Source organism: Ambystoma mexicanum, chromosome 9, assembly GCF_040938575.1.
Source record: "Ambystoma mexicanum isolate Mex_15411 chromosome 9, UKY_AmexF1_1, whole genome shotgun sequence".
NCBI lineage: Eukaryota > Metazoa > Chordata > Amphibia > Caudata > Ambystomatidae > Ambystoma > Ambystoma mexicanum.
The window spans coordinates 998,615,560-998,687,648 of NC_090931.1; positions in this window are offsets into that span (position 1 = coordinate 998,615,560).

Genomic DNA, 72,089 nt, shown 5'->3' on the forward strand with positions numbered 1-72,089 from the left:
CGATGTGGTCGTGTTTGGGAGGATGCTAGAAGAACATCACCAAAGATTGCTGAAAGTTTTGGATCGCCTTTAACAACAAGGACTGAATGTCTCCCTGGAAAAATGCCAGTTTTGCAGCACCAGTGTGAAGTATATTGGTCATGTGGTGTCGGCTGATGGGATGAGTGTAGACCCCACCAAGATAGAAGCCCTTGAGACTAGGCATTTGCCGCAGAATCTGCGAGAGATGTGAAGCTTCCTGGGGTTCTGTAAATATTACAGAAGGTTTGTGCCTGGGTTCGCTAAAATAGCCTGTCCACTCACCGATTTGACCAAAAGTTATCCATCCCCACAGAAGAAGACGACTCTCCGGGTAAATCAGTCCCCAGCCCGGTATCATCCTAAAGAGGTCTTCAGCCTGCATTGGAATGAGAAGTGTGAACAGGCTTTCCCTCAGTTAAAATGAACTCTTACTGAGGCACCGGTACTGGCCTACGCTGATCCGCATCTACCCTACCTATTACATGTGGAGGCCAGTTCTGATGGACTGGGTGCATTACTCTATCAATAGCAACAGGGAAGTGTTAGACCTGTGGCGTTTGTCAGCCGCCGCCTGAGCCCTGCCGAAGCAAACCATCCTGCCAATAAGCTAGAGTTTTTGGCCCTGAAGTGGGCCGTGTCTGAGAAATTACATCATTACCTGTATGGAGCTGCTTTTACAGTGAGAACAGACAACAATCCACTGACCTACATCCTCAAGTCCGCCAAGTTGGATGCCACCGGCCACCGATGGTTAGTGGCCTTGTCCACGTACAATTTTCAGCTAGAATATCGCCCAGGAGTCAACAACGTAGATGCAGATGTATTGTCCCGAAGACCGCACACTGACAGCCCCAAGTCCACAGGGGCTGGAGAAGCCTATGTGGCCGCCGTGAAAGCCATCTTCCAAATGGGACCTAGCCAGAACGCTAAACCAGCACATTGTATTGACTGTCTGGGAGGGACTGAGGAAGGTGTCCCTGCAAGCTATTGTGACTTCACCAGCCTAATGGCGTCAAAACTGCCACATCTGAACCTAAGGCAAAAGCAGTTGCAAGATGAGGAACTAAGAGAAGACCTGCTGGGCAAAGAGAACGGCACTAGGAGCCCACCGGAAAACAGAAACATGCCAAACTATCCAATATATCACAGAGAATGGAAGTCGTTGGTGATGAAGGGAGGAGTGCTGTACAAGGAGAGTCAAATCCAAGGGTGGCTGATACATAGACTGGTGGTGCCACACTCATTACAGTGAATGGACATTAGATTTGGTACAGAATCGATTTTACTGGCCTCGCTTAGGGCCCGAAGTGGAGGAGTATTGCCACGCATGTGCAAGGTGCATCGCCCGAAAAACCCTCATTCATCCTGCTGCCGACCTTCAACACTTACAGAGCTTTGGACCCATGGACCTAGTTTGTGTGGATTTCCTGAGCCTTGAGACTGACCATGGAGGGATTCAGAACATTTTGGTAGTACCTGATCACTTCACTCGCTATGCCCAAGCATATCCCACTAGGGATCAGAAAGGCAACGACCATAGAAAAAGTACTCTGGGACAAATTCTTTGTGCACTATGGCTGGCCAGCTCGCTTACACTCAGATCAAGTACGTCAGTTTGCATTATAATTTCCTGCAAATGTTATCTCATTTGTCATGCTGAATATCAGAGACACTGTATACTCGTGATTATATGAGATGTAAATACAAAAGGAACCCCACGTTTGATTTTTAGCTTATTTATTTGGCTAAGGTCAAAACGAAGAGGTAGAGTAAGGGTACAGTTTCCCTTAATATTTGGTGCTTTTTACAAACCAACACTTGCCTCTAGGTTGGCAAACATGTTCGAAATGGAGTGAAACAGAAAGCAAATTATAGACATAGTTCACAAACTTATTGTGCATAGTCATAACATTGTTAGTGCATGAGCATAAGAACAAGACAGTTATTTCAGCAATTATGCTCAAGACAATACATAGGTGTGAGCCATGAACTGAAGTTAGGTTTTCACACAAAACATCCTGGTAGTTATTTCCAAGCTGTATTGGATTATTTTGAGGGAGGTAACCAAGTCTTTGGCCTACGTCTAGATGTTGATCAGGTGGTGTGAGGGGACCGGCATGTCTGAGCCAGAGGAGGTGTGGTCCCGTGACTTTTCGGCGGGAAGCGCCTTCTTCAAGGGAAAAACCCAGTCTCCCTGCATGGGGGAATCAGATGGAAAAGGATTTAATGTAAATCCGGCATTATTGTGTTGTTGTAAAAACACAACAGGATATTTAGCATGGCATATAAACAAAAACAAATAGATTTAATTGAGGTTAAAATGCCCCCCGGCAGGTTTAAAATAAATACCCAGGCTTGTGGCTTGTGCTATCCAGTGACTGACCTGAATGTGTTAAAAATGGGATTCAACTTCCATTGGCGTGGATTTGAGAAGAGTGGCCTGGGACAGAGTTTTAAGGCAAACACTGTTCTGTGCCTGAAAAATAGAGGGAGACAGAAAGAGTGGACATACATGTAATAAGCGTTGTTCAAATGTGCCACTGCTGGCCAAAAAACAAAACTGTGTGTGTGGATCAACTGGTAAAGAAATCCGCATCACAGGTGGCAAACTTAGATTTACCTATATCTGTAGTTTTGTAATTTTTAGGCGTCCTTCGGGCGTGCAGAAGTGCTGTGGGTCAGAGCCAGGACGCTTGCAGGGACAGGAGGCTATTTTCGTCACCCGCTTGCAGCGAAAAAATAAGGCAGCTGCACGTTCCACGTTGTGGATGCTGAGTCACCCACTGTATAGAAAGAGAGGGGAAGAAACGAAGGCCCGGTTAGGTGGCTGGCCGTCCTAAGAGACGTGTAGTAATCCCTGTCACCGTTGCGTCCCTGCCGAAAGGCAGTGACGACCCCATTAACTTGGGTGGCGGAGGTGGAGGGTATTGGCATTACCTGAAATAAACAGGGTCCTGGCAGTAAGTAGGATTGTTGTGCGGCGGCAGGATGAGTCACCTGGAGCGCGCTGTGTCAGCGATGGAATGCTACACTGTAGCTAGCGTTTAGAAAGATGGAGCTGTGTGTCGGTAGGTACTGCGCATGCGCACAGCGTGGAGCCGGGCTCCGGCGCATGTGCGAGTGCGGAGTGTTCCTCGTATCGCGCATGCGCAGAGATGACAGCAAGGTAGTTGTCAAAGAGGAGACAAGGAATGCTTATTCTCTTGCGTCCGTGGCTTCTGTCTATGGGGAACTGAACAGTGCATCTACAGCGGGCTGTGAGCGCATCGAATTTGCCATCGGAAGTGGCTGTAGGTCAATGAAGACGTGCCCCATTCTTAGGGAGCGTCTCATATCAATTAACAATGAACAGATGCATGAAAAGATGTGTGAGGTGTATACCAAAATACAACGTTTTAACCATTTGTGTGCCTCTAACAATTATTGTAAAATGCATATTGTATTTAGATATGCTAGGATCCATACATCAAGAGTCCACAGGAAGATGCACAGGCAAGTGCATATGGCTGTCCTTACAGCAATAGCTAAAGGGCCCAAGATACTCATGTAGTTCGGGGTCCGACATGTTAAGCATCACATTGCGTTGTTTACTGTACATATACTGTAAAGTGCATCCTATATACAGATACATTTGAATCAATACGTTGTCTTATGTGCATATACTGTAAAGTGCATCCTATGTGTAGATAAATTTGAATCAATGCAACTAAGGATCACATGGAGATGCACAAATACATATGCATCACTTCACTCAAAGGCAGAGGTCAGGGGACAGGAGGCATCTGGACAGCTCGGGGCATATCAAGTGAGGCATCCCATCATATAACCTTTTTAGAAAGATGGATCAGACAAGGCAAGAGTCGGAGTGGCATTCTGGGCAATGTAGCAGGTTAGGCCTGCCTGGAAAGACAACATGTACCCCTTTTGGCGTATATTTCCAATATAGTTTCGGAGAAAGTATACTTTAGTTATAGTATGTGGGTACCGCCTCATTAAGACCTCTAGTGGTGGCTTTTAATTTAAAAATCCACCATGCTTCTTTGTGATTAAGTGCATTGGTGGTGTTGGTGTTATTAAGGATAGTGTCAACAACCCACCACTTCATGTCATCTACTCCATGTTGATACTCAATGTAGTGTGAGACCAGGGGCGCTGTGTGTACCCTGCACCGGATACGTGACCTATGTTCCCCTATCCGTTTGTTCACTTGTCGTTTGGTCTTGCCAACATATCTCTTTTCGCATAGACATTCAATCACATAAATAACATTTGAAGTTTTGCAATTGGAAAAGTGTTTTATCTGTGACCACCTTCGGCCCTGATACCACCCATGTTAAGGCCATTATTAAAAAATGTTGGCCTCTTATACAAATCAGCCTACCGGATGAGCCACTACCACGGATGGCACTGAAACGTGGAAAAAATTTGAAAGACATACTTATTCACTCCAGACTTAACAAAAAATCAGAAATGTGGAGTATGCGAGAAATTGTAGGACACCATCCTTGTGGCACTTGTAACGTATGCAAACTAACCAAAAAAACTACATCCTTCAAGATTGGGGATCAAGACTGGCAGATAAAACACTTTTCCAATTGCAAAACTTCAAATGTTATTTATGTGATTGAATGTCCATGCGAAAAGAGATATGTTGGCCAGACCAAACGACAAGTGAACAAACGGATAGGGGAACATAGGTCACGTATCCGGTGCAGGGTACACACAGCGCCCCTGGTCTCACACTACATTGAGTATCAACATGGAGTAGATGACATGAAGTGGTGGGTTGTTGACACTATCCTTAATAACACCAACACCACCAATGCACTTAATCACAAAGAAGCATGGTGGATTTTTAAATTAAAAGCCACCACTAGAGGTCTTAATGAGGCGGTACCCACAAACTATAACTAAAGTATACTTTCTCCGAAACTATATTGGAAATATACGCCAAAAGGGGTACATGTTGTCTTTCCAGGCAGGCCTAACCTGCTACATTGCCCAGAATGCCACTCCGACTCTTGCCTTGTCTGATCCATCTTTCTAAAAAGGTTATATGATGGGATGCCTCACTTGATATGCCCCGAGCTGTCCAGATGCCTCCTGTCCCCTGACCTCTGCCTTTGAGTGAAGTGATGCATATGTATTTGTGCATCTCCATGTGATCCTTAGTTGCATTGATTCAAATTTATCTACACATAGGATGCACTTTACAGTATATGCACATAAGACAACGTATTGATTCAAATGTATCTGTATATAGGATGCACTTTACAGTATATGTACAGTAAACAACGCAATGTGATGCTTAACATGTCGGACCCCGAACTACATGAGTATCTTGGGCCCTTTAGCTATTGCTGTAAGGACAGCCATATGCACTTGACTGTGCATCTTCCTGTGGACTCTTGATGTATGGATCCTAGCATATCTAAATACAATATGCATTTTACAATAATTGTTAGAGGCACACGAATGGTTAAAACGTTGTATTTTGGTATACACCTCACACATCTTTTCATGCATCTGTTCATTGTTAATTGATATGAGACGCTCCCTAAGAATGGGGCACGTCTTCATTGACCTACAGCCACTTCCGATGGCAAATTCGATGCGCCCACAGCCCGCTGTAGATGCACTGTCCAGTTCCCCATAGACAGAAGCCACGGACGCAAGAGAATAAGCATTCCTTGTCTCCTCTTTGACAACTACCTTGCTGTCATCTCTGCGCATGCGCGATACGAGGAACACTCCGCACTCGCACATGGCCGGAGCCCGGCTCCACGCTGTGCGCATGCGCAGTACCTACCGACACACAGCTCCATCTTTCTAAACGCTAGCTACAGTGTAGCGTTCCATCGCTGACACAGCGCGCTCCAGGTGACTCATCCTGCCGCCGCACAATGATCCTACTTACTGCCAGGACCCTGTTTATTTCAGGTAATGCCAATACCCTCCACCTCCGCCACCCAAGTTAATGGGGTCGTCACTGCCTTTCGGCAGGGACGCAACGGTGACAGGGATTACTACACGTCTCTTAGGACGGCGAGCCACCTAACCGGGCCTTCGTTTCTTCCCCTCTCTTTCTATACAGTGGGTGACTCAGCATCCACAACGTGGAACGTGCAGCTGCCTTATTTTTTCGCTGCAAGCGGGTGACGAAAATAGCCTCCTGTCCCTGCAAGCGTCCTGGCTCTGACCCACAGCACTTCTGCACGCCCGAAGGACGCCTAAAAATTACAAAACTACAGATATAGGTAAATCTAAGTTTGCCACCTGTGATGCGGATTTCTTTACCAGTTGATCCACACACACAGTTTTGTTTTTTGGCCAGCAGTGGCACATTTGAACGACGCTTATTACATGTATGTCCACTCTTTCTGTCTCCCTCTAATTTTCAGGGACAGAACAGTGTTTGCCTTAAAACTCTGTCCCAGGCCACTCTTCTCAAATCCACGCCAATGGAAGTTGAATCCCATTTTTAACACATTCAGGTCAGTCACTGGATAGCACAAGCCACAAGCCTGGGTATTTATTTTAAACCTGCCGGGGGGCATTTTAACCTCAATTAAATCTATTTGTTTTTGTTTATATGCCATGCTAAATATCCTGTTGTGTTTTTACAACAACACAATAATGCCGGATTTACATTAAATCCTTTTCCATCTGATTCCCCCATGCAGGGAGACTGGGTTTTTCCCTTGAAGAAGGCGCTTCCCGCCGAAACGTCACGGGACCACACCTCCTCTGGCTCAGACATGCCGGTCCCCTCACACCACCTGATCAACATCTAGACGTAGGCCAAAGACTTGGTTACCTCCCTCAAAATAATCCAATACAGCTTGGAAATAACTACCAGGATGTTTTATGTGAAAACCTAACTTCAGTTCATGGCTCACACCTATGTATTGTCTTGAGCATAATTGCTGAAATAACTGTCTTGTTCTTATGCTCATGCACTAACAATGTTATGACTATGCACAATAAGTTTGTGAACTATGTCTATAATTTGCTTTCTGTTTCACTCCATTTCGAACATGTTTGCCAACCTAGAGGCAAGTGTTGGTTTGTAAAAAGCACCAAATATTAAGGGAAACTGTACCCTTACTCTACCTCTTCGTTTTGACCTTAGCCAAATAAATAAGCTAAAAATCAAACGTGGGGTTCCTTTTGTATTTACATCTCATATAATCACGAGTATACAGTGTCTCTGATATTCAGCATGACAAATGAGATAACATTTGCAGGAAATTATAATGCAAACTGACGTAAATGTATGTGGCAGGACGCCACCATTTTGTTTCAAATACTTGTAGCTCTGAAGTCCTACCACTTGCTCTGAGCAGTCCCTTCTGTTATACACTCAGATCAAGGGCGAGACTTTGAGTACAAACTGCTCAAAGAACTTACTCAGTTGATGGGAATAAAGAAAACCAGAACCTCTCCTTACCATCCACAAGGAGATGCACAGGCCGAACGCTTTAACCGAACACTGTTGAGTATGCTGGGGACACTGAGTGCCACAGAAAAACTGAAATGAAGCCAATATATATCTACTCTAGTTCACGCCTATAATTGCACCAAGAATGACAGAACGGGATTCACGCTGTACCTTCTTATGTTCGGCAGGGATGCCGACTGCCATATACTTGAGTTTCAGAGTCTCTTCTGATGGGACAGGGATAGAAAGCTACCAAAAGTATGTGAAGGACCTGCAAGAACAGCTGTCCAGAGCCTTTGAACTAGCACAAGCCTCTACAGAACGTAATGCACAGCAGAACAAAAAGAGGTATGATGAGAATGTCCGGTTCCACAACCTGCAACCAGGGGATCGGGTGATCATCAGGAATTTAGGGAAGAGAGGGCGAAATAAGATGGGCGACCGCTGGGACTCGTAGCCCTATTTGATTGAGCCACAGCTGACGGGGTTGCCCATGTTTAGACTAAGAAGGGAGGGGCCCCCGAGGGATGTGAAGACCCTCCACCGAAATTATCTCCTGCCTATAGGGGATGGTGTAGAAATGGATCCAACTGCTGCAAACTTTCTTTTTTCCCTTAGTAAAAGGGACACTAGAGGTCTTCAACAGGAGCCCCTCTGGGGGGGAATCCAACAGCCCACCGGCCCACATACTGTACCATCTGTACCCTCTACGTCAAGAAAGAAAATTGATGCAGAAGATATAGAGCCTGCCACAATTGAAGTAGCCCTAAGGCCCTCAGACAATTCGACTAGCACTGAGGAAGATGAAGAAAATGGAGGTGATGAGGGCTTAAATGTCAGCTACTGGTATGGAAGCGAGGATACACATCCAGTCTCCACCAAACAGTATGAAATAAGGTGAAAACTATCAGCCTTTGGGGCAGGGGAGTTGCTAGGTCTGGAAAAGACCCGGGGCTAAGCTGATGTCGGAACTGTTGGGACTGGGGGCTAGCTAGTCTTTTGGCTGTAGCTCCTGAGATTCTATCCGGGGCTACAACCAAAAGATCAGGGGCTATAGCCCCCTTGCCCCCCCTAGCAACGCCCCTGCTTTGGGGACTCCGATACGGTCCTCCCTGTTCAACGGAAAAGCCCACCAAGGCCAGACTCAGCGATTAGGAGCAAATCACCTACATCCATAGACTCTCAAGAAGCATCGCCTGAGCATCCTTCAGAGGTTATACAGGAACTGCGACGATCTCAATGAGAAGTCAGGCCTATCAGAATATTGAGCTATGATGCACCTTGAGCTCAAACTGAAACTTTCCGAAGGGGACTGCATGTCCACATAAGTACAGGTGCCGTTATGTATACTAATGAACCAATGAGTTGTTCCAGGCAATGGTGAACTGTGCCATTGCTGCGCAGTGAGAAATGTCATGTTGTATTGTATGCACTTCGGGAACATAGAAACCCTTAGGGACAATGATTTTGATGGAGAAGGGGGTGAGTGTAAACCCTATTTCCTGTGGGGTTTTAGTATGCAAAGGGCTAAATGTCTCATTCTGGGGACAAGCTGGTTGGTTTTACAGTCCTTCCTTTATGTCCGCACTCCCCTCCATGGTGTGTGGTTTGGGCGCACAATTTCTGGGACCCTGGAATAGTAGGCTCCACCAGCAGGGGGTGCGGGGCTGCCGATGAGGTGATTCCACCTCAGGGGCTGAGAGAGCTCCCCTGCTGGTGAGCGGAAATGGTAGTGCCTATAGGGCATAATAGCCTGAAGGGGAATCACCGGAGAGAGCGGCCAGCAGAGACAAGAGGAGGCGGAAGCCCAGACTTCTCCAGAGGGCACTGAGGCCCTCTGTCGAGTCGGGGACACCCGCCCTGTACCAGAGGCCGACCGTCTATCGGGCAGTTGACTGCTCTCTCTCTCCCCCACCCGGGGTCGAGAGAGCGAGCCTGAGTGAGAGAAAGGCATTATTTGGTGGGTGCGGCATCCGGGCCCCACCGCTTGTGAGCGCCTGGGGAAGCGCATCAGGAGTGGCGCAGCCTGTGCCGGTCTGGTAGGAGACAGGAGAAGTGTAGCGAGGATATGATGCCCGGAATGTGACAATCGAGGTCAACACGCAGGCTGTATTGGGAGGAAAGGTATTTGAAGAAATATTAATTGCGCGGGTCAGCGACTTTGAGTCGTGTTCCCGCAGGTGGTGCAGAGGTGGGGAGCAATGACCCTAGGGGACACAGCGCATGAAGTCCCCATTTGCACCCTGCAAGGGTGTTCCACTAGTGTAGTGCCAGTGTCCGATTTGTCTCCCAAATCCCGCTACGACCTATTGGGTCGTGTTATTTATCCTGTCTTTTTTGTTTCAGCTGCTGCCGCTCTGGGGGGTCAGATAGATATATCCCGTCGGAGTTTGGCACTCTGCCTACTGTGGGAGGCAGTACAATTTCCACCGGGATGGAGGAGGACAAGGGACAAGTGTCGTCATTGCAGTTGAGCATTCATTCTCAAGGGATACCTGTGACAGAAAATGTTATTTATGAAAGGTGAAAACGTTCATTCTCAAGAGAAACTTGTGACAGGAAAAGTTATTTATTTATCAAATGAGAAAGCGTTCATTCTCAGGGGATACTTTTGACAGAAAATTGTATTTGTTTATCAAATGAGAAAGCATTCATTCTCAAGAGAAATGTGTGACAGAAAGGTTATTTACTTTTCAAATGTGGAACCGTTCATTCTCAGGGGATGCCTAATGTAATGAGTGATTAAGTATTTACCACATGTAACTCACTAATCCCATAGGGGAACCTTATGGATTCATGTTATGGTTTATTTGACGCATGGTCATCCAATGTAATGTGATGGGAGAGACTCTGTCTGGCGCCTAATGGTGTTATAGAGATTTATTGTATGTATTTTTGATTGGACACTCTTTCATCATATAACACAAAAGCGGGCCATGCTTAAACAACACGAAGAAGTCTGTGCCTTATTATTTGACCTACGATACCCTAGCTGCTGCTAGTTGGCAGGGCAAACCCCCCTTGGGAGCCCTCACTTGGTTCTCTCCCATCTGGCAGCCACCCCACCCACCCACCACCAACTTGGGCTATCCATTACTCATGCACACGTGTGCAATAAGGCGTTACACTCCTAAACTCAGGTCTCCTACAGGTAGCTACTCACTCCTACAGAAAATGATGATGAATACAGGGAGAAACACCTTACAAAAGTCTAAAAATAAAACTAAAAAAACATGTACATTAGACCCTTATGGACTCCACCTGCTTTATGTTGATGCATAAACATACATGCCAACATTCCGACACACCTGGGAGGGAGATTTCATAAAAGAAATCGGGAGACAACAATTTTCCCATAGGAACGCATTGGGAAAATAATTATTTTACCCGGGAGAACGTGAAAAATAGCAATATTTCTCACTGAAAAATCGGATGTCTCCCGCCTAAATCGGGAGGGTTGGCATGTATGCATAAAGAAGGCAGACTCCATTAGAATCTCCAGCCTATGCAAATTCTGGAACATTTGTATATAACAGAGGAAACATTTTGACACAAATAATGTTCTGTTCCACCCTTCTTCTCTGCCATACAAACGATTGAAAATGCAGTATGGCGTGAATAGGTGTTAAAGCCTTACTGAAGGCTTTAACACCTTCTAATCACTTTAAACCACCAAAGAACGTGAGCTCCCTTTCTCTGTATTTCCACCCTTGATGTATGTGGACAGGAGACTATGTCCGCGGACGTACAGTCAAAAAAGTAGAATGAGCAGTGCTCTTTCCCTGCAAGACATGGGAAAAGTGCCCAGATGGCATGTGCGGTCCGCTCATGAACAGTTACGTATGTCCATAGACGTCAGGGCACAGGGCAGCTCTTCTTCCCTTTTTACCCATATCTCTGCAACACTCCCTGATTGGCTACATTCAAACAGTCACACACCCATCCACCAATCACATCCAAAAACTTGACATCTAACCATCTCACCTTAGTTCAACAGTTCAGAAGTATCTTTCAACTCTTGAAGTGCATTTGTGCTGTGATTCAGAGCCTGCTCTATCACAACCTACTGTACAAACGTTTGCAGATTTCTTTTTCCAGAATCTACATCTTAGAAGACATACTATAGGTATGTTTTAATTTTCAAAAGTAAAATTCTATACCACCTTTTTTATAATATGACTTCAAGAATAACTGGTTTCTGTGCCACAAAACATGCTTCGCTGCATCACCTTTTCTCAATAGCTCATTAGTGCTTTTAAAAGTACTTCCGCTTGTATAGTGACTGCTACAAGTGCTACTACTTATACCGGGGCACAATTCCATAATTAAAAACCTCAATTATCAACCTAGAGTACAACAACGAATTAAATATTTTTTAAATGACTACCTTCTGTCAAAACAATAGCACAGCTTCATATTCCAACCTTCCCTTTACTTCACTTCAACTGCAAGCGCATTTCTATGCTTCAAAACATGCTTCACTGCAGAGCCATGGCAATAGTTTAATAGTGCTTTTAAAATGACTTCTGCTTCCATAGTGAATGCCATGTCCTACTTCTTATAGCAGTGCACACTTTTCAGACTGGCCAACAATCTTTCTTTCACATTCTCTTGATGTACTTGCCCCTGTCATGAGCATCGGCTTGAAGCCCAAAGCCAAGTGCAACTGTTGGTACGAATCAGACTTTGTCGCCCTTAAACGCAAGTGTAGGGTGGCTGAGAGGAAATGGCGGGCATCCTGTGCACCCTCTGACAAACTGGTGGGTGGGCAAACCTTGTCGGTAATGGCGCTGGTTTAAGTTAACACCTTGGATATGATTACTTTTTGAAGAACATCAGTACACCTTGCTGTGATTCACACTTTGTTTTTTTATTATCGATTTCTGTAACTATTGTCATGGCACGTACAGTGCTTAGCGCATGTGAGTAGAGCCAACACGTCGAAACACGTGTATTCCTCTTCACATGATTGCGTCCAGGTAAGGGCTGAAAGCCACATCTGGAAAGTAGGGGTGGAGGGGCGTTTTGAACAATGCAATATACATTTCTTGGCCACCATGCATCCCACATTTAGAAATCTAGCCATTTTCTTAATCTCATCGCCTCTCCAGATACCAAACAACAATGCCAACGGGTCCGGGCCAATTGATGTACCCACAATCTCGGAGGAGAGTGCCTCAAGAACATCCCCCCAGAATGCACTCGGCACAGGGCACGGCCAGAACATCTGCGTGTCGTCCGCGTTCTCGGCTCGGCATCTCGGGCAAACCTGCATGCAACCATGAGAGAGCCTGGACAGTCTATGTGGGGTGTAGTACACCATATTCAATATTTTATATTGCATACATCGATATCTGGATTTAGGGAAACCTTACTAGTGTGGGAGCACATCCTCCTCCACATGTCATCCGTGATGTCCAGATCAAGTTCGTTGGCCCAGGCACCACAGGCACGGGGGGGGGCCATATGTGGGATCTTCGCTAGCAGTATTTTATATAGAGAGGAGACTATTCTACGACTGTTGCTGGAGTTGGCAATGTAGTGCAGCTCCGGGGTGTCAGGGGGTTCCTCTGGAAATGCCAAGGAATGCAGCTCGGAGTCTGTAATACTGTAACATTTCCAAAGCCAAGCCCATATGGTCACGCCTGTGGGGTGATAAACTTCCCTTCCGGGAATAGATCTGTCAACGCGTGGTACCCCATGCCTGACCAGTGTTGAGAAAGGAGTTTGTCATGGGTAGGTTCCAGCCCGGGGAAGCACCATATGGGGATCCATTTATATTAAGGGCGGGGTGAGGATGTAAGGTCCAGGAGGCGTTGCTACGCCGTCAGAGTGGACCCGACGGGGTCAGCTGGGGCATCATGTATAAAAGTTTGGGGACCAGGACCATCTTAATCAATGAGTCTACCGGCTAAAAAGAGTGGCAGGGCGCTCCACCTGGTTAGTTTGGATTCAAAGTATTTCGCACCAGCGGTGTAATTATTAGTGAGCAAGGCGGATCTAGATAGTGCTACCTGGACCCCCAAAAATCTGATGCCGCCAGGTGACAGCAGAGGGGATATTCACAAGTCGGCCATTGGGTTGGGCTGGTGAGGGGGAATATCTTGGATTTCGTATAATTGATGGCAAAGCCAGAAAAGGTGCCTACCTTGATTATGTCTCTCAATATGGCGTCAAGATGAGTGGATGGGTTCTTGACATACAATAGTACATCATCCGCATTCAGTGATATTATATCAGGGGATCAGTAAAACGTATGCGCTTCGAGGAGTCTCGTGCCTTGATATAGTCTGCCATCGGCTCAATGACCAGTGCAAAGAGGATGGGGGAAAAGGGACAGCCCTGGCGTGTACCCCTCTGTAACTCAAAGGAATGCACGGTCAAGGAGTTGACCAAGACTCTGACGGTGGGGCAAGTGTATAATATTCTAATATATTTGATCATCATTGGGCCAAGCCCCATTTTTTCCAGGACTGCCCACATATATTGCCACAAGACCATGTCGAAGGCTTTCTGTGCCTCTAGCATGACGGCAACTGCCTCCATAACCTGGTCTATTCTTGACAGGACATTGAAAAGCCTTCTAGTATTAAGAGTTGTCGAGCGTCCAGGCACGAAACCACTCTGGTCGTTGTGGACGAGGCAAGGCATAATTTGGAGGAATCTGTTAGCCAGGGATTTGGCGAGTATCCTCGTGTCCAAGTTCATGAGCGAGAGGGGCTTCTAGAACCCGCATTCATCGCTAGGCTTACCAGGTTTGAGGAGAACTGTTATAATTGCCTCACATATTGAAGGGGGAAGGGTGGATTCACGGAGTGCCTCGGTCCAGACCTCCAGCAGTCTGGGTGCCAAGATGGTGACTTGTTCTTGCCTCGAGGGAGGTCGGTGATGGCTTTGACTATCTCGTCTAGTGTTATAGGGGCATCAAGCTGCTCACAAGTTGACTAGGATATGAGTCATGGGGATTTGATCCAGCAGATCCAGGATATCCTGTGTGTTGTGTTCATGCCGTGGGGTGTTTAAGTCGGCGTAGAATTGTGAGAATATCGAAAGCATCTGCTGGTCCGACCATTGTGGAACCCCTTGTGCATCCTTTATACATTCAATGTGGGTTCTATCCCCTTCTGCCCGGAGTAGTCTAGCCAGTGTTCTCCCAGGTCTTTTGCCCTCCCCATATTTCCTTGCTGTGAGTGGTCGCGCCAGGTACTTTATCTCACACATAGCATGAGACCCAAATGTCTCGAGTTCTGCTCTGATTTGAGCCAGTTTGGGGGGTGGTGTATCTGTCGCAGACTCACGCTCTAGATCTTTGAGTTAAGTCTCAGAGCGTTGTAGGCCATTCTTGATAGTTTTGAATACCCCCGCTTCCCATGAGATGGCCATGTCCCTGATATAAACTTTAAAGGCCTCCCACCAAACCCCGAGAGTAGTGTCCTGCTGTGGGTTGCATTCGAAGAAGGTCCTTATGTCTGAGAGGATTTCGGCTTTGAATACTACGTTGAGCAGTGCATTGGATTTGAAGCGCCAGGCACTGCGAGGGGGCAAGCGGAACCCGAGCTTCAAGCTCAGTGTCACAGGAGCATGGTCGGAGAGGGTGCGAGTCAGTATGCACGTATCTGTAACCTTACCGATCAGATCACCTGTGGCCATAAACAACATTATTCTAGATGAGCTGTCATGGACAGAGGAGTAGAAAGTATATTCCCGCGACTAAGGGTGGAGTGACCTCCAAACATCACGCAGTCCAAGGGATATCAGGTGTGTGTGTAACCTCCTGGCTGCTCGTGAGTGGACTCTGGACGCCGTACCCATCCTGTCTAGTTCATTATCCAGTATGAGATTCATGTCACCCCTCCCAAACAATAGGGACCCCGAGATATCCCATCAGTATGGAGGATATCTTTTCATAAAATTCAGGGGTGTCGACATTAGGGCCGTATGTGTTCACCAATAGGCACTCACGGTCTGCCAGTATGCAATGGAGGATGACGTATCTCCCATCAGGGTCTATGAGGCTTTTCTTAAGTACGAATTTCACAGATTTATGAAGCAATATTAACACTCCTCTGGATTGTGGGGAGTATGTAGTATAAAACCTATTTGGGCCCCAGGAGGGTGCCAGGCATGATGCAAGGTGGCCAAGGGCGTGTGTCTCTTGCAAAAGAAGTATCATCACCCCATGTCTCTGCGTGTATGCTATAATCTTACAGGCCTTTGTGAAGTTGCCTATCCTCCGGATATTCCATGACATCATCTGAACAGCCATACCATTGTTTCAATGAACATCCCAATGTGCGCGACTTTGCATATACCAAAAGTTGTTGATGATGAAGCAATATGGACCACCCATCACATGCAGTGCCATAGTCTCTCTGCCTTTTCTAGAAGTCCCCACATCCCACCCCTCCACCCTCACTGCACATCCCCAACCGGCAGTGTGACTGTCCCCTGCCACACCTCTCCCGAAGGCGAGCCATCCCCAATTTGTCCCAACCTTTGCGGTGGCCCAACAGGTGCTTGCGTGCAACAGGAACATAACAAACATTGCAGTCACAGTGGGGTGCGCTGCTGCCGTGTGGCCAATTTATATGGGAACCTAGGCGTTCCACCACATTTCTCTAAGCATTCGTGGCGATCGGGCATACCTCGATCCTCCTTGAATTGGGAACCCGGTGGCCACATTTCTGGACAACAAACACATGAGAGGCGGCATAAGTAGAACTGTAACAGTGCTTCAGAGAGTTAAGGTTGAGTCGGTGGCCACCCACATAATGCAGCTTATAAGTAGTAAATTGACGAAGGTAGTACAGGCTGCCATAGCGAGGGCAGTCAGGCCGAACAGCCGATTTATGAACAGTAATGCAAACAAGCTAATTGTGTTAGATGTGCTAGTTACAAATAAAATGCAAAAAACATGAACCTGAAAATAGAACATCCAGTATAAGAGATGTCACAGTGAGTTCCGTCGTTCTCCATTAGGTCGTCGGCGGGAGCATGTAGAGGGATGTGTGCTTCGATGAATTTCACCGCTTCATCCGGTACTGTGAAAAAGTACAGTTTGTTTTTAAAAGTGAACTTCAGGCGAGCTGTAAACAGTGTGGCGTAAGCAATGTTCCTTTCTCTGAGCAGTTTTCTGACTCCAATCAATTGTCGCGCTCTTGCTGTACACCCATGGAGAAATTTGGGAATATCCTGATGACCTGCGCATCTAATCTGAGTTCACCCTTTTCTCGTGCAAGTCGGAGGATCTGATCTCTTTCTCTATAGCTTCAAATTTTCGCTATGATTGGCCTCGGAAAATCGCCAGGTTTAGGACGCAGGGCCAGCGCTCGATGGGCCCGTTCAACCGCAAAGAAGGGGGACAGATTGGTGTCACCTAATAGGTCTTTGATTAGGCTTTCAGTCTCCAGTTCAAGCCGGCCCTTGAGTTCATTCTCCGGGACGCCGATAATACGTATGTTGTTTCTTCGTGATCTAGACTCCAAATCATCGCATTTGGCTTTGACTGATTTCATGTCACGGATAGGTTAGACACAGTGGCCCTCATTACAAGGTGGGCGCAAAGGGATACCGGGCACCGGTAATGACACTGGTGCTGGTAATCCCTTTGCGCCCTATTCCGAGGTCCCTTTGCAGGTCCTTCCCTTAATGCCTGGTTTTACCAGGCGTTAAGGACGGGACCCGCAAAGGGATACCGGGGTCAATAACGGTACCGCAATTTACGGTACCGTTATTGACGCCTTCCCATTGAGCCCTATGGGGGCTCAAATAGGACTGGGGAATGGCTTTACAAATGGGGACTTACCGGTCCCGCCAAGGTCGGACTGGACCGGTAAGTCCTCATACCACCAAGTCATTGGCGGTACCGGTATTGGTGCTAGTCATGGCGCTATTAGCGCCATGACTAGCACCAACCTCGGAATGAGGGCCAGTGTCTTGCAATGCCGTAATGCCCTCCTCGTTAGCACTGATCCTAGTTTCCGCCTCCGTTATCCTGGAGCACTGTTGGTCCAGCTTGGATCTGAGTGACGCGACATTGGCATTTATGTCATCCAAGTTTTCGTGGAAGGAGGCAAAGTTATTAGCCATGGATTCCATCATGGTAGCTAGATCAGGGCCTGGGACATCCACCTGTGCGTCGGTGTCGTCCCGACTGGTAGCGGGCTGGTCCTGTTCGGGCCTAGCTGTAGCTTTAGCAAACTTGTCCATGGCGCCAGTTTTGCCAGTGCCGCGGGATCTGTTGAACATCTTGAGTATGAGCAGACCCCACAGATGTTAGCGGGAGCTGTGCAGTCCTCCAAGTAAGCACATAGGTGGGCATGTGCTATTTACAGGCCTTGAGGGCAGTGCTCCAAGCAGTAGCGGTGCAAGGCCGAAGCAGAGAAGCATTGAGATAAAAGTCAGATATGGAACATGGTATGCAGTGTGTCACAGCACACCTTGTGTACGAAGCAGAGATTCAAGTACAAGACAATGAGACCTATTAATCGTAGGCTCAGTTGCTCGATGTATCCCCCCTGGTAGCTGCACCAGAGTATTGGTTGTGTGCACGCCAGACATTTTAAAGCCGCACACAACCATTCCCATTCTTTCACAGGCCGTGATGCTCTTTACCGGTGGGAGTGATGTTCCGGAACGATGCTGACCAAGAGGCGACTAACCAGGTAAGATTCCTTGTGCTGTCTGTTGTTCGAGTGGAACCGTTAGTATTGGTCCACTAATGCTGTTCCAGCAATGATACTGACCAGGAGATGACTACCCAGGTAAAAATTGTGTGGCTTTCTTCGTTCGGGAGTAAAGGTGAGTAAACGCTTACTAATGCTGTCTTTCTTTCTCCTCTTTCCAGGTTATGGTATTCCAGGATGCATGCGGTGCCAGATGATGGAGTTCGTACCTTCAGGTGAGTGGAACTGAAGTCAGTGATGGATTGAAGACAGGATACTGTTCCAGGTAAGTTTCGTAGTGTTCTTTCTCTCTCTGCAGGTCCTTGGTTTCAGGTAAGCTGGCATCGAAGAACTGGACACGGTGAGTGTTACGCTGCCCACAGCAGAATACCGCAAAGCATGTTCTGCTGTTTGGGTGTGGTTTAAATAGTCTCAGGTAAAGTAGTCCAGGTAAAATAGTCCCAGGCCTGCCACACCCAAAGTAGTCCAGGTAAAGTAGTCCCAGGCCTGCCACACCCAAAAGACTAGACCGCATAGCTCAGTTCCTTGTAACTGAGCTATGTGTGTGCCTCCATGTTGGCTGAACCCCCCCAAGTTAAATAGTCCCAAGTAAATAGACCATTCTAATTTGGTCTTCATGATGGTTATGAGCCTGGCGCCAAAGGCGCCAGGACTGACTACTAGAGAGTCTTGGATGAGGTTTTAAGTCCTTTGACCTGGCCCTAACTGGATGGCTGACTTGCCAGTGAGGGCCAGGGGCAAGGGTCATGACAGCACTATCCCCCACCCCCCCAAAGGCCCCTCTCACGGTGGAACTTCTGCCTGGTCCTGGTTTGGCTGGGTAATTCTGATGGAACTTTTTAATTAAGCGAGGTGCATGGATGTATTCACTAGGTTCCCATTATCTGTCTTGAGGGCCGTATCCCTTCCAATCAACTAAGTAGTATAGTTTGGATCTGGTCTATATTGAGTCTAGGATATCCTTTACTTCAAACTCTGGTTCTCCATCAACTAATACTGGTTTTGGTGGTATTGTAACCCGACTACCGGGTTGTACCGGTTTCAGGAGTGATACGTGAAACACAGGATGAATCTGCATAGTGAGTGGTAGGGCTAATTTAACTGCCACTGGATATATTATGGATTCAATAGAATAAGGTCCCAGATATTGGGGACAAAAGGTCTGAGTCCCTTTTTATGGGCACATTTTTTGATTCTAACCAGACCTTGTCTCCAATTTGATAGTCGGGGCTTTACTACGATGTTGGTCAGCGAATTTCTTTTGTCTGTTCTTGGCTTGGAGTAAATGTTCTGCTGCTTCTTTGAAGGCCTGGGAAATAGTTGTATGTATGGTTTTAACCACTGGCATTTCCAAAGGGGTTGGGAGATCCAATTCTGAAGTACGTGGATGTCTACCATATATAGGGCCTCATCACGAGTTGGGCGGTAACCCTTAAAATCGGCGGTAACGCTATCAGCGCCGATTTTAAGGGTTCGTCGGATCACGAGTCCAAATACCGCCGGCGCCATTACAGCCGGCGCACGTACAGCCGGCTGTACAAGCGTCGCTGTAAAAGCGCCAGTAACCATTTGCGCTAAAACATTTGTAATCACGAGTACAGCGTAGGCGCAATTAGCACCAGAAAAGCGGCAGATTATCTGCCGAAAATACCCCCAGCAAAAAGCTGGAGGTAAAAGAACACAGGCCAGAGCAATAAGGGCCTAGGTGAAACCAGTGCAATTCAGAGGCCTACAAAGGACCCACCCATGCACAACACACCCTCCCCAACACCATTATACCAGTAGGAGCAGGGAGGAGACAGCAATAAGGGCCCAGGTGAAACCAATGCAATTCAGGGGCCTCAAAGGACCCACCCATGCACAACACACCCTCCCCAACGCTATTACACCAGTAGGAGCAGGGAGGAGACAGCAATAAGGGCCCAGGTGAAACCAATGCAATTCAGAGGCCTACAAAGGACCCACCCATGCACATCACACCCTCCCCAACACCATTACACCAGTAGGAGCAGGTTGGAGACAGCCATAAGGGCCCAGGTGAAACCAGTGCAATTCAGAGGCCTACATAGGACCCACCCATGCACAACACACCGTCTCCAACACCATGCTGCCGTTTGGAGCGGGAGCCTTGAGCTGGACTTCTACCTGCTGCGCCTGGAGCTACAGAGGCCAGCCAACCAGGCCAGGGCCCTGGGAGTGCAGGGGGGGTGGGGGATGAGGAGAAGGAGGAGAGCAGCACCAGCAAGGCGGCCATCCATACCCAGGGTCAGGCCAACACCCTGGGCCCTGACTGATGGCCAGTTGGTGACTGAATATCGGCTGGACAGGGCAACCATCACCCAGTTGCTGGACACAATCCAGGCTGACATCGGCAGCCGCATAGCCATCAGCACAGCAGTACCTCCGCTAGTGAAGCTTGTGTCTGTGCTACAATTCCTTGGTACTGGCAGCTACCAACACACCGTTGCCATGATGCATGGAATGTCCCAGTCCACATTCAGTGCCATGCTGGGACAGGTGCTGGATGCACTGTTGAATCATGTGAATGTGCACATCGCATTGCCAGCCACACAGGCACAGGTGAACCAGCTGAAGGGTCAATTCCATGCCATTGCCCAAGTCCCGAATGTAATAGCAGCCCTGGACTGCACACATGTATCACTCGTACCACCCCAGGCACATGAGGCAGCCTACAGAAACCGGAAACAGTACCATTCCCTTAGTGTGCAGATGACATGTGGGCCTGACTTCACCTTCGGCCACTGCTGTGCCCGCTACCCAGGATCCACCCACGACTCCATGGTCCTGCGCAACAGTACCCTGCCAGCGTACTTGGAAAGGCACCGGGGGCAAAACACATGGTTGCTGGGTGAGTAGAAATGTATACCATAATGCATGTTAATCCACAACTGATGGGACTGGTCACAAACAATGAAATCCATGAATCTCAATAGACAGCACCATTACTGCAGCATTCCCCATCAAGCACCTTGCACGAGAAACCTCGGACATGTCCAAAACAGCAGAACACCCCCATTCAAGATGTAAAAGACGTGTGGCAGCACAGTGACATATGGAAGGCCTACCACCAGAAAGGCTCCAGTGTGAGTAGCACTATTGCTCCCAACACTGACACAGTACAGACATCCCACCGTGCCCACCCGACAGTCATGCAAATGTAACACAATTCGCCACATCCACAAATGCACCACACATAAGCAGACTGAGTAATGACAATGAACATCCCACAAACCCTGTCCCCAGAATGGGCAAGGAAATGCATGGAGAACAGTACAGAATAGTGACAACCAGCAAATGCAACTGCAGCCAAAGGGAATGGCAATGGCACATGAGGCAGCCACTTCTCTCATGCAGAAGTAGATGGAAGGGTCCCCTTACCTAGTGACAAGTGAATGAGTACAGTTACATTCTGAAACAGAGGCGTACCAAGTTGAGAGTACCTCATTGATTCAATGCTGCTCGTAGCACAGCACACTCCACAATTTTGTTGACCCAATGACAAGTATGGCAAAATGACACTGATGACTGAGCTCTGTACACACATTGAACTTACCAAGTACCCATACCGGCTTTCTCTCCCCTGCAGGTGATTCTGGATATCCCCAGTACACGTGGCTCATGACCCCTGTGCGTCATCCACACACGGCAGCGGAGCGGGCATACAACCTTGCCCATGCTCGTACACGGATCTGCGTGGAGAGGGCATTTGGACTGCTGAAGGCACGCTTCTGGTGCCTCGACCGCACGGGAGGGGCATTGATGTATGCACCAGAAAAAGTTGGCAAAATTGTACTGGCATGTGCCATGCTGCACAACATCTGCTGTTGCAGAAATGTGCCACTGCCCCCTGATGCTCATGTGCAGCCACCTGAGGATGGGAGTGAGGGTGATGACGTGCCTGAAGGTGTTGCACGTGCACAAAGTGTTGGGCTGAGGGAGGGGAGGTTGGCCAGACAGGGATTGATTGATGTATTTTTTTAACACGGGGGATAGCTAAATTGAACAAATGTCACTTCAACATTAAATAGCACTTTTTCACAATCACTACTGTCCATGCTTTGTGATTTTTGAAACGTGATTTATTCTCAGTGCAACAATCCCCCTCCCCCCAGGGAACACCCAGCACACAATCCCCCCTCCCTCCCCATTGAACACCCAGCACACAACCCCCCCCCCCATTTAACACCCAGCACACGATCCCCCCTTCCCCCAGTGAACTCCCCACAACAGTGCAGGTAGGTGCATGTTTCTTATTAGGGCACCCACAATGATGCCATGTACGACTAGGATGGTCGTGGGCGCTTTCCTTGTCCGGGCCCCTCTGGTATGTGTGACCTCAGGTGGCGCATAGACCGGCACCTAGGAGATGGCTCAAGGGATACCTCCGTGGGTGTGGTTGAGGTTGAAGGGACTGACCCGGTTGCCTGCATGTGCTGTCGGATGAGGTTGTTTCCCTCCCTTGTCTGCTCAGCAAGTGCTGACACTGCCTCGCACAATTCCCTCACCCTTTGTCCAGACCCTGTCAGGGCAGCGGTACATTGCTCTACAACTCTGCGTGGGCGCGCATTGTCATGCGGTATGTACTTGCATCCATGGCGTATGGATGCACTGATAGCCTTGATGTGCCGGCTGTGCACCTTGGCCATTGATTCTACTTTGGCCTGTTTAGCCTCAATCACATCCAGTCGGCCCATCACTGCTGCCCCTGTGATGAAGGGCACCACTGGTGTGGCAGGTGCCGGCCTACCACTTGTGCGCTGTTGGGGGGAGCTGCATGGGGACATGTTGCCGGCTTGGATTGGGCTGCCAGGCTCTGAGTGCCGGTCTTCAGGGCTGCCATATGATGGCGTGTGCTCGTCTGGCTGTGGTGTGCAGACACGACGCACATGCACATGTGGGCTTTGTGCTTGCTGTGTGCCTGGCCTTGGGGTTCCCTGTGGTGTGGCAAACCCTTCTGCGTCACTGCTTCCGGGTGAATGCAGTCCTCCTGCATGATGCGCACGTGGAGGTGTCACTCCCACGTCGGGCTCCGATCCACAGGTCAGTCCCTCTGCATCAGGGCTATGCCTGGTGGCTTGGGGCGAGTTGGCCGTGGACTCCCTGCGGGCATGTGGGTGCTGCTGCGGTCTGGTAGGGCTGCGTTGTGGTGAAGTGGGGGGTGGCCTGCGTCGGCTCCCTTCCGTGCGGCCTCTTTGTGGGGTGGTGGTGCTGGTGGAGGCTTGCTGCCTTGGGCACCGTGATGGTGTGGCCTCCTCCCCATCATCTTCATCCCGTTGGGTTTGCCGTGTGCCTGTGGGGTACATAGAGTGTGGTTTGAGTTCAAGGCTACCTACATTAGTGTCATGCAGTTCATGCTAACAAGTGGAATTGAAGACAGTATAAATCATGCATTCAACTTGCATTTTGTTCAGTCGCCATGTGGTGCTTGGTGTGAGTGAGTATGGAGGTACACTGCATGGGAATGTTTGTGTGACAAGATTGCATGCGTGGTTGGGGTGCACTGCGCTCAGAGTCTTGTGGGTGTATTCCTGCACACTCAAACTCTACGTACCTGTCCCATGGCTATGGATGTCTGTCACCTGCCCTAACAATGATGCACTGCACGTGCAGGGTCGTCTAGGCAGCACTACGGTTCAATGGAAGTAGGGCTCACTTATGGGTGTCTGCAGTTCCTCACACACATTTCTTCACATTCATTCACTCAGGGTCTGCATGTGTGGTACTTTCAGTTGCATGCATTCCGGGTTGGACTCACCTGCAGTTGGATCGATGCCAGTGCCTGCCTCTGCTCCACCAATTCCCTCGATGGCGCCAATGTCAATCAGGGCACTCATCTTCTCCTCCCAAGGTGTGAGTTCGGGTGGGGGTGGTGGTGGGCCTCCTCCAGTGCCCCTGCTTGCACTCCTGTGCTGTGAGAGGATGCCGCGGACTCGCACACGCAGGTCGTTGAGGCGCTTGCGGCAATCCTCCCCATCCTGGGGCACACGCCCCACAGCAGTGACCCTTTGGCTGATGTTGCGCCAAATCTGTGCTCTGCGCTGGCCACTGGTTTTCCGCTGCTGCAGCCCCTCATGATGTGTCTCGGCCTCCTCCACCAGTACAGCCAGCTCCTGGTTGCTGAATTTGGGCTTTCTCACCCTGTCCAGGGCAGTCTTGCCCCTATTGCGCTCCTGTGACATGTTTTGGTGTTAGATGTGGTGGATGGCTTCCAGGGGCTGTGGTATCCGACAGATTGTGATTTCCAAGATGGCCACCGCTTTGTTTCCCGTTCCGGCGGTGACACGTTTCCCGCGCGCTCATGGCGCGCGCTATTAGCGCAATATGGCGGTAGCGCACGGTGCGCCGGATTTAAGGGTTCTACCCGTTGCGCGCTATCTGCGCTAACGCCATGTCCCGGTGCGCATGCACAAAAACGCGTGATTTGGCAGATGATCCGCCGGGGGCTTGGCATTAGCGCTATTTACGTTCAACGGGAAAACCGCTGCATTACTGCCCAACTCGTGATGAGGCCCATAGAGTAGAAAGGGGTTTGTCCAGTGCTGGTGTGTAATTAATTATTATAGGTATATTCAGCTATCCATAACAAGTCCTTCCGATTTCTTTCCACTTAATGTAACATGCAACGTTAGTATTGCTCGAGGGTTTGGTTTGTTCTTTCTGTTTGGCCATCTGTTTGAGGATGGTGACTTGTGGATAGTCGAATGTCAATTTGGGCCATTGAAAAGCTTTTCCTCCAGAAGTTGGATACAAACTGACTACCTCGATCTGAGATCAAGACCGATGGAAAGCCATGTAGCCGTACGATTTCCTCCAGGAATTCTTTTGCTAAATTGGATGCATTTGGAAGACCCTTAAAAGGAATAAAGTGTGCCATTTTTAGAGAACAAGTCTACAACTACTAAGATGGTGTTGAATCCTTGACTGGGAGGTAGATCTGTAATGAAATCAAGGGACAGTGTGCCACGGTGCAGGAGGAATTTCCAATGGTTGGAGAAGACCAGCTGGTTTCCACTTTTGGGACTTGTTTTGTGCACACACACCGCAAGATTGGATAAATTGTATGATGTCTTTACGCCATGTAGGCCACCAATAGTTTTGTTTTACTTTAGCTAGAGTTTTGGCAATTCCAGGATGACCTTCAATCAGGGAGTCGTGATAACCCGAAATAACCTGCTCTTGTAAATCTTTACTTGGCAAGTATAGACGGTTCCTAAAATATGGTAACTGGTCTTTAATGGTGTAATGTTCTCCTTGAGTACACCCCTCTTGTGAGAAAGTGGGATCCATTAAGAGTTGGATCTTGTTTTGGAGTTCACCCTGTGTCAATTTTGTCATAAGACCCAGGAGTTTGTCTTCTGGAATGATGGCTACTGGATCTGGAGTTATGTATACCTTTTCATAAACACCCATGTGGGACAAGGCGTCAGCCTTTCCGTTTCAGACTCCTGGCCGGTAGGTGATCACATAGTCCTATTCAGCAAAGAAAAGAGCCCACCGCAGGTGACGGGATGATTGAGCCTTTGCTGTTTTTAGGTATTGCAGGTTTTGATGATCAGCTATGACCGTGACAGTATGTCTAGCACCAAGGAGATAGTGTCGCCATGCATTGAAAGCTGATTTTATAGCCAAGAGTTCTTTGTCTGTGAGAGCATAGTTGAGTTCGGGAGGTGAGAATTTTCGTGACCAGAAGGCCACAGGGTGTAACTGGCCAGTTCTTTGGTCCCTTTGCGAGAGAACAACTCCCATAGCCTTGCTAGAGGCATCTGTTTCAACTATATAAGGGAGGTCTGGGCAAGGATGCCGTAGAACTGGAGCAGAAGTGAATTTTTCTTAAGTTCTTGAAAGGCCTTCGCTGCTTCTTCGGTCCAATGGAACTTTTTATTGTTTTTTCTCAATAGTGATGTAATTGGATGCACTATTTGGGAAAAATCTGGGATGAATCGGTGGTAAAAGTTTGCAAAGCCCAACATACTCTGGATTCCTTTAAAGGAAGTTGGTGATGGCCAGTTAAGAATGGCATCTACCTTGTGCCTATCCATTCTGATACCTTTTAGTGTGAGGCTAAAACCGAGGAACTCCACTTCGGTGACATGAAAAGAGAATTTTTTGAGTTTGGCATACAGTTTATGTTGGCGGAGTTTAGTAAGGATTGAGCGGACATGCCTGACATGGTCTTCTTTTGTAGCAGTATACACTAAGATGTCATCAATGTAAACCAGGGCGCAAACGTCGATGAACTCCCACAAAACATCATTCATAAAGTACTGGAATGCAGCGGGAGCATTGCAAAGTCCAAAAGGCATTACCTGGTATTCATACAAGCCGTATTTGGTACAAAAGGCGGTTTTCCATTCGTCTCCTTTCTTCACTCAAACAAGATGGTACGCACCCCCAATGTCCAGTTTAGTATAGATTTGTGTGTCTTTGACTTGATCCAATAATTCGGGAATAAGGGGAAGTGGATAACGGTTTTTTACTTTGATCTGATTTAATGCACGATAGTCGATGCAAGTCCTCAAATCTCCTTCCTTCTTAGGTACGAAGAATAAGGGACTGGCTGCCGGTGATTTAGACGGGCGGATAAATCCATATGCCAGGTACTGATCAAGATAAGATTTCAAATGGAGGTTTTCTGGTTCAGTAAGTGCATAGATTCGACCACAAGGAATTTGCGCACCAGGTATGAGGTTGATCTGACAATCGTAGGACCTGTGCAGTGGAAGAGTATTTGCTTGTTCTTTCTGGAACACGATTTGAAAATCATGGTATTCATTTGGTAGAGTACTAGTCACACCTAGTACAATCGCTGCTGTACTGGGAGTAGCAGATGCACATAAGTCTGTTTCCCCTTTTCTTGGTAATAACAGGTGCAAGCACAATAATTGGAAAAGGCCAACTTCTTGGTACGCCAATCTATTAGAGGGGTGTGAGTTACCAACCATGGCATCCCTAAGATTAGTCGAAACTGAGGAGCTTTGATGAGATTGAATGCAATAGATTCTCTGTGTCCATCCTGGCACAGTAGGGTTAGTGCTGCTGTACCTTGGGTTACTGGTCCGGAAGCTATTTCTCTCCCATCAACAGTAGTAACTTTTTCAGTAGTCGACTTCGAGCATAAGGGAAGCCCCATCTCTGCTGCCAGACCTTGGTCTACATAATTCCCAACTGCTCCGCTGTCTATGTATGCTTTGACATCATGAATCCGAGACGGTTGTTGGTGATTGATCAAAATGACTGGTAATGCAAAGTGTGAGGTCTGTGGCTCATCCTTCTCGCTCGACAAGCGGACCTCTACGCTTGCCAGGCTTTGTAGTTTTCCGACTCCTTGTTATTATCTTCCTTCTCTGTGGCTCCAACAGTTCTCCTTGGTGGTTTCACTGGACATTCTTTGAGGAAGTGGCCTGACTTTCCGCAATATAAGCATAATTGCTGTGGCCTTCTCTTGTCTCTTTCAGTTTTAGTTAAAGGTGGCCGTACACCTCCGATTTGCATGGGTTCTGCCGTGTTTCCCAATGTACGTGGAACATTATCCTTTGACCGGACGTACACAGCTCGAGTGTCTAACCTTATCCGGTCCGCTTTTCGGTCTTGTAATCTGTGATTTAATTGCACCACAAGGTTGATGAATTCTGCACAGTCTTTAGGTGGGTTAACCACTTGAGCAAGGACATCCTTTAGTGCCCCTCGTAGACCCCGATGAAATAGTGTGGTCCTTTTTTCCTCAGGCCACCCAGCTTCAACGACTAGTCTTGTTAAATGTTGCTATATATGTAAGCAAGTCTTGACTTCCTTGACGGAGTGACAAAAGTTTGTTGTCTAATGCTTGGCCTTGGGTATGACGAGCAAAGAGTTTTTCCTTTTCCATCTGGAAACCCCCAAAGTCATGTAACAATGGGTCATCCTGGCTTATCAATGGTACCGACCAATCCGCAGCACTGCCGCTCAGATATGACAAAACAAAATCAACCCGCTCATGGTCGCTAGGAAAAGCCACAGGTCTGCAAAGGAAATGAAGACGACACTGGTTCATGAACGTTGTGTACTTCTTGGGGTCCACTATAAATCATTCAGGTGGAGCTAAAGGAACTGCCGCAGGAAGGGTTATTTGTACTGGATTGGTAGAAGTTGGTACACGTGCTGGCGGAATGTTACCAGGCAAGGGGGTCTGTCCTGCCTGTGATTGGAGCAATTGTCTACTTATTACGTCATTACGATCCTTAGTAACAATCAAATCCCTCCTAAGAGCATTGGTATCTTGCCTGACTGAACTAACTGGTCAGTCTCTGAAGTCTCCATGACGCCCAGGTGGATAATATTATTGAGGCTTTGCGTTCTGTTACGCTCACCTGGTATCCACGGGGACGCCACCCTGGTTGGATGATTTGCACTCTTGAACCCTCTACCGGTCCCTTGGTAAGGCCTCTGGTTAAAGATGGGTCTGCAAACTCTCAGCAGCAAATTGCACCCCAGATGGGGTAGTTGGAGGGAAGGATGCTGGCGACATTATTGTTTGATATTCTTTTTGATATATGATCATTTGTAATCCATTCTGCTGAAAAATAAACACAGTTGATAAAAAAAGATGGGTCTGCAATATAGGAGAGCTGGATTCAATACCAGATTGTCTTTGTTTTCCCACCTCCCTTGGCCTCAACTCCTTCCTCCCCCTTGGGCCCTCTCCTCACCTTAATATTGTAGAAGGTGGATTCTCTGTCCTGCTCCTCATGGCAAGGGCAAGAAGATGTGGGGGGCGAGCAGCGACCAAGTTACTTCACTGGTGCAAGACCCCCCTGTGGGAATGCAGGCCTGCTGCGACTCCATAGGTTTGCTGCTTAACAGTCTTTATATGCAGTTCTTATGTTCCTCTTAGTTCGAATAATAATGTTTTGCTTCTTTCCTTTTAGGTATGGAAAGGTATTTTGGAGTTGTCATGCAGTTTGAAGATGAGCATGGGCCGGTAGGCAAAGCTGTGTGCGCGATGGTGTCCTGTGAGTAATGTGCGATGCGCGGCGCTGTTTCGCCTTTTATATTGCTAACCTGTGTCTTTTCTCTCCTTGCAGGTTGCAATGTTCCTCGCCGAGCGCTGTAATGTTCCAGCAATGATACTGACCAGGACATGACTACCCAGGTAAGAATTGTGTGGCTTTCTTCATTCAGAAGGAAACGAGAGTAAACGCTTACTAATGCTGTCTTTCTTTCTCCTCTTTCCAGGTTATGGTATTCCAGGATGCATGCAGTGCCGGATGATGGAGCTCGTACCTTCACGTGAGTGGAACTGAAGTCGGCGATGGATTGAAGACAGGATACTGTTTCAGGTAAGTTTCGTAGTGTTCTTTCTCTCTCTGCAGGTCCTTGGTTTCAGGTAAACTAGCATCAAAGAACTGGACACGGTGAGCGTTACGCTGCCCACAGCAGAATAACGCAAAGCATGTTCTGCTGTTTGGGTGTGGTTTAAATAGTCTCAGGTAAAGTAGTCCAGGTAAAATAGTCCCAGTCCTGCCACACCCAAAGTAGTTCAGGTAAAGTAGTCCCAGGCCTGCCACACCCAAAAGACTAGACCGCATAGTTCAGTTCCTTGTAACTGCCTCCATGTTGGCTGAACCCCCCCCAAGTTAAATAGTCCCAAGTAAATAGTCCCATTCTACTGTTGGTCTTCATGATGGTTATGAGCCTGGCGCCAAAGGACTGACTCCAAGAGAGTCTTGGATGAGGTTTTAAGGCCTTTGACCTGGCCTAACTGGAAGGCTGATTTGCCAGTGAGGGCCGGGGGCAAGGGTCATGACAGTTATATTTGTCAAAAAGGAACTACAACAGCAAATCATATTGGGCTATCATGATTCCCTGATGGTAGGTCACCCAGGAATTGCCAAAACCCTAGCCAAGGTAAAACAAAACTATTGGTGGCCTAATTGGCATAAATACATTATCCAATGTATCCAGTCATGCAGCGTGTGCGCACAAAATAAATTGCAAAAGCAGAAACCAGGTGGTCTTCTTCAACAATTGGAAATCCGTCCCGCACCATGGCACACACTTTCCCTCGACTTCATTACAGACTTACCTCCCAGTCAGGGATTCAACACTATTTTAGTGGTCGTAGACTTATTTTCAAAAATGGCACACTTCATCCCTTTTAAAGGTCTTCCAGATGCATCCAGTTTAGCAAAAGTGTATCAGGTTTTGCCAATCTGGAGCCAAAAAACTCTCGACGTGTAGCCGTAGAATTCTCCCTGCCCATGTCTCCCTTTGTATTCCAAATGGATAACTACAAAGGTAGCAATTAGCCGAAAGACAGGATCTCTGCAGCAGCCGATGAACAGGAGCCAAAAAATTGATCCTCGTAAACCCGGAGGACGACAGATGAAGACCCCTCGAATGGAACTCAGGAGACAGGATTCGGATGCAACTTTACAAGAGCAAGAACAAAATGCAATAAACACAGGGACCAAGCCTAACTAGGAAAGAACGTGACAGTACATCAAAGAACATCAAATTATTGGGTTTAGACACTTACCAACAGCTTTCCGATGTGTAGTTAGTGAGGAGCTCTGCACTACCTAGCCTACCCTATACCCGACGGCACAAGGACGCCTAAACGGTACAGCAGGCAGTCTCTAGTCCGAACCTGTCCCACCGGAACGAGGACGCCTCTCGAGCTAAAGCGCCAAGTGGAAGTCTCTAGTTTGGGCGCAATTTACTGGGCAATGCAGGCTCTCTCCAGGTACTAGGTCAGAAAGCCTTGACAACCGTTTGACAAGTTGCGGGATGTTCCGGTTGCAGTGTAGAAATGAAGTCCGGGTCAGTGATGTGCAGACACTGAGGTAACCAATTCGATAGGCGGGGCAAGACCAGATGGCGTTCCGAGTTGGCAAAGTGCGAGCAGCGAAGTACAAAATCAGCAGGCAGTAGCAGGTAATGTGGCGTTCCGAGTTGGTAATGTGTAAGCAGCGAAGTAACCAATTCAGCAGGCAGTTGCAGGTAAGATAACGTTCCGAGTCGGCAATGTACGAGCAGCAAAGTACCAAATCAGCAGGCAGTGGCAGGTAGGGTAGCGTTCCGAGTCGGCAGTTGCAGAAAGACTCAAATCAAGGATCGAGAATACAGGGCGGTTCAGGAAAATGGACGAGGACAAGGTAGGGCAGAACAGGGTAACGGGGACAAAGGGGAAACAAGAACAAGAGTTGGAGCAAACCAGCTAGGCGCTAAGATTGAAACAATCAGAAGCAGCAAGTGCGGTCACCCGGAAGTGCTTTAACGGGTGGCTGTACGAGCGTGTGACTCCTCCCCCATAGCGTTGTTTGTGGAGCCGCAGCCATAGTCGCCATGGTAACGTGGTCGCTGAAGTCTTGCAGTGATATTTGCGTTGTAGAAACTTTATTGCCTTACGTGTAGGAAGGAGGCAAAGTTCGAATGGGAGCCTTTCTCGTGGTATTCCTGACAAAGTGTTCCTGGAAAAAATTGTTCGGTTACATGGCTTCCCATCAGTTCTAATCTCTGATCGGGGTAGTCAGTTCGTGTCCAACTTCTGGAAAAAGTGCTGTTCAATGGCCCAAATCAACATCCGACTATCTACGAGTCACCATCCTCAAACAGATGGCCAAACAGAAAGAACTAACCAAACACTTGAGCAAAACTTGGGTTGCATGCTGCATCAAGTGGAAGGAAATTGGAAAGACTTGTTATGGATAGCAGAATATGCTTACAATAATTTGTTACATTCCAGCACTGGACAAACCCCTTTCTACATCCCATATGGTAGACACCCATGTACTTCTGAATTGGATCTTCCAACCACTTTGGAAATGCCAGCAGTCAAAACCCTACGTACCACCATTTTCCAGGCCTTTAAAAAGGCAGCAGAACACCTAATCCAAGCCAAGCACAGACAAAAGAAATTTGCTGACCAACATCGTAGAAAGGCCTCTGACTATCAAGTTGGAGACAAGGTCTGGTTAGCATCAAAATATGTACCCATAAAAGGAACCCAGACCTTTTGTTCTCGGCATCTGGGACCTTACTCCATCAAATCTATAATCAATCCAGTAGCCGTCAAATTAACATTACCATCCAACATGCAAATTCACCCTGTGTTCCACGTATCACTCCTGAAACCGGTACAACCTGGTACACGGGTTACGACACCACCAAAACCAGTATTGGTCAATGGAGAACCTGAGTTCGAAGTGAAGGATATCCTGGACTCCAAATACACCAGGTCCAAGTTATATTACCTAGTCGATTGGAAAGGATACAGCCACCAAGACAGATCCTGGGAACCTAGCGAGAACATCCATGCACCACGTCTGATTAAAAGGTTTAATCAGAATTTTCCAACCAAACCAGGACCGGACAGAAGAACTACCGTGAGAGGGGCCTTGGGGGGTGGGGGAGGGAGTGATGTCATGACCCTTACCCCTGACCCCCACTGGCAAGTCAGCCTGCCAGGTAGGGCTTCGTTTTGGGGTTCCATTATGGCCTCAAAGGCCTTAAAACCTCATCCCAGACTCTCTTGGAGTCAGTCCTAGCTCCTTTGGCACCAGGCTCATGTTCGTTAGGGGGAACACCTTTAAGTTGGGATGATTTAACTTGGACTACTTTCTTTGGGGCTGCAGTCAACATGGAGGCACTCACATAGCTCAGTAACCAAGAACTGAGCTATGCGGTATAGTGTTTCGGGTGTGGTTGGCCTGGGACTACTTTACCTGCACTACTTTACTGGAAGGCTATTTAAACGACACCCAAGCTGCAGAACACGCTTCGTGTTATTCTGCAGTTTGCAGCGTAACACTCACTGTGTCCAGTCTGGTCTCCAGTGTTCTTGATTCCAGCTATTCTTGGGACCGCGAGCCTGCAGGGAGAAAAAAGAACACCATTATTGGAATCTTACCTGTGAGCAGCATTTTGTCTTCAGCCCGTCGTTAGCTCCTGATTCTGCTTACCTGGAGACAGTCGATCCAGCGAACTACATCTTCTGGGCACCGCCTGCTTCCCGGAATGTAGCGACCTGAAAAGGAGAGAGAAGAACAGCATTAGTGGACCAATACTAACGGTTCCACTCGAACAACAGACAGCACAAGGAATCTTACCTTGTTAGTCGCCTCTTGGTCAGCATCGTTCCGGAACATCACTCCCACCGGTAAAGAGCATCACGGCCTGTGAAAGAAGGGGAAAGACACAGGTAAGCATATACAAGGCAAAACAGCGCTGCACATCGCACATTACTTACCGGACAGCATCGCGCACACTGCACCATCATTTACCGGCCCGTGCTCAGCACCAGTCTGCACGAAAACGCCACAATCTCTTGCACACCTAAAGAGAAGAAGTAAGACATTAATGGCAATAGGAGGAAGGAAGGCAAGAACAGAATTGAATACAAAGACTGTAAAGCAGCAAGACTTAAAGACACTTAAAAGGGCTCGCACCAGTGAAATAACTTGGTCGCTCACGCCCACACAAGACTATGCACCCCTGCCACAAAGAGCAGGACACAAAGCACGCCTTCAAATGAATTAATGTGAGGAGAAGGGCAAGGGAAGGTTTGAATCCAAGGGAGGTGGGAAGAGACCCTACCAGAGACAGCTAAGTCTTGAATCCAGCCCTCCTGTATTTCAGGCTCAACTTCGATCGGACGCACCACCTGGGATCGGGGAGAGGGTTTGAGGCGCATATCATCCAACCAGGGCTGAGGTGCATCCCCGTGGATACCAGGTGAGCGTAACAGAAGCCTCAGCCAAAGTCAATGGACCAAAGTCTTTGCAGAGGATCACACAGTTCAGAGTAGTTTGCGGTTAAGTCTTTGCCAAGAGGTCAGAACGAAGTTGGTCGGACGAAAAGTTACTTTAAAGAATAGAGAAGGACAAGCCCTCGGATTGGCGAAAGATTTCAAACACTTTCACTGCGGTCGGGCGGAACAAACAACTGGGTTTGAACAGTACCTTAAATGAAGAAGAAGGCTGTAGCTGAGGCAGAAGTTCCTGGAAGGTCCTGCAGGCTCACGGTAGGAAGACTGGAGGGTCCTGCACTGCCTAGGGAAGAAACCAGCAGCAGAGCAAAGCAACAAATAAAAGGTGCGCTTCTTAAAACCCAAGCAGGGTCCGGTCCTTTGGCTATCTGGTTCACTGTAGCTGTGCACAGCAGATTTGACCAGAGGAGGGAGGCCTGGCTTGCAGTTTGGTGAACTGGTTGGTCCCACCAGCTCAAGGGGAGAAGATTCTTTGCAGGTCTTCACTGTTGTCGAAGTTTGGAGATTCGGACCCGCAGCAGGGCTTCATCGGGATGGTTCAGTAATGCTAGAGGTCCTCTTCTGTCAGCTTCTCTTTGGTTCTCCCGATCCAGTGGCGACTCTGCCTTCTCAGTCCCAGAGACCTGTTTTTTATGCAGTTTTCCCCCATTCATACAGCCTGGCTGTCAATCACACAGCAGGGTGGCTGTCCCGGCGGGACAGTCACCACAGCCAATCACACAGAGAGTGACATGGGTCTCCAAGGAGACCCTATGCAGGGAGTCTCAACCCCCTCCTTCACATCCTGTCCCCCTCAGACATTCAGGCACCTAAGGAGGGCTTCTGTGCAGAAGCCCGTCGAAGGTCGGCAAACAAAGGAATCAAACCTGGTTTGGTGCGCAGAGTAAAACACGAGAAAGACTTTTACAAAAAGAAATGGCGAATAGACCCAGCCGGAACCAAATAAAAGTAAATGTGGTCCAGCGGGTTTAAGTTGAGGCTACTAAAATAGCCTAAAACACTACCAAGGCTATTTACAATAACCGCAGTAGGAAAAATAGGGTAGATACCACTGCCACCAGCCAAATCATAATGAAAAGGGAATGAAATAATGTTCCATGAGAAACAGACCAAAAGGGATAACTATTAACCCTTTCCAGAACTCTATGTAAGATAGTTTGTACTCGGTCTGTGAATTTAAAAAGACTAATAAAGTCAATGGCAACTTTACATGTTCTGCGAGACAGTAGTCAGTCCCAGAAAATGGAGTTTGAAATGGGAAGTCTGAAAAAGACAACCCTTTGTTACTGCACTAAAGGTGCTGTGTAAAACACAGTAAAAAGATGATGTCTATGGAGTAGGTGAAGCTCCACAGTCTATGAACACAAAAATGTTAAACACAGTAAAACACATGTAAGAGTGGGAAAAAAGGCTCACACTCTTACCAGGTGAAAAGAATTAATTATAGAAATCCAGCAAAGCTGCTGAGGGACTCGGTAGGTTAGGGAAATTAGCCATTCTAGAGAATTCTCCCTAATACTCGCCCCCTCCCCCCAGACTAAGGGACAGGAGGATTTAATCCACTCCTGGGTGAATCTCTTCACTCTAGTCGGTTATAAACATCCTAGAGAGACCATCAGCATTTTGGTGGTGACATCCTGACCTGTGCTCAATGGTGAAATCAAACCCTTGCAGGCAGATTGACCATCTTAGAAGTTTTGGGTTCTCCCCTTTCATTTGCATTAACCATCTCAAGGGTTGGTGGTCTGTCTGAATCACAAAAGTAGATCCATACAAATATGGTCTAAACTTCTCCAGAGACCACACAATGGCAAAACACTCACGCTCTATGGTTGCCCACCTTGTTTCTGGTTCCTTCATTTTCCTACTGATGAAGCAAATGGGGTGCTCCCTACCTTTCTCATCCAGTTGACTAAGGACTGCACCTATACCTGTATTGGATGCATCTGTCTGCACAATGAAGGGTTGGTGGTAATCAGGAGCTCTTAGGACTGGAGCTTGAGAAAGGGCTTTCTTCCGGTTTTCAAAGGCTTGAGTGCGCTCCTCATTCCATCTAACCTTTTTAGGGAATTTTGGAGAGGAGATTACATTCAAAGGAGAAGCTATGGACCCATAGTTCTCAATGAAATTCCTGTAGTACCCAGTGAGACCTAGGAAGGCTCTCACTTGGGTTTGAGTAGTAGGGGTGGCTCAGTTTTGTACAGCTTGTACTTTGCTAGGCAATGGCCTTATTTTTTTTATTTTATTTTAATTTTAATTTCATACAGTTTAGATACACTTTTGAAATATATACATCAACTAACAACTGCATAACACCCTAAAATAAAATTAGAAGAAAGGAAAGGTAAGGAAAAGGAAAAGGGAGAACAGAAGAGCAATTAGTTTGTTACAATACAGAACTCAACTAAACTAAATGAGTATTTACACATCGTTGCTTATAGATTTCTCCACCTCCAACCTATTTTGTAACTTTTCTAGATATCTCATAAGTGCTATTGTTACATTTTTACATTTGCTCTTGTGCAATTGGCGCCACCAATCCTTAGTATTATAGGTCAAGTATTTAGCCATCTCTTTCCCTAGGTAGAATGTTCTCAGATTTCTTAAAGTCGGGCAGAAGAGGACCAGATGTTTTAGATTTTCCTCTTTATGGTCACAGAATCTGCAATTTGTTTTTCCAGATTGAATCATTCTTCTTTGTTTCAGAATTTCCTTAGTTTCATATAGATTCAATCTGAATTTCAGATATAGCTTTCTCAGACGTTTACATGGCCAGATGACCATGTATTTGGGAATGGTGTTGTAACTTTTGGCTTCGGCAGGTGCATTCTCCATACATTTATGGTTTGATCTTTTTTCTATAGTTTCAATCCAGTCTAATTGAAGCAGTTTTTTCTTTACTGCGTTTGGGTTAAACCATAATGTTTTTTCATCCGTCCCCAGTTGATTCAAAATGTCCTTACATTGATGTCTCCACATGTTTATTGCAGTCTTGCTCTCTTGATTTTTTTTTAAACAGTTACAACTTCAAAAGGTGGTAGTTCAGCCTCTTCCAGGGTCTTCCTGTATAAGCTTAATTTATTCCACGTTATTCTAGCATTTAATGTGGATAAACCCACTTCATACAGGACACATGCAGTGGGAAAACCTTGTGGTAACTGCAAGATTTGTTTCCAGAACATGCTTTTGCACCTGACCCAGATCTGAGACGAATGTCCAAACGTGCTTTCAGCTCCAAAGATCAAGATTGGGGTCACCTTGCTCTTATAGAACATTATTATAGGTACATAGGAGAATTTCCGATATTTTTTTTGCAGGATCATTCCTTCTGTTGTTAGCTGTTTGCAGTTGCTTGCAATCTTTTTCACCATTGGGGTCGTCATTTATACTTGAATTTATTAACGTCTCCAAATATCGAGTGTATGGTACTTTGCTCAAGGCGTCTGCTCCCAACGTCCATCTCGACTTGTTTGTCTTTGGATGACCACCCCTTTTATTTTCGAGGACAAGTATTTCAGATTTGGCTACGTTGATCTCTAGCCCTAGATCCTCAATGTAGGTCTTTAAAGCGTTAAGCTTTCTTTGGAGTCTAATGGGTGTCAGGTCTAGAGGGATCATATCATCAGCGTAAAGGATCCTCCTGATGTGTTTCCCATTCAACTTTGGAGGAAATTACACTATGCCATCAAGTGCGGATCCGACCTCTGAGATGTAAAAATTAAATAGTGTCGCTGCCAAGGGGCACCCTTACTTCACCCCTCGTTCTGTTCTGATGGGTTTAGTTAGATGACCATCGCTGTCCAGTGGAATCTGTATTTGTGTCTCCGAGTACATTTTTTTTATGACCTGAATGAGACTATGAGGGTAGCCTCTCGATTTTAGTTTTGACCATAATGTTTCACGATCGACTCCGTCAAAGGCCTTGGCTAAATCTATAAATGCCAAATAGACTTTATTGCCTGATTTAATGGCGTCTATTTTTAGCAAATTCAGTATGAGAAGATTTAGACTACATCCTACACCTTTAACAAAGCCTGTCTGTCGTGCATCGAAGATCTTTTTTGACTTTATCCATCTCAATAAATGATGTGGGAGTAGACTTGCAAAAACTTTCCCTACCACATCCAAAAGGGCTATCGGCCGATAATTTGCTGGATTTGTTCGGCAGCCCTTTTTGAAAATGGGAACGATGATGCCTAATTTCCATGTTGTATGGACGCGGCCTTCTTTTATTATGTTCGGAAAGAGTATGTAGCAAAAGTCTGTCCATTCTTCATTGTTGTTTTTGAGAATGGCTTTCGAAAGCCCATCTGGACCAGGAGCCCTTGAAGAACTGCACTTCTGTATGCAATTCAAGATCTCATCTCGTTCAAAGGCTAAGACCCATGGCTGACTTACATTCAGGCTTGAACAAGATGTGTCTTTCTTTTTTCCAAATAAGTGCCTGTAATGGTTTATCCATTGATCTTCATTCACCATATTTGTTAGAGCAGCTTTTTGTGGATTCTCTAGCTCATTAACTAACAACCAAAAACCTCTTGGATTGTTTTGGTTCATAGCCTCCAGGATTACTTCCACGTCTTTTTGTTCAAGTAGCCCACGATGGGCTTTAATACAGTTATTATAGTTGTTCTTCGCTTTTCTTGTTTCACAACTTTGATCGATATTAACTGTGCTGGCAATTCTTCTTAAGTTAGTTCGCAGGTCCCTTTTTTTTGGGCAACTTGTGGGTCAAAATGATGCCTCTGGAACGTTGGTTTGTAACGAGAACTTTTTTTTGTCCTATAGACCTCCAAAAGAACTTGGTATTCAATACAATCAATCTTCTTCTCTCCGATTTTGGGTCTTATATGTTCAGCCAATAAAGGTATATCGCAAGATCTCAAGCGTAAGCGGTTATGGCCTGGTTCTAACAATATTTGCAGCTTCCATTGCTCCAAGGTTTGACGGTGTCTATGCTTCCATTCAATTGTCACCACATTGTGGTCGCTTTGTGGGGACTTAGTTACGTGTAAGGACTTAATTTCTTGTGACATTATTTCCGATATAAAGAAATAGTCTAAAATTGATTTTTGAGGGTCTCTTTGCCAGATCACCTTGGGGGGGAATGTCGCCTGTTGTGGCTCCATTCATCATGTGCAGATTTCAATTATCCATTTCTTCAAGCCAGGTTTCTCTTTTTCTGATCTCTTTATGTTTTAGACCATTTTTAAGACTAAATGAACACAACAGCTTCATATTGAAATCACCACACAGAACAATGAGCAGGTTTTCATTTCCTGTCATTATACTGTCGATGGTATCCAGAAGTTCCTCTTGAAACGTTTGATGCTCCGCTGTGGTGGTGTTCCAATAGATATTTATCAAGTGCACTATGTTTTTTAATCCATTTGATCTTTCTTTTGCTTCTAACCTGCCGTATTGAATATACGATGAAATGGTCTGCACTGTTTTTATACTAAAACCGCTTTTTCGCTTCACTAAAATTAACTGTCCAGACATTGATCTACCGTTGTGTTGGACAATTGATGGCTTTATAGTCATTTTGAAACCATCCACACATGGCGTCTTATCCAGCCACGTCTCCTGAAGACAAATTATGTCAGCCGACACCAGAACTTTTGGTAAAGACTTAACTAAATGAGAAAAGCCCCTTGTGTTCCAGGTGGCCAGCACAATATTATTTGTTTGCTCTTGGCATTAGCTTTCTGATGTTTCATTTAAGGCTTTTGCTACCCAGGCCCAGCAATTCTTTTCTTCACCTGGGAGTTCAGTCGTATTAGCTTCAGATTTCTCTGCATTGCTGGCCTCAGAGTTTCCCACTGTGATTTTAATTTTCTTCATGTCTAGTCCTTCTCGCAGAGCCACCGAAGGCTGTGCAGATTCTTCTGGTTTCCCATGAGTTGTCTTTAGTTGTTTGTATATTGATGTCTTTGTGAGTACGCTATTTCTTGTTAGCAACCTTGCACTTTTGTTTTGGGCACTTACTTCTGGAGACTCAGTTAATTCATCTTTTGCTAGAGCATTATCCACCTCATATACTTGGAAGCCTGCGTCTAACAGCTGTCTGTCGCACATCATCACTGACTGAGCGAGTTTCCAATCTTTAATGTGTAGCCAGGCACATTTATGATTTGCGTCTTCCAAAATTTCGACACAATCAATTCCTACACTTTTTATTGATCTCAATACCGGAATGAAATGAAAAAGCTGTAGTATCAGGTTTTTGTTTATCGGCTGGTCACCCCTTTCATACTCCATTTGTTCGATCAAAATTCTATACGATGGAGTCACATTAATTGGCATTTTAGACCAAGGATTTTGTTTAATATTCCGAGGGTCAACCAGGTACTTTTTATTTCGTTCTCGGGCTTGCAAATCGCTTCCTTTGTTGAGCAGTTGTCATTTTTACATTCTCTCAACGCCACTTCACTTAAAATTGAATGCTCTACGTCAATCGCATGCTGCACTGTAGTACACTTCTGGATACTTTGGTTGCGTTTCTCTTCGATAGTTTGGAAAACTTTTTTCTTTTCCACATTTCCCAAATCTCCTGTTTTTTTCTTGGGTATTTTTTTGGGCATCAGCGCCCATGTTATCACACGTTTCATGGTTTGAGCCCGCTCTTTGGGGCTTGTAGAGCTCACAGCAGGTGTCATACTCCATCCGCCTTTACTTGGTTCCCGGCTCGAGAGGAATGTTTCCTTCTATTTTCCTCACTCTGGCCATACTTGGCGTCGCTTCTTCACCGTCATCCTCAGAAATACTATATGTAGACATATTCATCAACTCTTCGTCCTCATAGTCCTCCTCACCACTCTCCTATGTAGCTTTATTACTGTCCACCCTTCCACTTCCTTCAATCCTACTCGGGGCCATGGCTTTTCTTTTAGCTTCAGCTTTCTCCTTGGCCACCTCATTGCTTGATGTCTCAGGATTGTTAAAGGTAACATTCAATGCTTTAATGTTTCTGAAAAAGTTAGCCGAATTTCAAGCATTTCTATTTTTTTGCATTGGCATATTTTGTTTTTTTTCTTGCATTTTCCTTGTTTCAATTCAGTTTCAGTTATTTTCGTCGATTACTGTGTTTTGGATGATGAATGCGACTTTTCAAATATATCGAACAATTTGGCTTCTTTCTGTTCTGAAGAGCCTACTATCAGCTTAGTCTTTGATCGTACAATTTGGGTGTCTTCCACATCACAGCTTGAACATGCTGCTGGTTCCGTACTTTGAGACTACACAGACACAGTCGACAAGGCCGTAGTCATAGTAAGATCTATGGTACCAGGCGTGCCCGACTTCCTAGCACCCGCAAGTTCCTTCGCTTGGGAAACCGACTCCTCTTTCGACCCTCCATCCAGACCTTTCACCTCTGCTATCAGCAATTTTGCTAGTTCCTTCTCTTTGTCTGTCTTTGGTTGAGTTTTGAAATTCTCATTATCGATCTCTTTTTCAATACAGCTGACAGTTGGAGTAGGGCACGGAACAGGTCCAATATTAACAGATTGCGTCGGATGGACCGCTGTTGATTGTCTCACATTCAGAGTTTGATTTGATTCTAAACTCACCCTTCCATCTTGTTCCTTCTGTAATAGATTGAGGGCCTGTCTTGTAACCTTTGCCAACAGTCTTTTATCTTCCAAATTGTTTTTCAAGGAGTCCTTCAGAACTTCTAGCGAGATATCATTGCCTCGCCTTGTGACAGTGATTTGCGTCATCATGTCGATCAGATCCGCTTCCAATTTTACAATTTTTGAGTTTAGCAGGGCTATTAACGTTGTCTGATCTCGATAGTTCTCATTCAAGTTTTCAAACAGCTTTGTTAAGGGAGCCATTGCTATTGTACTGGCTGACATCAATATTGGGCGCAGTTCACTAATTACTTTCTCCACGATTTCAACAGTTGACTGTTGGCCACCTTGCCCTTTTGACCCTTGGGACTTAGGATCATGATGCATCCGTTGTCTTTTGTTTGATGAGCTATATTCATCGTCTGAGGACGAGGAAGAAGATGCAGTGTCTGCTTCTCTTTGATTCTGTGTTGCCACTGGCGCGGCTCTGGACGCATTAGGGTTGTTAAGCGTCAGCTTTCCACACTGGCTCTTAAAGCGTTTTTGTGACCCGCAAGTCTCACTTTCTGGACTCAAGTCATATCTGGTCCTTTTTTGGGATACCGCAATTTCCTCATTTCTTGTTTCGAATACAGGAGTATTCGATTCCAGACTACCTAGAAATCTCATGTCTTTATCCTGATGATGCAGACCAGCTGCCGGTTTCATTGGCAATATACTTGACGTTTTTGTATTTATTTTCATTGAGCCGGCTAGCTTGATGTTCATATCTGTTAGGTCTCTGATGACCTGTTCTGCAATTACCAATGAGTTGCGACGAATATTATGCTCACTTGACTTTATAATATCTTCTTGGACTCTCCGAGATCCCAAGGGTTCCCATACTTCTTCAATGCCCTCTTCCTCTTCCTCGATCAAGTTATGTGCAGATACCATAGACATTCCGTGCAACTGGGCTTGTGTCAAACATAATCGACTACTGGGAATAGACCTGCTGATTATTTCAGTGGCGACTGTTTTTTTTGAGGGGCGTGGCTTATTTATGCTTGCAACCATCTTCCACGCCATTATTTTTAATGGGGGAATAGTTGCTATGTTGCTGCCTCTCATCATGGCTCGTTGTGCGAGCATTTTGTGGGCATTTCCTCTCCAACCACCGAAACTGAGTGAAGCGACGGCACATGCACAATGCTCGTCTTTGCTTTCACTTTCACTTTCTTCCAACGGTGCCTTCGAGCAGGCCCAAATCAACTCCTCTCCGTTCACCATGGGGCTGTTGCACTCTCCGCTCTGGGCCGGTGGTTGCACTCCCTCTGCCCGCGACACCACCCTCTCCCCCCTGGTCCACCCCACGCCAGCATCACCGTCTTCTCTACAGTCCAAAGGGGAGGCGGAACTGGGCTTGCAGACAGAACGCAACGCCATCGAAGACAGCGGTAAGAACTTTTCGCTTGATGGCACTGTGTTTTTTATAATGTCATGTATGGTATTAGTGTCTTGTGAGGTGGCGGCAAGTGGTTTACCCACTCCTCCTCCACTACCCTTCCGTCCAACCCCCCTATCACTTGTTGATCGTTGCTTGCGGGCTGATCCAACACGCTATCCATTATCTTTAGGGGTGTTTTCTCCGCCAATTCAGCACCCTGCATTCCCAGCTTTAAGCCATGATTCAAGCGTGCGTTAATGTCTTTAGGGCACTTTTTGCCAGGGCGCGGGTAGCGGGAATTCCAGTCCTTGATTTCCTGATGTCCTCTCACTAGTACTCTCGGCCCCCAGGGAACACAGGCAACACACTCCTGCCACACTCCGCTACGCTCCGCGTAGTGCAGGATGTTTTATGTTGGTAGCTCCACCTTTGTGATGGTAATGGAAAATGCACTGTGCCTCGAACCCACAGCTTCAGAACTCCTCACAGGCAACACACTCCTACCACACTGGCCTTATTTCACCTCCTCCTACCTCATGACCAAGGTAGACCACTTTGCTCTGACCAATTTGACATTTGCTTGCCTTTATGGTCAGATCGGCCTGCTCAAGAGCCTGCAAAACATATCCTAAGTGATCAACATGTTCTTTCCAAGTAGGGCCGAACACTACAATATCATCCAAGTATGCCATGCTGAAGTCCTCCATCCCATTCAGAACTTGTTTGACCATCTGTTGGAATGTAGCAGGTGCCTTCTTTAATCCAAAAGACATGACCTTAAACTGGTAGAGGCCTGCTGTGGTTGAGAATGCAGTTTTCTCCTTGACATGGTCTGTCAGGGCTATTTGCCAATAGTCTGACGTTAGATCAAATGTACTGAGGTACTTGGCTGCACCAAGTTTATCCACCAGCTCATCTGTCCTTGGCAAAGGATGGGTATCAGTCTTAGTGACTGCATTTAGAGCTCTACAGTCAACACAGAATCTCAACTCCTTGGATCCTGCCTTTGGTACTAGAACAACTGGACTAGACCATGGACTTGTAGAGGGCTCTATAACCCCGAGATCAAGCATCTTGTTGACCTCTCTTTTGATGTGGGATCTTACATGTTCTGACATTCTGGAACCTCTGCTTTTCACAGGTAAACAGTCACCAGTGAGAATATCATGCTGGCCCCAAGGGGTCAAGCCTTGTGAAAGTGAAAACAGGGAGGCAAACTGATTCAACAGAAACTTGCACTCATCCTGCTGTCATATGTCAGACTAGAAGAGAGACTCCTTCTATGTTCTCTGAGTAGGTCAGGTAGAGGTTTACTCTCCTCCTCCTCTTGAGCTGAAGCTAGAAGCAAAGCTCCCACTTCTGGTCTCGAGACATATGCCTTCAAACGGTTGGTGTGAAAGAATCTGGGAGCCTCCTTAAGTCTGCATAAGTATACCAGATAGTTCACCTCTCCAAGTTTGCCCACAACCTTGAAGGGTCCTATCCATTTGTCCTGCAAGGCCCTCTGTACAAGCTGGTCTTGAGTAAACTCGACCATGTTGGCCTTCTGGTCATGCCAATGTTTGACCAGAGCCTGATCTGCTTTCAAGCTATCACTTGCCTCTGCCATCATGTGTGACATTCTCCTCCAGAGACCTATCACATAGTCAGTCACTCTGACTGGCTTGGGGGAAGGAGCACTCTCCAACCCCTCCTTAATCAGGACCTCCGACTGGATGGCCATGGAGAAGTTCAAAGGGACTTTAACCAACTCCCTCCTGAGGGACTTCTCTATAAGCAAAGAGAAGGCATGGCAGCAGAAGGTCCCACTTCCTTTCAAGGGGATCCTCTAAAGCACCTACATGCTCTTCATAGTACGATTAAACCTCTCTACCAGTCCATTTGTCTGTGGATGGTAGGCTGTAGAGAACTTGTCAGTGACACCACAGTTTTTCCACATGGCTTGCATGTAGTTGGACATAAAGTTGGATCCCCTGTTGGATATCACTTCCTTAGGAAACCCTACTCTGGTAAAAATACCAAGTTGAGCCTTAGCCACAGCCTGAGCCATTGTTACGCTCACCTGGTATCCACGGGGATGCCCTTATGCCCTGGTTGCCAGATTCACCCTGGACCCTTCCCGATTCCGGACGGTGTCTTCTATGGCGCTTGGGCCTGAAAACACAGGAGGACTGGACTTAGGAACCGATTTCGGTTCCTCCCACCAGCCCCCTGGACTCGATCTGATGGCCCACTCCTCACCTTGTTGTGATGTCTGGCGTGCTTTCCGTCCTGCCTTCTGTGAAGGGGCGCGTAGTTTTCTGCGGGTTGGAGCGACCGAGTTAACTTCACTGGTGCTAACCCATTCAAGTGTCTTTAAGGAGGTAAGTCTGGTTATAGCAGTCTTAAAATGTCCTTGCTTTCCTTTCTTGCTATTAATGTATTTTCTTTATTTATTCCTCCTTAGGTACACGGGGGTTCGGTGGATGCGCTGCTTGGATCAGGCTCTTGCAAGGATGATGGACGCAGGAGCATATGATGGATGGTAGGTTAAGCGCAAAGTGTATTCTTTATTCCTTTTCAGGTCACGATGGTCTTTCTGGGCATGTGAAGATTTCCGGAGCGGAACCGGACAAGAATTGCCCAGCCAGGTGAGGATTTCGTGATTACTGCCGTAAATGCCGTGAGGAACCTGTTTTAACGTTGTCCTTCTTTCTCTCTCCCTCCAGGTGCTTCGTTCCGGTGCGTGAGCGGTGTCCTGATGATGCTGCCGACTGGATGGAAGACCGCGAGCAGCAGGAATCGACGGATGGAAAGTTGCAGTTAAGCAGAGACTGCTAATGATGTTCTTGTGTCTCCTCTGCAGGTCCGCTGTTCAAGGATCGCCGGCTGCAGAATAACACGAAGCACGTTCTGTAACTTGGGTGTGGTTTATGTAGCCCTCTGTAAAGTAGTCCAGGTAAAGTAGTCCTGGCTACCACACCAGAAAAAACTATACCGCCCAGTCTGGTTCTCAGGAACTAGACTGTGTGGGTGCCACCATGTTGGCTGCAGGCCTTCACAGAAAAAGTAGTCCCTTCAAGACAATGTCCCAACCTGAACATGAGCCTGGCGCCAAAGGAGACTCCAGGAGAGTCCATGATGATAATGCAAGGCCCGTGGGGCCCCAAGTGAACCCTGAGTCCTAACCCTTCCTGGCATGTGACCTTGCCAGTTGGGTTTTGCGTCACGGGTCGTGACAGCCGTAACAGTCCTCATAGGTATTGCTTCAGGTTACCTAGTAGCATGGTCTACTACAACCAGGATAAACCTGTTCCCTGAAGATGTGGGAGGGTCCAGGGGACCAACAATGTCGATGCCCACCCTCTCAAAAGGAACTCCCACTACTGGGAGAGACACCAGAGGTGCCACATTTTTGGCTCCACTCTTGCCAGAGGTTTGGCAAGTGTGACAACTCCTACAGAATTTGTCAACTTCTGGACCCATCTTAGGCCAGTAGAAGTATAAGGAGAGCCTTTTCTTGGTCTTTTTGAAACTCAAATGACCAGCCAAAGATATCTCATGGGCCAACTGTAGGAACTGGAGTCTGTTTGCTAGGGGTACTACACCTTTTTTGCAGTCCCCAGGGATAGACTCAGTCGGTTCACTGTAGAAGAGGCCATCCTCCCAGTGCAACCTATGCTTCCCAGGCTCTTGCCCATCAAGCTGAGAAGCTGCCTGTAGGCGAAGAACTTCAAAAGTAGGACACTCTCTTTGTCCTCTGCTGAAGTTTGCCCTGTTGGGTCCACCTTCTGCCAGCAAAGACTGAAGCTCAGGATGGTCAACAGGGTCTAGATCTCCAACTAAAACAATGTCTTCCTCCAGATCTGACTCTTCAGAAACTGGATCAACCACACAGGGTTGTACCTCACACTCTGCCTCAGCAGGTGGCGGAGTCACAGGTGTGACCTTGGGGATGTCCTTGTTGGTAGCACAGGGGTGCTGTCTGTCTTTTTCTTGGAGGTCTTTTGTTTCCCCTTTGCCTCTTTCCAGAAATAGCATTGAGCAACTCCTGTAGAGTGGGGGTGATAGCTTCCTCTATCTCCTCCCTTGGAGAGCCTCTCAAGGTCCTCTCCCTTGCAGGCCTAGTGAGCTCCTGTTTCCTTTTACTGGGAGTCCTGGGGGTACTAGACACAACTCCAAGAGTTTTCAAGTCATTACCCAACAGGACTCTCCCAAGCACGTCACTCTGCACACTAACAGGTATCTTGACAATCGTATCAATGCACTGGATGAGAGCTGGTAATTGGGGAAGCATTTGCGCAGGGCCTCCAGCTAACTTGTTTAGGCATTGGGTGCCTTAGCAACACCCTCCACCTTGAAAAATGATTCATCAACCACCGTTATGCTGGCTCCAGTGTCTAGGATGGCAGGAGTCTCCTGGCCATTCACAAGAACACTATCTTTATAATACTCTTTAGTATTATCTGGGATGGAATTATAGACATCTAAATTCTATTGTTCCCACAAGCCCAGGGATACTAAAGAAACACTAGCTGAGACTCTCATGGGTTCATCAGCCAGTAGGTGAAAGTTTCCACTTGCCATAGGTACTTCTTCCTCTGGTGAGAAGGCTAAGGAGACAGTGTGGACCCCTGAAGCTTTACCTTTACATCTGGGATCGCCTTTCACATAATCAGTTGACCCACAAACATAACATTTCCCAAATGTCTTGATGAATGGGGGTTTGTTCTGACCTCCATCTGGTTTGGGTCCGGATGGTGTACTAGCCTGATTCGGTTTCCCTAGTGGTTTACCCTTATGTTGCTGTTTGGAGCCCTCTTTTGGATTGGAGGTATTTGAATTCTCCTTGTTATCTTCCTTTGGCTGCTTTCCCTCATCCTTCTCCTGAGTTGCCCCAGAATCCTTATGAGTAGCCCTGTTGGCAACCCACAAGTCGGCAGCCTTAGCTAACTTCTTTGGATCTATATCCTTAGAATCAGCCAAGTGTTGCCTGAGCTCAGGAGAGCAGGCATCATAAATTGACTCCAACATAACAAGATTTCTCATACCTTCATAAGTGTTTACTCTGTAACCCTTAACCCAACCATCTAAATTCTTCAAACATTCACATACCCAGGTAGCCCAAGGGGTACCATCATGCTTTTTGAGGGTCCTAAATGTCTTAAAGTACTGCAAAGGGGTCTTCCCAAATCTAGCAATTAAAGCTAGCTTCACACACTCATAACCCATCCTTTCCACCTCCCCCAACTCCATCACAACATCAGATGCAACAGTGGGTAGCCTAGAGAAGAGCCAAGGAAGCAACTGATTCCCTGTAATGTCTCGAATCCCATGGTTATATTCAAACATTGCCAACCAATCCAAAATATCAAATTTAGCCTCATACATACACACAATTTCTTTAGGCATACGGGGTCTCTTAGGATTGGAAGACTTAGAAGACTCTGGGAGAGAAGAATTTTCCAAAGATAACTTTTTCATTTCTAAGGCATGGTTCATCTCCATTTCTCTGAGTTTAAATTCTTGATGCTTTTTTTCAGTTTGAGCATTTAAACGTTTAAATTCAAATTCAAGCCTCATCTTTTCTAGAGCAATGAATTCAGGACTGAGTGTATGACCTGTAGGGGTCCCAGTGGACAAAGGTTGAGGTTGCTGAGCAGGCAGAGGAGCAGTGAGGTCTACATTGTGGGACCCACCTGCCTCATCTAACACATCAATAATAGACACATTATCATCCTCATAATTATTTTAATTATTTTTATTGTTTTGGTTTGTATAAACCTTTAGAAAACTAAACAAAATTTCAATATAAACACAATTCAATACAAAACAATTGTTATATATAAGAATGAGTTATACCATGACCATTACTTTGCACATATTTACACCCATTGCAGGTGCCTTGATAAAACTCCATCATAACAGTAGTATCCTTTTAAATTCTTCTACCTTTATTGAATCGTCTAGTTTAGTTTCTTATTAATACTATTCTTCAATATTCACACCCTTTTTCAATTGCTCATCTACAAGTTTTCCATTTAATCACAATTTTCAATCTCTTTTACAACTAAAATCATATACTTCAGTGTCTTTGCAGCATTACACAATAACATAGGTCTCTGTTCCCACCCTCTATTAATAGGATAGGCTTTTAGGGCAGACACACTCATGTGAGAGAACATATATTTGTTAGATATTCAATGAGCCTTATTTTTAGCGAGACTGAATTCCCATCTAACATTTCAGCCCAAAGCTTTTCTCCATCTACTTCAGATTGATCTTTAACAAATTTTTCAAAGTAATTTATTCTCTCTTGCAGAAGAATTGGACAAACTAGAATCAGATGTAATGAAGATTCGATTTAGTCTTCTTTATTGCAAAAACGACACAGATTCAGCGTCTTGTCATGACGAATACTCAAGGTCTGATTTGTGTTTAAAACATTAAATCTAAAGTGCATCATCATATTTCTGTATTCTCTCGAAGGATATTTTAATAGATAAGCTTCGGGCCTTGGCGACCATTTCCAAAATGATATAGCTTGACTGTATAGGCAAGAATTCAAGATTACTACATTGTTTTCTATCCAATCGTATCCTTTGTTTCTTTCACCTTTATTGGGTTCCTAATCAGGGTTGCTAACGAAGGGCCCATATCTGAGAGGAGTTTCATACAGTTGTCCTTCAAGGTGACCACAAAGTGTCCTTTGTCTCAACATTTAGGTGATAATAAAGAATATCCTTTTCGGCCATTAAACATTTTCTCAGCAGAATTAATTTCTTCGTATACATTTATACATTATGCTGAGTAGAGAGTGTAGCCCCAATTCATATCTCAATAATTCTAATGGGACACATTTTGGGATAAAGTACAATATTTTCCGCCAAATCATTGATTCAATTTTCCTCGGATATGGACAAAGCACAATGGGCCAAAATTCTAAACCGTGTGTTAGTCTAGGTATCACCTTTAACCTATAGAATTGATTACAGGGTTCCAATGTGAATTTCCCGTATTGTCTTTCTATTGCTCTTAATTGATTAATTGACTCTTTGGCTTTTACCATCATTACACTTTTCTGGACCATAAAAGATTTCATACTAGTAAAGACATAACCCAAATAACTGTTTGTGGACTGATTCTCTCACCACAGCAAGCCAATGACATGGAAGATTGCCTTACTCTTTTGTTACCTGCAAAGAATATAGTAGTTTTACTTGGATTCATTACAGATTTTCTTTTTACAATTAATTCCTCAAAAGCTCTTATCATTCTCTGTAGCCCTATCTCAGTGCAATCGAACAAAAGAAAGTAATCTGCGTTTGCCATCCACTGTATCGCTTCACCGCCGATTTTCGGCACTACTAACCCCTTTTGATTTAATGACTTTCCTGCCTGTGATACATAGATGTTAAAAAGGATTGCGGCCAATCTACATCCTTGTTTCAGACCATTTTGGGTTTCAAGTAAGTTTGACATCAAACCCCTATTGTTCAATCTTACTCTCATTACTGTATCTATATAAAGAGAAATTATAATAAGTAACCCTTCATCAATGCCTAACTCTATTAAAGTTTGCCATAGTTTGGGACGTTCCACCAGATCAAATGCTTTGGTAAGATCCATTGCTGCTATGTATAAACTATTCATGGTTTTTATTGTAATATGGCTCAATAGTTTCATCATTAAGAGCCCACCTGCATCTGTACCCATTTTACTCCTGAATCCAATCTGTCTATATTAACAAATTTAATTTTGATCTATCCATGCTGTTAACTTTGCCAACACCAAAGAAGCAAAAATATAGGATTCTGTATTCATAAGACTGATGGGTCTATAATTATTTGGGCATAACCTGTTACCTTTTTTTATAGATCAATAAGACCTACGACATTTTTGAAAAAACGGAAATCCTCTTTTTACACATATGTCTCCAAATAGAATATTAAGTATTGTGGACCAGATTATCACATTACTTTTCAGATTGGCAAAGGACAGAAGATTAGGACCTGGAGTGGTTGTCGATTTTTGCTTTCCTAATTGCTTTCGCTATATTTTCAATGGATGTATCCAAAGACCATACCATTTCTAAGCCCCTCTGATAATCTCACACTTCCTCAGATTTTTTATACAATTTGCCAAAAAAAATCCATCCATGCGAGTCCATCTATCGGGTTTGATTGAATGTGAGATTGTGTTACTTACATCCTATTAATAATCGTCCAATAGGTCCTAGAGTTGCTCTCATTCATTGCCATAAGCATGCTTTCGCCATCTTTTTGGAACCTTGAGGACCTGAGTGCTATGTTCCATTTTCTATATGTTTGTTTCCCTTGTTTTAACAAGATCTTTATCTCCTCTATACTACCATTACTCTTTTTTTTAATCTCACAAATACCTTTTCTAAAATTTGCTTTGGCAACCTTAACTTCTTGATCATAAATATGTGTATGTGCTTTTGTATTAATAGGATGCCTATTACTAAGAATCTTGCTTTGTTGGACTACTGTGTCTATGTATTCATTGAAGATCTCTACTGAATACATGCTCATTTTGCTATCGTAATTTGAACAGGCATAGTCATGAATCAACACTGTGTTAAATTGTACAATCTTTTTTGGAGTCCATTTTACCCTATCGCAGTGATTCATAGCTTCAACCACTTCAGTAAAATATACCAACTTTGCATGCTTTAGAATCCAAGGCAACACCAAAGACAACATTGCATGAAAGCTGGTTGATTGTTCAATTACTTCTATGTTGTTGCTTAATGTTATCACTTGATTACTGGCAAAGATGTAGTCTATGATGGACTGAACTCCTCTGGCTTTCCAGGTAGGCATTCTATTATACATTGGGGACAATCCCCAGCATAAACCAAATTCTACCCACAGACAGTCTCTTATTTTTTCACTAGATTCCACGTGATTCCCCAAGCGAAAATTTGAGAACACATTGTTCATCTTGTGTTTTTCTATATTACAACCAGCATTCAAATCGCCGGCAATAATGATTTCACCTAAGGGATTCTCATCCAACCATGTGCCAATTCTTGTGTTTAGGTCCTCCAAAAAAAAACACCAGGTGTTCATCTTTGGCCATAGAGCTATTCCAATAGATGTTAATCATGAATATTTAAATCATGCAGTCAGTTTTAACAAGCTTAAAGCTAGCCACGATTGCACACTCCATAACCATTTCAGAGAACACCAATATTATTTCAGAAGTATTTCCATATGCTAATGCAAGACCTCCTCTCGGGCGCCCGCAGGGGCCTTTATTTCCTAGTAAGCATATGCTGCTAAAGCTGTCTAGAGAAAGGCGACCTGTTGCCCATGTTTCTTGGAGCATAATGAAATCAAACGTGATTAGTAAGGTACATGCACCATGATCTTTTGTTAAGTGTTTATACCCCCTAATATTCCATGACACTATTTTCAGCTGATGATCTTTGCTAAAGGGGCTTTTATACCTGCTTGAGTTGTTCTATCGAATCCCGCAAAGATAATGCCAAGCAACGCCATTCCTGCATGTTCTTTAATTGCTTCTTAATCGCTTCACCATACTTCACCTCTTCCGGCTGATTAGGTGGGGGATTGAGACTTTTACTCTTCATGTCAATTACCTTTACCATACTAAGTTTTTCATAATTAGTGGAGTGACTATCTATAAATAGCATAATATCAAACCCTTTATTCTGCAATGACCCAGCCTCTTTTAATAGTAAAGATCTTACTAATGGGGATTGTATTATCAACCTAACATAATCCTAGCGAAAGTTATGTATATAGTCCACTAATTGAATGTCTGAAGATGTAATCAGACTTGATTTGATCAGACAGAATTCATGAATAGTGCTGAACATGTAAAGCCTATTAAGTGAACGAGGACCCCCATCCTCAAACACATAGTAGAGGACAAGACTCAGTTCATTTGGGAATACAGACGCCCTGAAGGCAGCAGCATCACCCTTTGATTGAATTTGCCAGCCTGCAAAATGGTCTGTGTTAGGATTTAGGATTGGTATACCCATTACAGGGCATGATTTCTCTTTACCCTCTTGGGTTTCAATGAATTGTTTCTCCATAGCACTCCATTCATCTCCCCCAGAATCTACATGGGAATTGACACAAGCAGAGATTTTGTCTAAAATTGGGGGAGCCCCTAATGTTCTCCTAATTAGGCTTTCTTTTAATTTCTTTTCCACTATGGCTTCAATCATGCCATTTAATGATGTTTCATCCATCTTTCATTTGTCCTTCAACATTCTTGCGTAACCCTTCCTCAGTCTTTCTGTCCTCATTCACACTTTTTCTTGTTTCATCATCTTTATTTGCAAATGACTGGGGAAAATCTCTTATACCTTCATTTGCAGGATTTAGAATATCTTTTTTTATACTTCCCTCCTTTTCAGGCTTTCTGACTTCCACCTCATCCATAAATGGGTCCTCTACCGAGATTATAGATTTGCGATTTTGAATTATAGGTGATGAGGGCGATGTAATTTTTGCCGAGATTGGAGTGTTGGGGCGGGCGGGACTTAACGTCTGGGTTTTTAAAGATATCGAATATGTCTAACATCCCTTGTTCCAATTTTTTAAGATTTCCATCCATTCGTGTCTCCATCCTATTCTGTTTCATAACATCAAATAGATTATCAGTATCATCTGTATAAGTACCATCTTCATTCACCTCTATGACATTTTCTTTGCTTTTGAACTTATTGTTCATCAGGTCACCTTCAGACTCATTTTCCACTGCCCATTCCTTACTGGCTTTTGAGCCTCTCTTTCTTCATTAAACACTGCTATGTCTTCCCTTAAATCAATGCCTCACATAAAGTTCCTGGAAGACATGTTTAAATTCTTATTGGCAGTCATATTTTTCTTCCGTTTCATCTTTTTTTTTTTTTTTCTTGGATGTTTTTGACTCTGGGGGTACGAGTTTTCACTCACTCCTATCTTACTGTTATTCGTGTTCCCACATTCAATAACATCCTTCAGTGGGGCAATGATCCCCCCATCCTCTTTCTGGGTTGAGGCGAATGGGAGCCCTTCGTTTACATCCTGAACTGTGCTTAGATTGATTTTCCCTGGTAAGCCTTCCCCAGGCGGCATTGTGTCTTTTAACCCACTATTTTCCGCTTGTTTGGATTCAACACGCCATTCCGCCATCGACATTCGACATAGATCAGGCAGAGCTGTTAGTGCCATAATTATTTCTTTGAGGAGACCAGAGTGCTTTTTTAACTCAGCAACCATAATGTCAGACTTAAACACCTCACATGAGGCGTTACATTCACACTTATTAGCACATTCCTCAATGGTTTCTAAATGTTGTGACAGACACAACAGGGAGATTTCACCAGTACCAAAAATGGGAGGCGTATCTGTATACCGATCACTTGCAGACATACTCTTAATATCAAAGGAATTCACATCGTTAATAGAGGTGTCTTTCTCCCCTTCACAGAACAAAGATTGCGAGGGTTCGATGATCACCTTCTTATCACTTTCCTTGGGGTCTGCATCTCCTAACGAGCATGCTTGAGCACACTCTAATAGCTCATCATCTGTATCTATTTGCCCAGGCAGAGGCATTGCATCTGCAGCAGCTTGCGCCATGCTCGCTCTTAGAGTGGTAATCGTTAAACTTGGTAATGGGTAGTTTTTTTTGTGTTGCAGTTCCTCAGGTACATTGATTGAGCAATTGCCTTGCGCACCCCTTAGCCTTAATACTTCAAGTCTAGTGATCGTTATGTAAAGCTTATTTTACATTTCACTTATCAATATTATGGCCACAGTCTATTGCGGAGTACTTCATAATGCTCTACGCACACTCTAAACACACATAATAAATAAATAAACAGTGAAAACTCACCCCTTGATTTCTTCTCACAAGCCCGCACAGACCAAACAGGCTAAACAGGCCACCTGAGCGGCCACTTGCTGAAGCGCACGCGCTGATGGCGCGCGGCCTCCAGTTTAAATAAGGCCCTCCCCTTTAGTGGGCGTGGCCTAAGAATAAACAAAAAGAAACACTATTTTAACATAAGATATAACGTTATCTAAACTGCCATTTAAGTAACTATGTAGATGATAACATTCACCAAATGTAGTTGTAACTAGTTCACGTATTCAAAGACATATTTCATCAACATTGTTCACACGTAGTACTCGGACACCAGGCAACAGGACCAGCATTTCCAGGCTAAACAGGCCACTTGAGAGGCCACTTGCTGAGGCGCGCGCACTGCTGGCGCATGGCCTCCACTTTAAATAAGGTCCTCCCCTTAAGTGGGCTTGGCCAAATGTAGTTGTAACTAGTCCACGTATTCAAAGATGTATTTCTTCAATGTTGTTCACACGTAGTACTCGGACACCAGGCACCAGGACCAGCATTTCCAGGCTAACCAGGCCACTTGAGAGGCCACTGGCTGAGGTGCGCGCCTCATAATTTTCCACATTTGCTGAGGGGTTCGGTATTTCAGACCCACCCCCCAGACTTTGTTTCTCTAACAACCTTTCAATCAATTCAGACTTTTTGCCTTTTACAGAGAGATTCCTTTCTCTACACAGATTTTTTAGATAATCCACAGTGTAACTAAGGAGGGTCTCCTGACTGTAGCTTTCCATATCAGACATGATTAATATTGCTTTTTAGTGATGTTTAGCCTTGTGGTTAGTTGATCCAAGGTAATAGCAGCACTCTAAGTGTAATCACTATACTTGATCCTCACCGCTGTACTCCAGTGTTAGGCAGAAACTTTGGGAACACCACACACAATTAAGACTACAAGTGACAGTGCAAATTCACCTTTGGTACAAGCCTGTACTACACAGTAAAGTGGTAGCGATGGCTGAGCAGCCAGACTTATCTCAAGAGTAAAGTGAGCAGTATCAATAGTTAAACAAAGAACACCAATTACTATGGTTCAAACAAACACTGACTCAAGGTTTCTGAGTAAAAGAATATACATGTATTTACACATCAGTTATAAAACATTTCACTATTATCAAGCAGTTGAAAAATCACACTCTTAATACACTACACCACACCCAATAGATTCTGGACAAGTTAAGCTCAAAATGAAGTATGAGCAAAATGGCACTCCAGTAATTTAAAAGGGATGGAAAGACAAAGGTAGACAAAAGTTGAGCAGCACCAATAAGTAAGTAAGCAGGGCAATATAAAAAAAAGTAACTACAGTGAGGAAATCAAATCAACAGACCTGGGCCAAAGTCAATGGACCAAAGTCTTTGCAGAGGATCACACGGTTCAGAGTAGTTCACGGTTAAGTCTTTGCCAAGAGTTCAGAACGAAGTTGGTCAGGCAAAAAGTTACTTTAAAGAATAGAAAAGGACAAGCCCTCGGATTGGCAGGATTGGCAAAAGATTTCAAACACTTTTACCCCGGTCGGACGGAACGAACAACCGGATTTGAACAGTACCTTAAATGGAGAAGGCTGTAGCTGAGGCAGACGTTCCTGGCAGATCCTGCAGGCTCATGGTTCCTGAAGCGACTGTCGGACTGACACAAAGTAGAAAGTCTGGAGGGTCCTGCACTGCCCAGGGAAGAAAACAGCAGCAGAGAAAAGCAACAAATAAAAGGTGCGCTCCTTAAAACCCAAGCAGGGCCCTGTCCTCCTGGCTATCCAGTTCACTGTAGTTGTGTACAGCAAATTCGACCGGAGGAGGGAGGCCTGGCTTGCAGTTTGGTGAACTGGTTGGTCCCACCATCTCAGGGGGTGAAGATTCCTTGCAGATCTCCCTGTTGTCGAAGTTTGGAGATTCGGACCAGCAGCAGGGCTTCAGCGGGGGGTTCAGTCGTGGTAGAGATCCTCTTCTGTCAGCTTCTCTTCGGTTCTCCCGATCCAGCGGCGACTCTGCCGTCTCAGTCCCAGAGACCTGCATTTTATGCAGTTTTCCCCCATTCACACAGCCTGGCTGTCAATCACACAGCAGGGTGGCTGTCCCGGCGGGACCGTCACTACAGCCATTCACACAGAGTGTGACATTGGGTCTCCAAGGAGACCCTGTGCAGGGAGTCTCAACCCCTTCCCTCACATCCTGTCCCCCTAAGACATTCAGGCGCCTAAGGAGGGGTTCTGTGCAGAAGCCCGCCAAAGGTCGGCAAACAAAGGAATCAAACCTGGTTTGGCGTGCAGAGTAAAACACGAGAAAGACTTTTACAAAATGAAATGGCGAATAAACCCAGCCAGAACCAAATAAAAGTAAATGTCCAGCAGGTTTAAGTTTGAGGCTACTAAAATAGCCTAAACCACTACCAAAGCTATTTACAATAACCGCGGTAGGAAAAATAGGGTAGATACCACTGCCACCAGCCAAATCATAATGAAAAGGGAATGAAATAATGTTCCATGAGAAACAGACAAAAAGGGATAACTATTAACCCTTTCCATCCAGAACTCTATGTAAGATAGGTTGTACTGGGTCTGTGATTTTAAAAAGACTAATAAAGTCTATGGCAACTTTACATGTTCTGGGAGACAGTAGTCAGTGCCAGAAAATGGAGTTTATAGTGGGAAGTCTGAAAAAGAAAACCCTGTGTCACTGCACTGAAGGTGCTGTGTAACACACAGTAAAAAGATGATGCCTATGGAGTAGGTGAGGCTCCACAGTCTATGAACACAAAAATGATAAACGCAGACAATAAAACACATGTCAGAGTGGGAAAAAAGGCTCACACTCTTACCAGGTGAAAAAAAAAATCCTAGAAATCCAGCAAAGCTGCTGAGAGACTCAGTAGGTAAGGGAAATTAGCCATTTTGGAGAATTTTCCCTAACAGTTTCATCCTCATGATTCCACAAGTTTGTATTACGAGTAGTTGCGGCTTGCTCTTCAGACACTATTCTATTATTACTTTAGTGTTGTAATGTGTCTTCTTTGGAATTGTTGAACTCTTTCCTTTTGTCGCATTGTTTTCCTTCTTCAGAGCTTGTTAGATTGGAGCAGGGGAGTTGCTAGGTCTGGAAAAGACCCGGGGCTAAGCTGATGTCGGAACTGTTGGGACTGGGGGCTAGCTAGTCTTTTGGCTGTAGCTCCTGAGATTCTATCCGGGGCTACAACCAAAAGATCAGGGGCTATAGTCCCCTTACCCCCCCCTAGCAACGCCCCTGGATTGGAGCATGGAACATGAAGTGCCGGTTTTTCTAGTACTCTCATAGTTTGCTTGCAGTGTTTTGTAGCATCGTCCTCAAGATTGCTTTCTGTTAAGTCAAATCCTATCATCAGGAGGCTCTCAATTGTGTCTACCAGCATTTTCCTTACCACCGGTGAGGGGATATGGAGATATACACTATCCAATCTGCCCTTTGTTCCAAACTCGACAATGTTCAAATCCTCTCAGTGGAGCTGCCAAAGGTTTGGGATATAGTGGAAGAGGGATATAATGGTTTTTCTATTCAGAATTACCTCCTTGCACTTACCCCATATTTGTTCCAACTTGAAACTACATGTTCTCTTGGCTTTTTGACTATACAAAAGGTGTCCAACCCTTTGATGAGTCTCCCTTTTATTTTCCATAGGTACTCGCTCAGACGATCTTGATGTTTTGATTCGATTTGTGCCTCTCCCGCTAGTTTTATGTTTCAGTGGTGAGAATTACCTTTGGGCCCTTCGCGTCTTCTTCTAGTGGGCCTTACACTCGGTCGAGATCTGTTTTGGCTTCTTATTATGTTCTGTACACTCTTTGCTGAATAAGTTCCTTTAGTCCTTTCAACTGTTGAAGTTCGATGCTTGGCCTCTGATCGTTAGTTCTTCTTTCATTTGCCAGTTTTTTGCGCCTATCGGCCAAGGTCAACAATACCGGAAATTCTGTCTTGCTCAGAATTGTCTGTTACTTACTACTGCTATGGACTGGCTCTGTGGATTTGCTGTCAGTGTTTTCTCTACGAGTGTTAAGTTAGTCAGTTCCGATTCAGACCCTTCTACTTAGCATTGAGTAAGATCCATCAAGTCAATACTAACTTCAATTTCTTCTATGGTTATTGGGGGTGTATTTACATTTTCTTTATCCATGGGCTTTGTTACTACAACTGCATGTTTCAGTCGAGTTCTATCAAGGATTTTCTTCGGTGCTGGTGTGGGAATTGTTTTTGTAACTTTGCTTCCTCCACTCTCCCTTACTCGGGGCTGATTTCCTCACGTATCACTAGTGATTAATACAGATCTTGTGGCTGCCTGTTTATTACTCCTGATTTCAGAGAAAATTGAGAAAGTTGTAGTGTCACTTTGTGTGCTGCTTTTCCCTTGTTTAGGAACAGAAGGTAAATATTTTGTAGTCAGTGCTTGTTCGTTAGTTTCTAGCACTATGGAACAGTTATGCAATTTTTTAGTAGATATGGAAGAGTTTTAACACAATCCACCGTTGTACTTCTTGTGGCCCCTTCTGGTTGTTTCAATTTCACCATAGACGTGTTATTCTGTAAACCAGATATGGTTTCCTGTCAAAGGTTATGTTCGTCGACTATAAGAGGGTTGTTCATTGTACAAGGAATGTTTACTTTTCTAAGCTCCAACATTGTTTGGGTGCCTATTGTCGAGAGACAAGGCACTCCAGATGTTTTGATAGGTTGTAATGGTCCAAGATCTAGTGTTTCTGGCATTACAGGAGGTTTACCTAGGTCAGGCACAACCTGTTTATTTGCTTTGATCGCTGTGATGTACCCCTCCAAGTATATTAACTTGGAGTGCATCATGGCAGACATCGTAGTGTGGTCCTTCAAGTTGTCATTTAAGGCCTTGTGTAGCTTACCAAATGGGGGCAGAGAAATCATCACTGCTGACATTATGGCGAAAAGGTCTGTTTTTTTATTCAGAGTCTCCTTTCCATTGGTTTGTGATGTCACTCTTGATCTTCTACTTGGAGCTGGAGGAGAAGCATGAGGTTGCATAGTTTGTGGAGTTTGAGCATTGTTGTCATCAGTTGCTGAAAGTTGCTCGAGTTCAAGCGTTTGTTCCCCAGGTAGCATTGGTGGTTGATTAAGTGCCAAGTCGAGCGCCCCTACTACTTTGCATGCAGTACTTCTTGGCTCAATAGGGAGTTCATGATTTTGCAAATTCGGTGTTCGAACTGTAGGAGCAGTATTGCTCATATTGTAACCACTAGAGTGGGGCCTGAGTTCTCCCTGATCTCCTGTGGTGTTCATGTTTGAGGTAAACTGTTCATCCCCAGATGAGGACTGTTTTGATGGCTATTCGTCGACTTGTGTTGGCCATTGTCGAAGTATGGCGCGGGAGTCAAGGTGTTTTTGCTGAAAGTATATTTATTTTAATTCAAGTGCCAAAGTCATTAACTGAAAAGTTCAAACGGTTTCCTTCACCGTAGGCTCTTCTTCCCTTGTGTGCTCCTGAGAAAAGGGGACTGTCTCCCAATGCATGAGGTCCGGATAGGCCCACCACTCTGGGTCGGCTCCACTCTCCGTCTCGGCATCCTGTGGAAATGACAGACAGAGCTGGTTAGAATTTGCGGGCTTTTATCCTTCCCTGAGGTTTCAAAGCCCCACCAATCAGCAGGGTTTAGGACCTTCCCGGTTGTGATTGGCTGGGAAGCCGTTGGCCCGCCTCCCTTAAAGTCAGAACCCGCCCCCGACACTTCCGCCTGCCCTTGTAGCATAGTGGGAGGTCCTGTGGTGCCCCTGCCCGCGCTGACGAAGTGCTGCCGGGACCCAAGCACATATGGGCGGGTTCGGGCGTTCGTGGCTCCTCCCGACCTCTCCCGCAGACTGTGGCGGCTATGCACGCTCTCTCGCTCCTGCACCCCGGCTCCGCTCGACCTCCGCCACTGGTCATGTTGGTCGCGGGGACCTCCCTGGTACTGCCTCCGCCCTTCTCCTGGCCCAGGCTGGCGAATCCGGAACGTCGCCTGCACCGCGCTGGAACACCCATACGGTAAGCAACCATCCATGCTGCAGCTCACCACTGCTGTTCCTTTGCTGGTCTTGCCTCCGTGTTGTTCCCCGTGTCCACCCGTTTCCCGGGAGTTGTTGGTTCCACCCCCCCTGTCCGTTGTAGGCACTTCCTCACACATACCCACCCCGGGTACAGGCCGATCGGGCCAGTGAGAACATCTGGACAGGTAGTCTGCTACCAACTGGAACCTGGCCGGTTTGTGCAAAGTCAGAAAGTCAAAGGGTTGTAGGGATAGAAACCAGCGGAGGACCCTCTGGTTAGTATCTTTGTGACGGGCCAGCCATTGGAGGGGCGCATGGTCGGAGAACAACGTGAATCGGCGTCCCATCAGATAGTACTTAAGCGATTCAATGGCCCATTGGATGGCCAGGCACTCCTTCTCCACCGTGGAGTAGGCGGACTCGTGTGGCAGTAGTTTTCGACTGATGAAACATATGGGTCGTAGCTCTGCTTCTTGTTCTTGGGAGAGAACGGCGCCCAGGCCCTGGTCTGAGGCGTCAGTTTGAAGGAAGAAATGTTTCTGGAAGTCCGGGCAACACAGTACGGGATCTGACGTGATCCTATGTTTTAGCCGGGCAATAGCCCCTATGGCAGCATCATTGTTTGTCAAGTCTGGGTTACCCTTGAGCCTCAGCGCGTCGGTGAGCGGGGCGGCTATAGAGGAAAAATCGGGAATAAACCTTCTATAATAGCCGATGAGACCCAGGAAGGCTCGTATCTGCTTCCTGCTCGCTGGCGTTGGGATCATGTGGATGGCATCCGTTTTGGACATCTGTGGTTTTAGAACCCCACCCCCCACTAGATGTCCGAGGTACTTAGTTTCGTGAGCTCCCATTGTGGTTTTTCTGGGATTTATGTGTAATCCCGCCCTATGTAGGTCGGCTATGACCGCCTTTAGGTGGGTTAGGTGGTCTTCCCAGGACTTACTATAGACAATTATATCATCCAGGTAGGCCGCTGCATACCCCTCATGAGGTCGTAGTATGATGTCCATAAGCTTCTGGAAGGTGGCTGGTGCACCATGTAGGCCGAAGGGAAGGACCTTGAAATGGTACAGTCCTCGTGGAGTAGAGAAGGCGGTCTTTTCCTTGTCCTGGGGTCGTAAAGGGATCTGCCAGTATCCCTTAGTTAGATCTAGGGTGCTCAGGAATAGTGCGGCGCCAAGTCCCTCCAGTAACTCGTCCATCCGTGGCATTGGGTAAACCTCGTACCGGGAGACGGCATTCAGTTGTCTGTAGTCCATACAGAAGCGTATGGAGCCGTCTGGTTTAGGGACAAGTACTATAGGTGAGTACCAGGTGCTGTCTGATGGTTCGATGATGTCTAGTTGCAGCATTTCATCCACTTCGGTATTTATGATGCGCCTCCGGGCTTCAGGTTTACGATAGGGTCTGAGACGTATTATCTTCCCGGGCTCTGTCCTTATCTCGTGTTTGATTAATTCGGTATGCCCTGGTAAGGTGGAAAAGGCTTCTCGGTGGGGCAGCAGTTTGTCCAATAGTTCTACTTTCATAGCAGGGGTTAATGCATTCCCCCACTGGACGTGATCCAAAGAACCAGTGTCCGTTGTTTCGACGGTTTCTATGGCACCGGTAGTTCCCAGGGCCACCATTAGAGGTTCGTTCCACTTTTTCAGTAGATTGATGTGATATATCTGATCCGGGTTACTTCGGTCGGGTTGGTGGACTCTATATGTCACAGGACTGTGAACGTCGGTGATCTTGTAGGGTCCTCTCCATCTGGCCAGTAACTTGTTGGCGCTGGTAGGCAAAAGAACGAGTACCTGGTCACCTGGTTTGAAACTCCTCATCCTGCTCCCCTTGTTGTAGTTCCTTTCTTAAGTTGTCTGTGCCCGAGAGAGGTTGGCTTCCGCTAGAGTTCTCAGTGCAGTTAAATGTTCTTTCAACTCTTCGGTATATTCGGTCAAGGACATTTCATCAGTGGCTTCCCATTCCTCTTTAACCAAGTCTAGGATCGTACGGGGTTGTCTTCCAAACAACAGCTCAAAGGGGGAAAACCGGGTAGAGGACTGGGGGGTGTCTCTTAGGACCATCAGTACAAGGGGTATCACCCTATCCCAGTTCTTGGCGTCTGGTCCTGTCACTCTCCTCATCATTTTCTTTATTGTTTTATTATAACGTTCGACCAAGGCGTCGGTCTGGGGATGGTACACAGATGTTCTGAGTTGTTTAATCTGTAGGCATTCACACACCTGCCGGAGTAGAGCTGACATGAAGTTCGTTCCTTGGTCAGTGATGATTTCCGAGGGTAGACCGACTCAGGCAAAGAAAGGTATGAGCTGATCACACAGATGTCTGGCCGACGTACCTTTGAGGGGAAAGGCCTCTGGGTAGCAGGTGGCGTAGTCTACGATGACAAGCATATACTTATACCCTCTACTAGCCGGTTCTAATGGTCCGACGATATCCATACCGATCCTTTGGAATGGTACTGCAATAAGGGGCAGCTTTTGTAGCCTTAGCTGGCTTTACCCCGCTGGTTAGCTGACAGGTGGGGCATCTCTTACAGAACTGGGCTACCTCGCCATAGAGTCCTGGCCAGTAAAACGGTTTGAGTATGTTTTGTTGCGTCTTTAGGGAAGCCATGTGGCCACCGCAGGGGTGGTTGTGGGCCAACTGCATGACCACGCTACGTTGGGTTTTCGGTAGCACTAACTGTTCTTTAACCGACCCATCGTCCCCCTTGTATCTGCGGTATAGCAAACCCTGCCGTAGAACAAAGCCTGGGCCCTTGGAAACATCTGGATCCCCTTCTTGGACGGCCCTTTCCCGGGCTATCTTGAGGGTGTTATCTGTTAGGGTCTCTCCCCTAATGCTTTCCTCATTGTCGTCTATTTTCCAGTCAATGGGTCTAGTCATATAACTAGCCTGACACCACTCTAAACGAGTTCGTCTCTTTTTGTTAATCGGGGTTCCTGGGGTAGTCGTATCTTCTCCTATGTCTGGCTTGGATCCTGCTTCCCTCCATCCCTCCCGACCGGTCAGGGCCTGGTCAAAGTTAGGTAAATCCGTACCTATGACTACCGGGGCAGGCAGAAAAGGCAAAACAGCAGCCCTTAGGGGTGACATTTCCCCGTTTACTTCAATAGCTACCTTCTTCATTGGATATAGTTTTATATCACCATGGATACACTTAATAGGTATAGACACATTAGGCAAGTTAGGTTTATTACTTACAGTGGGTGATATGGCGGTTTGCCTGCTGCCGCTGTCGAGTAGAGTGCGTGTGGGTCGGCCGTCAACTCGTATATCGACCACATAGGGACCGGCCCGGCCTTCTGCTGGTAGCGGGTTTAGATATCCGATTGTCATGATCACTGCTTCCAAGGAGTCAGGAACAGCCCAACGTCCTTGGAAGCAGGCCCCTAACCGTTATCTTAGGCACCAGCCGGGCCCCACTGGGACCTTTTGGACCTTGTCCTGGTGCCGGTGGCACCAGGCTCATCAAAGCCATCGGTCCCGGCACTGGAAGCGCCGGGCTCATAATATGTATGAAGATGCTTGGGTGGACTTACCTGCAGCAGACCATGCTGCTTACTTACCAGCCACATAGGAATCCTCTGTGAACAGGAACTACTTTCTTACCTGGGTGGGGCAAGCTCCACTCCCTGGATACAACACGGGAACTCTTCTGGAACTGGAACTCTTTTCTTACCTAGGCGGGGCCGTGGAGGAAGACGCTTCATCACTCCAAGGCTATTTAAGCCACACCCGATTGAACAAACGTGCTTCGCGTTATTCTGCATCTGCAGCAGAACGCTCACCGAGTCTGTTCCAGCCTTTCTTCCTTCCGATCCTGAACCTGCAAGAACAATACTTACCACTCCTGTATCCAGTATTCAGCAGCACCTGCAAAGACAAGAAACAACAGGTTAGCACTGCAACCTTTACACGCAGCGCTTTCCTCACCTGATCCATCGGCAGCGAATATTTCTTCACGCTGCACCTCCGCCTGTGAAGACAAAAGCATTGTTATTACTTACCGGCACTCCGCGAATTCCGGATTTCTTCAACGCTGCAACCCAGCATCTGAAAGCACAAACGAAGAGACATTAGACAGGTATTTACTCACGTCCATCGTGCTCGCCACAGTAGAACGCCTGCAAATACTCCGGCGTTTTCCAGCATCTCTTCAGCACGAACTCACAGCTGCAAGGGAAAAGAGACAGTTAGAGCGCTTGCATTTACTTACGCATTTCCAAGCGCTTCATTCCAAGGCTCTGGCTCCAACTTCGGCTCTATTTACACCATCTCCTATCTCGAGAGCCCTGCAAGACAAATAGGAAAAAGCATTATACAGAGTCCTGTTCTATATTAATGTGCCCGCGCACCTAAAGACTAAAAGGACTAAAAAGGTGTCCAGAAACTCACCGCTCGTGCAGTTAACGACGGTAGCGTTCCTCTGATGTCAAGAGGCCTATGTTTCACCAGTGAAGGAACTGGCAACGGCACCCTGCACCAGACGCAGATGGAGAGTCCAGCATTCACCTATCTAAGGTGAGCACGTTGACCTGGGGGCTCTACGCAGAAGCTAAGAAGAGAGAGAGAGAGAGGGACATTCAACAACCCAGATCATTAACCCCCATATTCTTTCACCTGCAGAAATCTCACTCTTCGAGTTCGACACACAGTGCGAAGAGGTTCGGCCCCAGAAGCAAATCGAGTCCTGCACATCACTTTTCGGGTCACAGACACCTTCCTGCCAAGACCAGCGCCTCCGTGGGAATCAGGTGAGCGTTACAGAACGCGAAGCCCACCGCAAAACTCCTACCCAGGCGCAATGGAAACCTCAGACACTGATCAATTAGCCGAGTTGCTTGGGGAACTAAGAGGAGAAGTACATGCAGCTCGTCAGGAAACAAACTCTCTAAGAAGAGAGCTGATAATTTCCAAGGAGCGAACAGAGGACCTCGCTAGGCAATTGCTACAAACGCAGGCAGGACAGACACCTTTGCCCGCTCCAGGAGGAAGTTATGCTTCTGCATCATCCTTAAATCCTGTGCAAATCAATCTACCCGGCAATGTGCCCTTGGCCCCGCCCGAACGCTTTTCTGGTGACCCAAAGAAATTTGCAGTGTTCATTAACCAGTGCCGCCTACACTTCTTATGTCGACCAGCTGCCTTCCCAACAGATCAGACCAAGGTGGCTTTCGTGCTTTCTTATCTCAGTGGCAGCACCGCAGATTGGTCGATCCCTTTAGTCACTCAGGATGATCCAGTTCTGCATGATTTCCAGGCCTTCCAGTCCAGCATGGAGAAACTGTTCGCAAGACATGCACAAGGGCAGGCCTTGGACAATGAACTTCTTTCGTTAAGACAGAGTAATCAAGACCTCTTGACTTATATAGCCTCATTCAACAGACTTATAGTGGAAACTCAATGGCCTGAGGATAAGAGAATAACGCTCTTCTACAGAGGCCTGCGTGGAGAGCTCAAGGATGTGTTAGCTCAAGTCGTGAATCCTCCACAAGAATGCTCAGACTATATTGACTTAGTTGTCCAATTGGACCACAGATTACAGAACAGGAAGGCTGATCGTTCCAAATTTGATACCCGAATGTTTTCTAAACCACAGACCTCTACTAGGGGAGCTGACACTGTGGAACCCATGCAAATAGGGGGCATGAAAGGACCTTTAACCCAAAAGGAGCGGGAAAGAAGAAGACAGCTGCAATTATGCCTCTATTGCGGAAACTCGGGGCACTTTCTTCGAGACTGTCCAGTGAAACCAGCTAAGAAGGCTGTAGGAGCCGCAGATACCTGTACCACAAATTCTGAGCAGGGAAACGACCTAGCCCGACAAGTGTAGAGGTCCTCTTGCCGAGCGTTAAAATCTGTCCCATGACCTCGCATTTCGTGGTGCCTATGGTCCTCATTAGTCCTGAACATCCGGATCGTTTGCATGCAATTGAAGCTTACATCGACAGCGGAGCAATCGGTAATTATGTGGACCGTGAACTGGTATCAAGGATGAATCTACCCCTTGTCCCTAAGGCAGTAAAAGACGTCATTACTACAGTGGATGGCACGGAGATAGCCTCCGGACCAGTAACGCACGCCACCCAAGAAGTGACGTTAGTGAGCCAAGATGGACACCGGTAGAAAATAGTGTTCGATGTGATCAAGGCCCCTCAGTTCCAGATCATTCTGGGAATCCCTTGGTTAGAGAAGCACAATCCTCAGATCGATTGGCGAGCAAAGACGGTTCAGTTTCCAGAATGTTTTACCACTTGTTATCCTCGGCCTGATGTTTCACTGGCAGCAATCTCTTCTGAAGTTCCCAAATTACCTCCCGAATACCAGGAATTCCAAGACGTCTTTCGGAAGGACCAAGCTAACACCCTGCCTCCTCATAGGTCTTACTGTTAGGCGATCCTCAGCACATCAGGCCTCCCCACATCAGAACACTGCTCACATTCCCCAAACATCTCCACCCCAGCTTCGAGGCTCAAGGGATTCGGTGAACCCACAGAACCGAAAACACCGTACCTTCTTTGGTGTACGGGCTCGTTTACAACCTTTCCTGCATTGGCAACTGCCTTGGAGGATGTATCGCAGAAGGGACGGCGTTACGTCATCACGTCGGTCACGTGATACAGTGTGGCGTTCCTCACGTGATCTTGGTGGACGTCACATGGCCCAGAGACGTCACATGACCCAGGGACACGCAGTATAAAGAACTGAGAGGCAGGACGATCATTGCTTCTCAGCTGGCTTCGGACCCTGTTTGGCGTTATTACTTGCTCCTTGCTACCTCGACCACGGAACTCGATCTTGGACTCTCTTGGACACCCCTTGTACCTTTGCTTGGAACTGTTTACCTGTTGCCGGATTTTTGGACTGCACATCGACTTGTCTTTGGATCATCCCTGAGTATCTAGCTGTACTTCTACGCCCAAGTCAAGCCCTATCTTACAGGTGGCCTACCTGTATCCACGCTTACCTGCGGTTCCACCACTCCAGGGACCGCTGTATCTTTTTGAGCCTCGAACCTCCCTACTAGGTTACCTGGGTCTCCCTTACACCAGATAGGTAAGACACTTTAGATTCTTTTTGTTTACCTGCCTGTATTGTGATTGCCTGGTGCTTAACCTCATTCCTTCTTGACAGCAGCATCGGTGTTCCAGAGGCTCCGTGGATCTGGGAAGACGTCTCTCACCTGTGGCCTCAAGGGTCGCACAGCGGGTTTCTATTTTGTTCCCCTGTGCGTCACTTGGGGACGGAGGTCTCATCGGTCTACACGACACTCAAGTCAGAACAGACTGAGAAGCCATATAGTCGTGTTAGACGATGCAGGGATCCACGGACGAACCCATAACTGCTTTAGTTCAGGCAATTACAATATTAAGGGCAGATATGGCCGCCGCGAACACAGTGATCCATCAAAGGTTGGATACCATACAGAGCGTTCAGCATGCCCTTCCTGCAGACCCTGAGTTTGGAGATGGCAGCTCCTCCACTACACCCCCTCCCTTGGCTACTTCTACAGTCCCGACTCCAATAATCATCCCAGCTCCTTCCCCCCTGGCTGCTCCTGAACGTTACCAGGGTGATCCCAAGAAATTCAGAACCTTTGTTAACCAGTGCAAGTTACATTTCTTATGCAGGCCTTTGGCTTTTCCCACGTCCACTGCTAAGGCCGCCTTCGCCCTTTCCCATTTAGCTGGAACAGCTGCCGCTTGGGCTAATCCCCTGTTAGAAAACAATAGCCCAGTTCTTTATGACTTTGATTTGTTGGTCCTAGAAATGTCCCGAGTATTCGATACTCGACACAAGGCACAGTCTAGGGATTTGGAGTTGTTGGAATTGACTCAGGGCAAAAGAACTCTGATAGATTACATCACCCGGTTCAATCAGCTAGTTGCGGTAACATCATGGCCAGAAAACAAGCGGGCGGTGGTCTTTTATAGGGGGTTGAGTAACACCATGAAAGACGCTTTAGCAGTGATCCCTTCTATGCCTACTCAGTATCAGGAATTGGTTGATCTCGTCCTGCAGGTAGATGCACGCCGATCGGAGCGTAGAGCTGAATTGGGGGCCTCTTCCTCTCCTACTCTTGTTAATACTCCCGCTTCCGGTACTGAAGAACCTATGCAAGTGGGAGGGTTACGCAGTCCTATTACAACATCTGAGAGGGAACGTAGAAGGGTAGATAATGCGTGCTTTTATTGTGGCACCACTGGACATTTCGTGAAAGAGTGTCCTCGACGTCCCAAGAAGAGTCAGGTTTTTCGGATGGCTCGACCTTAGAACCGGAGACCAGGTCGAGTGTCCCATCATCTTCTCCGGGTACCCCTCTTGCCTTTGCTCGTGTTCAACCCATCTCCGTAAAGGCTACTCTATGTCCCTCTACTGGCCTTCTTCATGCAGTCAATATCATTATTGATTCCGGTGCCACTGGTAATTACATAGATATTGATTTGGCCCATTCCCTCAATCTACCCTTAGTGGTAAAAACACGACCGGAACATGTCCAAGCCATAGACGGCTCCGCATTGGTTTCTGGTCCTGTTAGACATCAAACTGCACCCCTCTTGTTGAACATACAAGACATACACACAGAAACCTTAAGTTTTGATTTGATCACCGCACCTCAATTCGGTATCATACTAGGGATTCCCTGGTTACGTGAACATAATCCACTGATCAATTGGCAAGCAGGCACTGTACTCTTTGAGTCCGATATTTGTCAGAATTATTGTCTCCCGACCCATCAAGCCCCTGACACACCCTCTCGGGTCTTGGGAGCCTTAGCACAACTCACACTGACAGTTGACGATCCAGAAGTCATACAGTCCCATACTGTTGGGGGGTTGATGTCTGGGATTCCGCCAGAATATCGGGCTTTCGAATCAGTTTTCGATCGAGGCTCGTCTGAGGTACTTCCTCCACATAGAACTTATGACTGCCCAATCGAATTGCTTCCTGATTCCACTGTTCCTTCGGGCAGGATCTACTCTTTGTCTCCTTCGGAGGAACTGGTGTTAAAAGAATATGTACAGAACGCCCTGCGTTTAGGACACATCCGCCCCTCCACTTCACCAGCGGCAAGTCCTATCTTCTTTGTACCCAAGAAGGAGGGGGATTTACGTCCTTGTGTAGATTATCGGCGTCTTAACACGATCACCAAGAAGGATAGATATCCCATCCCGTTAATTACTCCACTCTTAGATCATTTAACACATGCTTCCATTTTTACCAAACTTGATCTACGCGGCGCATACAATTTGGTACGCGTTCGCGAGGGAGACGAGTGGAAAACTGCTTTCTGTACTCGTTACGGCTTGTACGAATATCTTGTCATGCCCTTTGGCTTATGTAACGCCCCGGCCACGTTCCAACGATTCATGAATGACATTTTCAGGGATATTCTGGATGTGTACATGGTTGTGTATTTGGACGACATCCTGATCTTCTCTCGTGATCTTGATGACCATGTAAAACACGTCCGAGAAGTATTAACCCGTTTAAGCAAACATTCCTTATTTGCCAAACCTGAGAAATGTCAGTTCCATAAGACCTCTGTTGAGTTTTTGGGTTTCCACATCACCCCTGGGGTGTTATCCATGAACGAGTCTAAGGTCAAAGCAGTCTTAGATTGGCCAGTACCTCAAACACTCAAGTCCTTGCAGGCCTTTTTAGGATTCGCCAACTTTTATAGGCGTTTCATTTCTTCCTTTTCTACGATTGTAGCCCCACTCACGGCCCTGACTAGTCCTCGGGTACCATATCAGTGGCAGAGAGAACAGCAGGAGGCTTTTGAGACTTTGAAAACCGCCTTTACTACCGCACCGGTACTCCAACATCCCAATCCTGATCTTCTGTTCATAGTCGAGGCAGATGCCTCTTCCTTTGCCCTCGGGGCGGTACTGTCACAAACATGTCCTAATACAGGCAAATTACATCCAGTGGCATACCACTCCCGTAAGTTTTCCAGTACTGAGTCTCATTATACCGTTACGGAAAAAGAACTCTTGGCTGTCATGGACGCTTTCCGTGTTTGGCGTCATCATCTTCTGGGGGCTAAACATCCCGTCACAGTATACTCCGATCATCGGAATCTACAGGATTTGGCCTCTCTGAAATGCATTAATAGCAGACAGGTCCGATGGCATCTTTTCTTTTCCTCTTTTGACTTCCGTATTATGCACCGTCCTGGAACGGCACATGGGAAGGCGGATGCCTTGTCACGTTCCCCGGGAGGGGTCCGATTGCCTACATTCCCCGACACTGTTCTCGGAAAGAGTCATGTGATTTGTCTCTGTACTCCCTCATTGTCACTGATAGACTCGGTTCAATCCTGGACTAGCGATCATTCTGACCAGTTGCGAGAATGGGACCCAGTGTTTTCTGATGGATTACCGTTCGTACATGAACGCCTGTTCCTTCCCACACCTGACACACGTAATCTGGCCCTTGAGTGGTCTCATGACGCTCCCTTTAACGCTCACCCCGGACAAGAGCGCACTTTAGATCTTCTCAAACGTTGGTGTTGGTGGCCTTCTATGAAGCGCGATGTAGAATGTTATGTTAGATCATGCGCAGTATGTGCTCAGGCTAAACATCAAAGGGGTCGACCAATTGGGTTGTTGCTTCCGCTTCCGGTACCTCCCAGGCCCTGGCATACGTTGACGATGGATTTCGTTACTGATCTCCCCAAGTCGAAGGGCTTCGACTCCATCTGGGGGGTGGTGGACACGTTCACTAAAATGGCCCGTTTTGTTCCCTGCAAAGGTATCCCTTCGGCTCCTGTATTAGCGGATTTGTTTTTTGAACATGTGTTCATGCTATTCGGCCTTCCTTCGGTCATTATATCTGATCGAGGGTCACAGTTCACCTCTCGGTTTTGGAGATCCCTGACGAAGCTATTGGGCATTGATACCAGGTATTCTTCGGCCTATCATCCTGAGACCGATGGACAGACCGAAAGGACGAATCAATCTATGGAACAATACCTTCGTTGCCTTATATTGCAACATCAGACCTCTTGGTTGGCCGCTTTACGGCTTGCGGAGTTCGCATATAATAATGCGGCTCATTCAGCCACTGGTTATTCTCCTTTTTACGCCCTCTATGGCCAACATCCCAAGGTCTTGCCGGTCCCTGATGCTTCTGATTCTGCGAACCCTGCGGCCACGACATGTCTTAGGGATCTTTCTGCCTTACACGCTAGTACAGTGGTTCATCTCACTGAAGCAAAGGCTGCTATGAAGGCCCGTGTGGATGGCAAACGTCGGGCT